This window comes from Hakea prostrata, chromosome 7 (assembly GCF_041222555.1).
Source record: "Hakea prostrata isolate BN-2017 chromosome 7, UWA_Hpros_2, whole genome shotgun sequence".
Classification (NCBI taxonomy): Eukaryota; Viridiplantae; Streptophyta; class Magnoliopsida; order Proteales; family Proteaceae; genus Hakea; species Hakea prostrata.
Genome location: NC_142606.1, coordinates 13,669,080 through 13,721,021, shown reverse-complemented (window position 1 = coordinate 13,721,021; position 51,942 = coordinate 13,669,080). Strand labels below are relative to the sequence as shown.

The following is a 51,942-nucleotide window of genomic DNA, read 5'->3' as shown; positions in this document are numbered from 1 at the left end:
GGGGCTTGGCTTCCGTTGTATGGAAGATATCATCGGCTCTTCTTTTAAGGCAAGGTTGGAGACTCTTCATGAACCCGATGCATTATGGGTCGGGGTCTTCGAGACAAGTACTTCCGCACTCATCGATCTTTGATGCAAGGTTAAACGAAAGGTGGATCTTGGACCGGAAAAGTCGTCGTAGCATATTTCATCTACTAGAGGAATGGTAAAAGGAAGTTGGGAATGGCTGTCAAACTTCGTTTTGGAGTGACCCATGGAGGAAGAATTATCCAACAATAGCAAAAGAGAACCCGGAGATGGATTGTTGGCTTTCAAAAGCAACTGTAGCTGATATGATCAATATCGCTAGCCATAACAGGGAATGTCTGCAAGGCCTTAAAAATCCAAACTTGGTTTTATCACAGTTGTCCCAGGTTTCACTAACACAGGAAGATGATAGATGGGTTTCGTTGCTTTCAAATTCTGGAGAATTTTCATCCAAGCTAGGAGGAGAATTTTTGAGGAAACGGCAACACCAACAGGATGATATGAGTGTGAAAAGGTGGTGGAACTTCTTTTGGAAAATCCCCTTACATCCAAGATTTAAAACTTTCTTTTGGCGTTTGTTGAATGCAGGTCTACCAGTCAAAGGAATAGTAGGACAATGGGTAAAAAGCGACAAGGTGTGTGCATTCTGTCAAAAGGAAGAAGAAACGATCTGGCATCTGTTCTTCTCATGTAATTGGACCAAGCGAATTTGGGCGGCCGGATCGCTCGGACTACGAACTGAGCTTGTTACTCATGAGTCAATCATAGGATGGTGTAGGAATACGTTCCTAAATTTGCCTGTGCCAACAAGGAGGAAGCGGTGGACTCTCTCCTACTTCATTATTACATGCTATTTCCTATGGATAGAAAGAAACAAAGTTTGTTTTTCAAATGTTCAACCCAATCCACACAGGGTTTTACATAACATATCACAATGGGCCAATTACTCTCAATTGGACCCTATGGAGCACGCGGAAGGGGGCTGCCAAACCCAAATCACATATGAAAATATGCAAAATAAAAAAGTTGAAAGTTATTGTGCTTTTAATGGTATTTTGGATGTTATTAAAACAACACAATTAACAATTATGTTTTGTGCAGGGGTACATCATGAATTATTAAAGACAGCAGGATGGTGCGTGGGGATAATTTTGGAAGGGAGGCTCTACTATCTGGACACAGGACAAATCTCAAATGGTGGAGAAATGGAAGCACTTCTCATGGCGATTAAGAATGGACAAGATCATGCTAAGAAACACCAAATTACTATACAGGAAATTTGGTGTAGCCAAGAGGCAGCGCTATGCCATTTGACAACACCATATTCTGCTTGGCCACTACACATAACGCCACTTTTTGCTAATACCCTAATGATTGCCCCTAGAACATGCTTTGGCAAATTTAAATCCCAAGCACTACTGGACTTTTGTAGTAAGTTAGCAATGTTGGCTAACACAGACAGTACTAAGTGTAACCAATATGGATCTCTTTCTTAATTTGAAGGTTTTATTTACTATCAAAAAAAAAAAAGTAACATCATGGAACAGTAGCTCAACAATAAGATAACTTTGTGGAATATTGCTCTCATTTAAGGCAATAATTGAACATTCAACAAATTAGGGCCCACTATAGTCCAAGCACCTCATCGGTGTTGAGGCGAACTCTCTCAACTCATTTTCACATCACACCACAACGAAACTTGATAGTTATCTTGGGATTCCCCTAATCTTTCGCAAGGATTATTTGCGGAATATTGCTCTCATTCAGGGCAATAATTGAACATTCAACAAATCAGGGCCCACTATAGTCCAAGCACCTAATCGGTGTTGAAGCAAACCCTCTCAACTCATTTTCACATCACACAACAACGAAACTTGATAGTTATCTTGGGATTCCCCTAATCCCTGGTAAGCTCAAAAAGAAACATTGTGACAACCTCATCAACAAAGTAAACTACATATTCCAACACTAGCAGGCCATATTTCTTTCCTATGTAGGGAAAAAGGTACTCATTCAATTAACACTTGTTGTTATGCCTACTCGTTTCATGTCATGTTTCCTACTACCGGTCTCAATCACAAATACACTTGACAAGCTTTCTCAATACTTCTTTTGGGCTGATGGAATTCAACGACATCTTCACACTACACCATTTGTAGCTCTCCTAGAGCTAGCGGTTTTAACCTAAAAAAAAACCGTTGATTTTAACCTTGGTCTTCTAGCTCGGAATGCATGGGAACTTCTCAACCCCACGAACTCCTTATGAGGACGATTGATGAAACATAGGTATTTCAAGCACTGTGCCTTTTTAGAAGCTTTGGCACCCCCGACGGCCTCATGGGGCTTGGAAGTCGCTGATTAAAGCAAGGGATCTCTTACACAAAGGACTATTTCTTCAAATTGGGAATGGTCTTTAGGCGAGCCCTTGGAACCCCAACTGGATCCCTAAACTTCCCTAGGACATTGGATGTTATTCAATAGCTCACTCTTCCATTAAAGTGTCTGAATTCATTAATTCAGAGACCACATCTTGGGATTGGGAAAAGGTGTTCGTCTGGTGGCATCCTGATGTGGCAACAAAGATCCTTGGTATCCTTCTTCCACTTCATCTGACAGCAGATTGTCTCATTTGGAAGCTCCATTCAACAGGTATGTTCCTTGTGAATTCGACTTACCGTTTGGCATCAACTTCCCCTAACATCCCTACCCCAACTCCCATCTTCAATTGGCTACATTTGTGGCATATCCCTCTTCCACCTCGGATTCTTTTTTTCTAATGGAAGGCTATCCAAGGCAAATTATCTATAACAGATCTATTGCTGGCGCGAGGGTGCAATGTCCCCCCCCCCCCGGTGCATCACTTGTGGTCATCCCAGTGCTTATGCGCAACACCTCTTTACCTCTTGTCCGTTTACCCTTCAATTATGACATATCCTACACCTTCTTTAGGGGGATCCATCACAATCTTTCAGTTCACAATTGCAAGCACTTGTTTCTCGATCTACCTCGCCATCCACATACAATCAACAAGCCATACACACCCTCATTGCATTTTGGACTATTTGGGGCTACTATAACCATATAACCCACTCAACTCAAACACCGAAGATACAAGACACCCTACAACGACTACAACAAGCTATCATTGAATCCTCCCCTCCTTTCACTCCAACACCAATTCAAGAATCACTAAAGCTTATAAGGTGGGAACCCTCGACGCCAGGGTAGATCAAACTCAATGTGGATGGCTTCTCTTTTTTCGATTAACATGGATATGGGATTGGCGGAGTGGCACGCGATCATAACCATCAAGTGGTATTTGCTTTCAGACAAGAAACGGATGTCAAGACTCTCTTATTTCAAAAGCACTTGGCATTAGAAAAGGCCTTGCCCTTGCACTTGATTTTAATCTGTCTCATGTTTGTGTGGAAAGTGAAAACCGAGCGTTGATACTCTCCATCCTGAATCCAATGTCCTGCCACAATTGGAAATCCATCCACTTAGTCAATGACATACTCATGTTAGCTGCATGTTTCATCAAATGCACTTTCTCGCATATTCTCAGAGAGGCTAACTCTGTGGCGGACGAGCTTGCCAAGTCTACAGTAGTATCCCAGGATTAGTTTGTATATCAACATTCTCCACCCCCTTTTTTTATTTTTTATCTTGGATCCTATTATTTGATTCCCTTATGTGTAAGCTTCCTAGAGGTTTTCATTTGAAAAAATAAAATTCTTTTTATAAAAATAAAATAAAAATAATAACTAGCTTTATAATGACCCCTCCCAGCTGTCGTAAGGTAACAATTGGACCACATCCACAAACAACCTAAACTTACTTTGTTTGACAAATTTGAATTGTCCCTACATTTCAGCAGACAACCACATGTATTTAGCCGGTTTATGGTTATGATTTCACATGCTCAAAACCGGAAGAATCTCATATGACCACGGAAGTTGATGGATCGTTTTGGCGTCTCTAGGGTTACCACATTCTTGAAATTCATTCATTCTAAGTATAGCTAAATGCCAAAAATCAGTCATGCGATTGTTCGATCTCCATCACTCGTTGCTTTTAAACCAAAAAGAACGAGCGATCAAAATCAAACGTAACATTTACAAGACCGTAAATGCCTAGGAATGAAGCTCAATCTTTTTAATTCAATTTCTTTTTGCCTCGGTAGAGCAAAAAGGTTCTGCATCCATTGGCCTTTTGACTATTTGGCGTAATCAGAAGAATCGACATGAGTAGGTGAAAACAGGCAAAATCCAACCACCCTCGCTGTTTGTCTTATTACTCCGGCCAAGCGACCATAGATTTTGTGAAAGAACACTCACTCGACCTAAGGCTCGTTTACCTCATTGACCTTAGCGTTATTCGTTATTATCTTCAATGTCCCAGCTCATTTTCTAACAGGTAAATTCGAAGCGGTCTAAAGTCGAAGCACCTTAGATAATATATAGTGAGCACAAACCATCCCGGTCCGATTATTGGTCTAATATTTTGGGTGGTTTGAACGGTCCGCAGGATCCATTGCTCTATTGAAAAGTCTCAACTCCGCCACTGCACTGCATGTACGTGCAGTTAAAAAGCATTTTACACGGAAACGCCTTTTCCATACCTTTATGAAAAAGCGGCATGCAGAGCGACCACTTTCTGAGATTAATCCGCTACGGTCAAATGGTATTTACTCTTTTCAACTTCCAAGGGTAGTTCCGGAAAAAGCGAATGTCACGTCTTCGTCAAAGCAACGGTGATTCCGGCTTTTATAGCTAAAAAGTTTTACTTTAAGTTGATTTCCCTCCTTTCTCCGGCGGAGAGAAGTTTATTTCCCTCCATTTTTGTAATTTGAGCTTCTGAGACTGCTAACGTACACGGGATGCTCAGCTTTACCAAAAGGTTAAAAGCCAAAAAGGCGAGACCTGGAGACCAGGCATGCGCAAGCAGAGAGCCACAGATGCACACCGTGACCCGATGCGAACCTAAATTCAAGAACGATTTTGTCGAACATCCAGGTGTTGTTTCCCCCAGGCGTAGTTTAGTTAAACCTGGCGTGTTTACCGAGTACCGACACCGCTCTTTTCTGCTTCAGTTAAATTCGGAGAAGATTTAAAAATAAAAAAAATGGTCCTAACTGTAGAATTGGAAAGTGACTGTGGCGAGTTAATTAATCGAAAATTCTTTTAGGTGTGTAAGTGTAACAATCGAAATGGTGGACGAAAACAACACGGATCTTCGAGGTGGATTTGAATAGAAAAAGATCGACAAGGAGGAAGACAGGTTTGGACTGGTTGATTGATAGATCGACTTATAAAGAGTTCAGTTCTTTTCCTTCTATGCTGATTCGATCCTGTTTTTGTCTCAACTGCGCTTCGGCTTCTGTGTGTACTTCTGCAGAGTTTGTATGGATTTCAGGTGAGTTAAGAGCTGAGCTTCAGAATTCTTATTTTTTTCCAGAGTTACAGTGTTCATTATCTTCTCGGCGACTAAGTTTTTGTGTCCACACTGTCTGCAGATCTGCTCCGTATAGAGATTTAATTTTAATTGTGCCTGTCGAATTTTGGAATGCTGTTAAGAGTAAATCAATTTTGTATTCCACCATGTAATCCTTTGGTTGCACTTTTGCCTTCCGACTCTTTTTATGTGCTTCTGTAATCCATATGTGCTAGTCATCTTTTGTTTGAGGATAATTGGGGGTAGTCACCTTTGAGCTCGCAGATGACTTGAGAATTTGGGAATTCTGTGTCTGTCATGGCTTAGTGGGGTAATTTTTTCAGTATTCGACTTGGAGTTTGAAGAACAGGGTATTCCAGACTTCCAAGTTTGGATATTATTCAGAGAGAGATTTCAATTCGTCCGTTGTTCATTGCGGTTACATTTTTCTATCTGTGCAGCACATGATTTACTGTGCTATGATAGACCTAAAACATTGTGATGGCTTCTCTGTTTCATCAATTCTTGGCCTGTCCTATACATTTCTCCTCATCACGTAAAGTCGTCCCACATTTTCATGTTGTTGCTGAAGGATACGTGCGTTAAATTAGTGAACAACGGGAAAGGAAAATATAGGGGAAGTGAAGTGTACTGTGCATCTTGAAGGTAGTTTTTGAGAATACTCCTTTTCTTCCTGCCTACCTGATTTTGCAGCACATTTTCCTCTCTAAGATGATGTTTCGAGTCTTGTTGGCAACTCATCATTCTTCCTTAAGTTGTCAGTAGTCTGACTAAAGCGAACCGGCTATACAGGAAACATCTCTCATAGATGTGAATTGAGAAAGCAATACCTATTATTTGGAATCAGCCTCTACTGTCTGTACGCTGACCCAGATGAGGTCTAATCGTTATCCTTAGGTGCAGGCACTGTTCTCTTTCCAGAAAATGCATGTTAGTTGGGAAACAGAGGCTGGCATCAGTAGAACTGCTGAGGTGTCTGTTTTGTCTTTGACTTCTCCAATCTTCTTGCCTTGTACTATTTTGGAACCTCTTTCCTCGTATGCTCTATACAAGTTTAGTAATAATTTATTTCAGGACATTTTTCTTATTCGTTTATTTTAAAATTTAATCTCAATCTCTGAGATACAAATGAATTTTTGTGATGGTTATCTTAGGACTCCACGTTTGTTGACAATATGAATACTTTGCTAAAAAGTCTACTAGAACTGTGGCATTTGTTTGTTGACAATATGAATACTTTGCTCAAAAGTCTACTAGAACTGTGGCATTTGCTGATGACCTTGAACAAAATTGAAAGCTACATTTTTCTAGGAAATGTATTGGTTTTGTTGATTGAGTTTTAAAAGTGTAGCATACACCTTTTAACTATTAATATTTAGGAATATCCATTAGCTATTATTGTTTAGAAATTATCTGAAATATCGATGGTAAGGAATCAAAATTACGATAGTTTCTGAAATAAATTTGTTTTTTTATTGATTATAAGAGATATTTTTTAAAATATACATATGGAGGCACATATGTAGATTTGCATATACTCATGGGAACACTAATGGGTAATACGATGATTTACTCATATGAAAGAGCAAGGCTTTATTCATAATCAAGATAGTTAGCAAAAAAGGGCAGTATTGGATCCTCCACCACTTGGTTTGAGAAACTTTTCCTTTCATTTTTTTTTGTGCTGGACTTGACATTTGTCACAGCCCACTGAATCTTTATTTCCCAGAATGCCTAAAGCTGACAATGTATGTCTTGATGTATCTTAGGAGGATCTTATTTGTCACATAAATTTTTTTGTACACTTGTTGAGCTCATATAACTGATTAGCTATTTTACAGTTTTGATTTTTTAACTCCGTTTTTTTTGAGCTCATCTCATCCATCATCTTTAAGTCTCTGTGTTTACCGAGTGATTTACATAAGAACAGTTGGACAAGAACTGATACCCAAGTGGGCATTTACAGATTTTGATCTGTGGTAGATAAAGCTTTTGTGATCATGGGAGGCTCAGGGAAATGGCTGAGAGCATTGATTGGTTTAAAGAAGTCAGAAAAGTCAAAATCTTCAGATAAGAATGAAAATGTCAGTTCTATTTCCTTCTGTTTATTTATTTGTTATTTGATTGCTGTTCTGTAGTTACTTTCATCTTATGTAACATTCTGAATCCTAGAAGTAATGTGTTTGTTTCATACTGTTAAGTTGTACTAGTCGGAACCTTATCATTGTTTGAGACATGGGGATCAGCAGTTACCATTCCCCACTCCTACCCCACAAAAGAAAAAAAGAAGAAGTGAGCTGGTCATTGAGTTTCTTCCACCACCCTGTGTTCTTGGTTACAATCTTTTCCTATCCTAGCTGTTTTACCTCAACTTTTGATTTTTTTTTCTTCCATTAACCTAATCAGCATGATGGATTTCATGCTCGGGAAGGTCTCACTGTTGTCTTGCCTAGGTCAACAGTTTTAAAGGTTAGGCTGAGCATGGACCTCTGTGTTGAATGTGAAGTGACATGCAGGTGGATTTGGATTGACCAGAGAAAAATGCAGTTATTGTTTGCTTAACAGCTAATATTTCCTTTAATGGATACTTGAGGACCCCCCGTTTTTCTCACTTCCAATCATTGACTTTCCTTTATCAGAAAATTAGGGAAAGTGCTAGAAACACAAGCATTTGATGCTTATCTGAAAAGATCACATTGATAAATGAATGGGATCTACTGACTTAATTGGATCCAGGCTGTTGTGGGTGCTTGTGATGTGCACAGATCATTTTTTGAGATCTCTGGAAAATAAAAATTGATAATATTTCCTTGCTCATCTTACAAACCCTGATTTCTGTCTTTTAATTACTAGTCTCCTCATTCATCCAAAAGTAAAACATAAAGATTACAAGTCTCCTCATCATCAAGATTTCTCTCAGCGGCAACATTGTTTCCTACTGAATTATTGTCCCACTGTGTAAACCAAGCCATATATCTATCATGACATAGTGATGCAGGCCTGGGATAGGGCTGCTGTGGTGAGCTTTCACTGAAGGGGAATTTAGAATAATAAGAAAAGTAAGGAGGGGAACTAGGGTTTGGAGTCAGAAGATTAGAAGAAGAATTAGTGTTGGGAATAATTCAACTTACTGTTATTGAAGATATTTTTAAACAGAAAGTTGAATGATAGAAGTAGCTCTTGGGAAGAAAAGAGAAGACGAGGAAAGATGAAATCAAAGAAAGGGATAACAATCCCGTGTGCACTGCCAAACAACACTAGAACCAGGGTGCAACAGTTTGGCGAATTTTGCCCATCTCGGTGGTGGGCGAACCAAAATCCACCATCGAAACCGAATTTACAGAATATCACCGGAAAATCGATTTGGCGAAGTACAGGCAATATTCACCGGAGACGATAAACAAAGTCTGAAACTAAACTTTCCGCTGGCTGAACTCGTCAAGTGAAGAAGACGAAGAACATAAGAAGATGAAGAAGAAGAAGATGACTTATTAAATTTATTTTGATAGTTTCTGAGTTTCTGATTGAGTTACGGTTTTGGCTTTGAACCACACACATGGCTCTTATATAACCACGGAATTGTTAAAAAAAGAAAAAAAACTAAACCTAAACATGAGTACAGATTTGACTAAGATTGTTTTATTAATTTTTTATTTTATACCTAGCGTTTTGCAGGAAGATGTCAGGTATTTATATTTTTTTAAACTTCATATTTGACGTTTTGTAGGATTCAGTAGGTTATTTTATATTTTTTAAAACTTTATTTTAACTTGATGTAGTGATTGTTTTACTTTGACCTGACTGATGTATTAGTCAGACGTTTTGCAGGAACTCTCTCTCTCTCTCTCTCTCTCTCTCTATATATATATATATATATATATATATATAATGTTGTTTTAGAGTGGCAAAACTAGGATGGATAAGATAAGAAACGATCATATTAGAGTTGGTCTGGGAGTTGCTCCCATAAGTGATAAGCTTAGAGAAAGTCGTTTGAGGTGGCACGGCCACGTTCAACGGAGACCTATAAATGTTCCTGTTCGGAGAAGTGATATAATCCATATTGAAGGAACTAGAAGAGCTAGGGGTAGACCTAAGATAACCTTAGGAGAAGTGGTGAGAAAGGATATGTATAGCTTAGGCCTTGTATCTAGCATGGCCTTGAACATAACCGATTGGAGGGCAAGAATCCATGTAGCCGACCCCATTTAGTTGGGAAAAGGCTTATTGTTGTTGTTGTTGTATAATGTTGTTTTAAATTTTGAATCGACTTTTCAGGCAATTATCGGTGAAATCTCGGTGAGAGTTCGCCAGTTCGCCTGGTTCACCAGGTAGCAAACTGGCGAACTCAGGTGAGATTTCGCACCTTGACTAGAACTCTTATGAAAAGTTATATTCATTAATCAGATCATCTCTAATTGATAGGTGATGCTTTACAGACACAAAGTAGGGGACTCTCAATCACTCTAAAAGACTCAAAAATGGTAAATAGAATCAAAACAGCAATTTATCTAATTATTAAGTATCCTAATACTCAAACACTGACTTGAATACTAAAATTAACTACTAATCCCGTGTACCATTATTACCCCCACTTCATGGGCTTATAGATTACGCCCGCTACATCCATAAATCCAAAACTAAGAGCCTTAATGTCTATAGAACCCACCCATGGGCCAAAATAAAGTAATCTAAGAGCAAGTTGACCCACAGAATGACATTTTGAACTGCATCAACTCTCCCGGTGTTGAGAAATGCTCGCCCACATGTTTTGTAAAACGAGAGAATCGGTGACATGTGATCAATTAGCTAGAACATGCTTCGCATGAGAAGCTCTTCACAAGTCTGGCTCAACAATGGCACCCTCATAGCCTAATTGATCACATTTGCCAGCCCGGCGTGGTCAAAGCTCTTCATTCATTTTGTGCTTCATATATAAAGAATTTGGCATAAGAGTTCTTGGTTCCCTAATCTATTGATTTCCTACATTGACAAGACAACCGTAAATTCGGAAATTGGAACCAAAGGAGCAACCACCTACAGGAATAGTCAATTTGCTGGCTGAAAGTGATCCAGAGCCTTATGATATCAATGATGAGAGTGATAATGAGCAGCAATATTACTATGTTATTCTGAAATAATATGATGCAGTGACACCCTATATGATATGGTGATTGATCCAAGTAGTTGCACTAATGTTGTTGCTGAAGATGCTCGAGATTTGGGCTTGAAGACGGGACCAGATCCAAAACCTTAAAGATTGCATGGGTGAACAGCACAAACCTCAAAGTGAATGAAAGATGTTTGCTTGTTTATTCTATTGGTGGGCTAATTGATCAGGTAAAATGTGATGTTCTTCCTTTCAAAGTCTACCACATTCTTCTAGGATGCCCATGTTTGGATGACAAGAAAGCCAAGCATCATGGTTATGAGTACACATATTCCTTCCAGCATGGTGGACTTGAGATGAAATTCCTCCTAGATCTTCCATCTATCAAGCTTTAGAAGATCGCTGTTATGTACCTTCTACTACGTGTTGACTCCGATGGTATTCTTGGACATTATCTGAAGTTGTCCAGGTCCAGTTCTTTCCAAAGGAGGAGAGTTGATGCAGTATCAAACCGGTTAAAAAGCTTCCGGTCCAACCCCAAAAGAACCGGTCCTATGGGATTTGGTCCAACCAGAGTTGGGCTCAATTAAGTATTCTATATCAGTTTTGATTTTAGTCTTTTACTTATTTTATTATTCCTACGTAAGAGTGAGTAAGACTTTTGTTTTGGATTTTGATTTCAATTAGGATTTGCATTTTATTTCCTTTAAATAGATTGTATTAGGATACAATTTTCAGATTGAATAGATTGAAGAGTTTTGTTTGTTATTGGAGATTTCCTTTCCCTTGTTCTACTTCCCCTTTCTTCCCCTCCCTATTCCTCTTATTCTCCTTCCATGACAACCACTGTTGCAGCTTTATATTAGGCTTGCATCAAATGGTGCAAGGGTTGAGATGCAAGAGCATCTCCTTGGCCCTGTTAAGAGAAAATGATGATTGATTAGGGTGTGTTTGATTCCTCTCTTGGTGCGAAGGAAAGGGGGAAAAAATAGAGCTTTTGATTGTTTGGATTGGATGCAGTAGAAAATCATATGAGAAAATTGAATAGATGTTATATTATAGACCATGTGAACATGCATGTGTAATGCTGCACACCTGCCTTCATACACATGATTATAAGCGAATTGTTGTATAAGGTGCACAAACTGAACCGGCTTCCATCAAGTATTGAATGTTTAATAAGTAGTAGAAGTGTGGATGTTGAGATGGATGTGCATCAAACTAGGAACAATAAAGGAATGGCCATATTAGAACTGATTTTGGAGCCGCCCCCATATAGGATAAACTCTGTGAAAGTAATTTGAGGTGGCATGACCGTGTTCAATGGAACTATGGAAGCCATAGGATGTGCCAGGATAGAAGATTTATTTTATTTTGTGTATTATTACCTTTTTTGGGTTTCTGTTTGAAGGATCTAAAAGAGCTAGGTTTAGGTTTGAAATGACCCCAGGAGAAGTAGTGAGAAAATACATGCTTAATTTAGGTCTATTCTCAAGTTTGAGGTTGACTAAAGTTGGAAGGCAAGGATCCATTTACTGATCCCATTTAGGTGGATATTGCTGGGCTATTGTCAATGATGTTGTGCTTTTATTTGTACTCTTGCAATGATCTATGCATCTGATACCACTTAGTTGGATAAGGCTGACTTATTCTTGTTGGGTTGTAAGGATCATCATGTTAACAGAAATAGCCAGTTTTGGTAGATTTAAATTTTTAAAAAATAACTAATTGGTTAATATATTGTGCTTAGGTCTCAAATTGAGCAAGTTATTCTTGGGACTGGTGATGTGGGTAAATCATAGAAAGTAGGCTTATTCCAATGGAAGTAAGCCTTGGGTTAGGTTAGACATGTGTTGGGCCTTTGGTCCAAGGAGGCTTCATTGAGTTGATGACTTTCATAGGCCTAGAATGAAGGGAGGTTAAGATTACATAATTTAATATTTAATTAAGTTGATCAGAGGCATAGTGCTAGAGACCAAATCATTTACGGTCTGTTAGAGTCCTAATGCTTAGGACTGAATCATATTTGTAGTCCAAGAGTCATTGGAAACCTAGTTGTTTGTTTGGGTTTTCTTCTCCCTCTTTTCTGTTTCTTTATTTATTTTTAAATACTTTGTGGTTCTATGCTATGGTTTTAGAGGTTTAGTTAGAGGACTGCCAAATGTAAATCTGTTTTGTTCAAACAGTTACTTGAGTCCCCAGTTGGTTTAGGAGAATTAGAGGGCCAGTTGACAAATTTCTACATAGCAGTAATGGCCTATGGCTTGGGTGGATACAAAATGAAAGAAGGTGGATTCCTGACCTGTCTTTTCTTTTCTCACCATAAGTTCTTATCTGCATGATAGGCCATTTTGATTGCATCAACTGGTTTGATAACACTTTTCTGTTAATTTCATCACTTCTGTGGGAAAGTTAACAGACTCCTCAAATTGAATGGACATGGATATTATGCAAACATCATGATTTCTATTATATACAGTGGTAGGTTTCTTTGACTGTTATAAGTGGGTGAACAGGCATCTTAGATGCAGAATGTATAATGCATGTTTTTAAGTTTAAAAAAAGAAAAAAGAAAAAGGACCATGCCAGAAGTAGGATCCTTGTGCAATGAATGGGTATGCATTTTCAGGTTAAAAAATAAAGTATTGTCCACTGCACTGCTCAGAAGCAATTGCAGATGGCTCAATGAAGGAAAAAATAATTTAAAACAACAAAATTCAGGGTATTCCACCGTATCACAGAGGGCCAGACTTTCTTCTCTATTCACTTTCTTTTGGGGCTGAAATTTGTGAATGTGCTTTCCCAAAAACTAAAATTTCCCATGTTTTGCCTGTTTTCACTTGATCCAATTTGTTTAGTCTTGGGATAATCAGAATCTCTACTGACCCCCAGATGGGGCATTCCAGTATGCTGCAATACCGTGAAGCTGATCCACATTTCAGGGATCTGTTGTTTGGGTATTTTAATTTGATGCTAGCTGTTCCTGCTTTTGCTTTTCAGATGAATCAGCTAGCCAAAATAATGTCAATAGGTTTGTAGGGCATGCCGAATTTTTGCCTTGCAAGCTGACAATATCATGATGCACTGACAAAACCTTAAGTCCAGATAATTTCTTTCTTTGGTTTCTGTTTTCATGAAGGACTTGATTCTAGGCCCAAGTACTTCTGATATAAAGGACTTATCTTTTTTGCAACTTGATAGACTCTGACTACATTCTTACATTTTTCTATAATTTTGTGAGCGCATTTATCTTAATTTTGGCAATGATGCTGCAGTCAGCATCTGCTAATCGGTTGTGGCACCGGAAAAGGCCTTCTGTCAGCATCGATGGTATTCTTAAAGATGAGGTTGTTCATATAACAGATCCATTACCAGGGGATGCCAAGGTTGTATCAAGTTCAGGTGCCTCCAGCTCCCCTGCTAGCTCGCTGCAAGTACAGGTTACTGCTAAAGTCGAAAAGAATGTCAGAGAAGAATGGGCTGCTACACGAATTCAAACAGCATTTAGAGGATTTCTGGTATTAAAATATCTCTCTTCAACTTGTATGCCTATATTTTGTCAATATCTTGAAAAAATTCGTTCTTGTAAGCTCCTTGGTACTGTTATCTGGAAAACGTTAGTAATCAAATTGGGAATTTCAACCTGATCCAAGTTGCACATCATTTTCCAAGAAGTCCAGATGGCATTTGTCAGCTGAATATTTCATTACTTATCTTAGCTGAAGTTTATTTCTTAGTTTCGTCTTCTTCCTTTGTATTGCACAAGTAATACTCAGTTAAATCTGTCTTAGGCAGTGACCCTGAGGACAACTCCTAGCAGAGTAGGTGAAGCATGGTGTGGTATGCTGATGCTTATCAGGAAGTCTAGAGTTTGAGCCTTTTGGCCATCATCTTTTCCCCATCCTTTTATAGAGTAGGTACAGGTAATATATATATTAAAATAAAAGCAGTGACCCTGATTCAAATCTATGAATTTGCCAAGTTAAGCTTACATATGTGGTTGGAAATTATTCTTCATATTTGTCTATCTTTCCCAGGTTGGGGAGTAGCATGTGTCAGATGTGGTTTATTGAGATTGTGGCTTATGTTTGCTGAATGTGACAACTTGTATATGTTTCTGTAGCTCTTCAGTTTTAATTTCTTTTCAGTGACCAACTTTTCAGCAATCATCTTTTACCAGAATCTCAATGTGGTTTATTGAGATTCTGATTTCTGTTCTGTTAATTTGACATTAATTTGTAGAAGCTTCTTTAGTTTTTAAGATTGAAGTTCTTTTTATGACCAACTTCTTCACCATAGCCTTGCTGCACAAATTGTTGGTCGGTTTCTTCTGCTTCTCTGTCATTAAATTCTGCTGCCTTCTAATCAGATTTACAAATACAAGTCAGGCTTCAAAAATTGTTTAATTGTTTAGCAGAAAGGGGAACTAAGAATTTGTTGTTGTTGTTGTTGCTTGTTAGATCGAAGTTTGTTCCTTAAAGAAACATATCAGTTATACATATACTGATGGGATAGAGTATATTCTAAGAATATACATATGCAGATTATACATATAAGTTGTCCTGTCTAGCCCTTTTTCTTCCCTTGGCCCCTTTCTCAAGTTCTTGTTCCCATAATGATTGCTTTTGTTCCAGTCTTTGGCTTTCCCAGGTTAGCCATCCCAACTATCCTATGCATGATCCTCATTAGAAGACTGAAAAAACATTACAAGTCATGCTCTGAAAAGCTTAATATCTTCACATTGATCTTTTCTCATTCTAAGCTTTGCTCGAGTAGTTTTTTTCTTGCCAAATTTCTCCAAGGAGTAGCTATTATTGTACCTCTTTTTAGGCAGATGGTAATTCTTGGGCAGATGCGAAGAGGAAGCTCTTTTACTTTCCAAATTAATGCAGTGGCTCTTCCCCATCACTAACTTTCTTGTTAACAATATGGTTACTACCATAATTGGAACCGTGGTGTTATTATTTTGAATAAAATATTGTCTGCAATGAATAAAAAATATTCTGTGATATTTGTCAAAAACTAATATGACTTGTAACCTTTAGGAATTCTAGAAAATATTAATTGAAGTAAAACTACTTCATAACTGCACTCGTCACTTTCTTGCTAAGTGCATCTTCTTAATTCAACTTTTATCTAGGGTCCATGCACGAACAAGTTTTGTTAGCAGGTTCAATCTAATTCAAGTTGTTGTAAGTTATTGATTTCTTCTATAATTTTGTAGAAGTGTTTGTGTTGATGTTCTTAAAAACAAATGGAATGTCTGTTGGATATTTTTCAGGCCAGACGAGCACTTAGGGCTTTAAAAGGATTGGTGAGACTTCAGGCCCTTGTTAGGGGTCATGCTGTGAGGAAGCAAGCTGCCATAACCCTTCGTTGCATGCAAGCTTTGGTGAGAGTTCAGGCTCGTGTTCGAGCACGTCGTGTTCGCATGACATTGGAATCTCAGATGGCAGAGCAAAAGCTCAAGCAACAGGTTGTACACGAGGCTCATGTTCGAGAAATTGAGGTGAGATGTAATTTTTGTTTAGGCCTTTTTTACTTTTTTGTATTAATTAAAAAAGAATATTTTGCTGCCAGAATCTTCCACTACTTGGTCCAGTTTTGTGCCTGCACTCAAGTAACAAGATGTATTCCCTTTACTTGTTCTGTTCATGAACGCAGAATGGATTGAGAGCTTCACAATTGCTTCTCTGTCCCCAGCCCCTGTTTGAATTACTGTTTTGCTCCTGTGATTTGACTAGGCATCAGAGAGTTCCATCAAACCCCCACCCCCCCCCCCGCCCCCCCCCCCCCCAAAAAAAAAAAAAAAAAAAAAAAAAAAGGGAAAAAAGAAAAATCCATCTCTGGTCACTCATCTGTCCTGCCTTGTAGTTTGGTTGCCTTTATGTGCAGGTACAGAACCAGATTTCATTGGGGAAGATTCTGATAGCAAACAGAACCTTTTACTGAGAATATAAAAAAGAACAACAATTACTAATGGCATAAAGCTATGCCAACTACATAAGGTAAAATATGATCCATATTTGAATGTGATGAGGTACATAGGCTGCTTTCTTTTTGATATTACATGAAAGACCCAGGGCACAGAATTGATTACTGTCGACCCGTTGAGTCCATTTTAGGTTCATTAGGAAGCCCAAATACACAATCAATTTCCAAAAGATCTAATTAAACATATAATATGTGAGTAAGTTTTGTAATATACTGATTTACATGAAAAATCAATTTTCAAATCCATCAGCACCATTTTATAAATTGATCATGCCTCTGGGGAACTGACCTACTATGAATACATCTTACTTATGGGTATCAGTAGAAACATCTATCAGTCCTTATTGTGGGTGTACTTGTTTCGAAAGGCGAACATCCCCAGTCCAAAACATTTAAATAGGTCCTCAGGTGGGTGGGACAGAAAGAGCATTATCTTTATAGTATTTAGGAAGGAAGAGGAACCAAATGATGTTGATGTAGATAAGTTGCCTAAAAGGCTTCACTTTTTGGAAATGAGCCTTAGGATGGGTTATGTAGGTGTTGGACCTTTGATCCCATGAGTTCTTATTGAAATTGAACAATTTAGTAGCCTAAAATATAGAAAGTAAGAAAACGGGATTACTTCACTAGTCTATTTGAGAGTCTTATTTTGAGACAATTTATTTGTTAATTTAGTTTCCTAGTCAGTTTACAACAACAAACTCAACATTTCCAACTTAATGGGGTTAGCTACATCTATGCCAAACAAAACAAAACAAGGTGGGAAAAAATATTGAAGAGATGCATAATGGGGTGAAAAAGTCTGAATCTTGTCACTTCTCGAGACTGGGCCTCTGTTGGGCATGTCAATTCCACCTTAGGTCGATTCTCTAGATTTATTGTTGACTGGGGCAATACCAAGTTAGCTCTAATATGACAAGTCCTTACTTTATCCTTCTCAGTTTTGCCGCACATTCATGCTAGCATCCTCAACTCCACTACTCCACTTCTCAATAAAATGCTTCTTGACAGACCAACATTGCCTTCCATACATCACAGCTGGTCATACAATGGTTCTATAGAACTTCCTCTTAAGCTTTACAGGAATACGCTAGATGCACACTCCAATTCATCAATCTCACTTGAATTCTGAGCTAAACACCTTCTTCTTTTTTTTCCTAAGAAAAAGGAACCTATGATTGAACCTAGATATTTAAAATAGTCATTTTGTGGTACCTCCTTTTCCCAATAAGTTTATGTTACCTTATTAGTTAACTATTGGGTTAGGCCCTTCACTTTTAGTTTCAATCTAGCGAAGTTCGTCAGGGGCTACAGCGTTGTACATGAGTTTGATTAATGAGATTGAAGAGAGGGAGGGGAGGACTTTGTGTCTCTCACCCAGGGCCTCTCAGCATAGCTATAGCTCTAGTGGCCTAGGAAAATTTTATGGCTTTCATGATCTCATTATTTTGGACACTTTCTATGAGTGATTGTATATCATTTGTTCAATCACTGATGCAAGAAGGATGGAATGACAATGTTGGATCTGTGGAATATTTAATGTGCCTCTCACACATGACCACTCACTGTAACTAACCATAGCTCTGTCAGGCCTTGGGAAAATTTTATGGCTTTCATGATCTCACTATTTTTTAACATTTTTTATGATTTAATTGTAACACTTAAAGTTTTAATTTGGTTTTGAGTATTGGATAAATTGTTGGTTTGAATGGATGACCTTATTTTGTTTGTTTACTCACTGATGCAGGAAGGTTGGTGTGACAGTGTTGGATCTGTGGAAGAGATTCAGGTCAAGTTGTTGAAGAGGCAAGAAGCGGCAGCCAAACGTGAGAGAGCCATGGCATATGCTCTGACTCATCAGGTAAAATTTAATAGAAGGCTGTCTTGACCATGAATGTCATCCAATTTTCATACTTGGTTGATCTTGGCAGTAACTTTATTTATGGTTAGCACAGTATTGCCCCATATCATTGTCAGAAACAAATAGTCTCTTATAACCTCTGATTTCAAGGAACTAAGTTGATTGATAATAAATTTCATTTCTTCTGATAGAAAACTAGCAAAACTATTAGTTACCAGGGTCTAGAATAATATCTGGTACAGTGAGATAGTAGAGGACTTGGTTTTATTTTATGAATTTTTGTCTTCTATGTAGTGGAATGCTTCAAATTCAAGAGACTTCACAAGGGATGTAAATATCTTATTCACCATGGCAGGCACGTTATTTTGTGCCTCCATTATCATTAACCAAAATACTGGCCCCCTTTTTTCTTCTGCAGAAAAAAAGAGAAAGAAACTGAACCTTTAGCCATTTTTGAAAAATAAATTGTATATAGTTTTATTCTTAACAAAACTTTCTGTTTGGATCATACTGATGGAATTTTATTTTCATCAATGGAAATATTTTTGGGCCAATAGAAACATATCTTCCTTGAAAACCAAATTTTCCTCTGTTTGTAATTCTGTGCCATTTTTCTTTTCCTTTTCTCCTCCCCCTTTCCCTTCCTAAAATAACAAGTAAACAAGTACTTGAAGAAAGTAGCATATTTCACCATGATTGATTTAGGAAAAGAGTCCAAGCATATATGTCGTCAGTATCCCCATGGGTGGTATATGTTTGGTTAACCCGTACACCCATTATTTTTATAATATAAGAGAAAGGAGCTAGTCCTATCGATGGATATTATATCCCTTCTAAGTGGATTCAATGGCATGATAACTCTCTATATGTGCAGTGGCAAGCTGGATCAAGGCAGCAGTTAGCCCCTGCAGGTTTTCAACCAGATAAAAGCAACTGGGGTTGGAACTGGTTGGAGAGATGGATGGCAGTTCGTCCATGGGAGAATCGGTTCCTTGACATAAATCTCAGAGATGGAGTTATGATCCATGGAAATGGCTCAGTAGAGGGGAAAAATGACATGAAGATGCAATTCAGATCTGCTGGCAAGAAGCCTATGTCATCAAATCCTTTCTCAAATCAGAAAACCACATCTCAGTCTGATAGTAGTGCCTCTTCAATGAGCAAATCAGCTAATGTACTGGTAACATCCAACTCAGTACCAAGTAAGCCAAGACCTAAGCCATCTTCTGAAGATACAGTCGAAGAAGCAAACTTAAGACCTGGTATTGCGCCTCGATCAAATAGCAATCCCAAAGAAAGACCTTCACAACTGGATGGTCAGGCAAAGAAGCGGTTGTCCCTGCCAAACAGTGGTAAGTCCTTCCATGTACTGGTACAGTGTATACTATATTATAAGCATTCCAAACTTTACTCAGCTCACCTTAAAAGCCATGCTGCAGCCCATTTCAACAAAGCAGTCTTAAGCTTTTCCAGTTCTAATTCTGGTATAACTATTAAGTCCAATGTTTGTTAGGCACATGCAATATTCAGCTGCTACGAATCCAGATAGCATGGATCAGCAGGCCCAAATTTAATAATTGTTTCTTCTCTGATCAGGCTGCTGTAGAGCTTTGTAGTCTTGTACCTTAATAAAAATAAAAATAAAAATGCAGAAACAAACTAGATTCAATAATTGCAGACTGGTTTTTAGTTGTAGGCTGTGAAATGATCATTAGTGATATTCTTCGATTCCTGCATTATTTGCTTGCCTGATATCTATTTGGTCGCAAACAGGTCTTGGAGGACAAACATCCAGGCGTCCCAGCAAGAACACTGTCAACAGGACATCCAGCACACAGAACCCCCCCAAGGATAGAAGTAACTTTGATGGAAGGCGTGATTCTAGCCAAACAAATGGAATCCAGAAGGTTGTTGAACTTCGAAGTTGAGCATCAATTTGGGGATGATTTATTCCAAGCCTGCTGTCCGGATTTGTATATAACAGAGTCCTTTCTTTCTTGGGGGTAGGATTTTATTGCTTTATTCCTTTCTGGGTTACTCTTTGCTGTTTCATGTTGCCTCGGTTGGAGTGGCAGTTTCGAATGTCACCCACACAATTATATAATGAAAGATTATTCCAACTCTTGTGATTACTGGCAATTATTTCTTGGCATTCTAGTTGTCGTTATATTCCACATAGAAGTGTCCATAATTATGAAAAATGCATTGTAATATCTTATTAGCAAGTGCCATTAGGGGCTTGTAACCAACTACATTCACACACCCCTACCTTGCATACACCCTCATACCTATTGCACTCACCCTTCCCCAGTAGATGAAGTTTGGTGGCCCTTGTCAGCCTGTTGGTGGGTGGGTGACACCCACTTTCCTCACTAACCAAGGACAAAGCTGCAACCTCTGTACACCTATGGCACATTTTTGAAAACTGCATGAATCTTGTGCGGCAACCAAGATATGAGTTTTCAAACTCCTAATCAGGGAGAAAAAAAAATTCTACAATATAAAGAAGAAGAAAAAAAAAATGGTGGGTCAATTCAAAAGGAACCAGCAAACCTAAAACCTTTAGTTGGAAATTCCAGTTCAATAGTAGATGGGTGAAGGTCAATTTTCAAGAATTTCTTTTGGTCTTACTGTCTATAGAAGGTTGTTAACTAGAAATACATCCATAATTTATATATTTTGTCATTTAATCTCAATTGACTTGCGAACTGTTTGTTATGTTATGAGATATATTAATTTACTAAAGTTCTTTTTATGAGATAGGGACCACTAAAATTTTTCTTTTGTGATACAGGCTTACAGCCTTAGAGCACTAAGGTCCATTAATTTTTTTTTATTTGTAATTATTGTTTGGTATTCTATGAAACTGTTTACATGATTTACACCTAAATTTTGTCACTGATAGAAATTCTTTATAGTACTCTATTTTGGTATAGTTTTTAAATGAAAAAAATACAAGAAAGTCAATTCTATTCAACTATAAATTCTAGAAGGAACTGTTAACAATCTGGTCGTGGATCACTCACACAACTAACTTGAGGTTATTAATTTTTTTATTTTTATTTTTGGCAGTAGAAGTTACTGAAATTTAATCCTTGCCACTCATTCTCCCCCATTTAGTTTAGGAATCCCCACTAAATCTGCTCTAAACAAAACAAAAATTAAAAACAAATAAAATCCACAACCATCTTCCTATTTATAGAATGATAATAAAATTTTGTATCCTTTTAATATCAAACCCTTTTTCCTGATTGTAATTAAAAATAATTTTTTTATTGAAACAGACTAGTTTACTTTTAATCATCTAGGAGATTAAGCAAAACATTAGTTGTAAATAATAAATGATGATCTCGTTTTCTTATACCTCAGTCTTTGTTTTTTTTTTTTTTTTTTGATAATCCAATTTTCATTGAGAAATACTAGAAAAACATAGAGAATCCTGAGCACAAAGCTCCCTGATTCAAAGGGTAGAAATCGACCAACAAGTCCTACTGGTAATGGACAAGGCCTTTCGAGCCAAAGCATGGGCGAAAACATTCCTATCTCGTGGTAATGGACAAGGCCTTCCGTTTCTTGAAACTGTAGACATGCGTGGTTGTTTGTTTATATATATTTTTTAAATATCAATTAATTTATTCTTGGTGTAGACCTCAGTGAGTATGGAGACATGGCTCCCCAAGGCACTGATGTATGTTATACTGTCCATTTTATATGACTTTTTTTTTAATATATATATTAAAATTAAGAGAAAAGAAAAAACAAAATTACAGATGACAAAAGTGGGCTACCCATACCATATAATAAATAAATGTTAAAAATGAAAAGGAAAAAAAGAAAAAGAAAAAAAAAACAGAAAATTATGCAGAAGACATGGACCCTAATTAATTTTGTTTGAAAAAATCATTGGATTTAGATCTTGAAGACACCTTATATTTTCGATCTTGTTGATTTCTTGCTAATGTCTGTTTTAAGTTGTAACAAGAATCTCAAAACCCTAAGCTAGCCCACCCTTTCCTCGTTGATTTAACGATGAATAATTGTCTATTCAAGCGTCTATGTTGTAAGAAACTCTCGATCGACTGCCTCTGGTTCTGGTTCTCACTCCCGAAGGGAGCAGAAGAACGAAGCTGAAATCGTCATTTCTCTGGGTTGTTCTCCACTTCTTGTCTTCTTTCTGGAGAGGGGGAGATAACAGGGAAAAGAAAAAGAAAAAAGAAAAAGAGAAAGCGAAGAAATACACATTCGGGTCTGTTTCCGCCATTACCGACATCCGTCATCCCTTGTTCAGAGCCATGTTTTCAACTCCCTTTGTGCTCTCATTCGCTCTGTTACTCTCTCTTCCTCTGTTGTTCCTTCTTGCCCCTCGAATCCTTCCTCCTCATCACGTTCCGATCTCCATTCCAGACGAACTCGAAGATCTTGCCCTCTTTCGCCGAGCGTCTCTTCTTGCTTCTTCACATTCCTCCTCTACTGTCGCCGTTTCACGCCTAGGATCCACCAATCCCTCTCCCAAGATCGCATTTTTATTCCTCACAAACTCCGAACTCGTCTTCGCTCCTCTGTGGGAGCGTTTCTTTAAGGGCCACGAACATCTCTACAACATCTACGTCCATGCCGATCCATCTGCGGGTGTGAAGTCTCCCGGTGCGATATTCGATGGCCGATTTATCTCCGCAAAGAAGACCCAACGCGCGTCTCCGACTCTAATTTCTGCCGCCCGGAGACTCCTCGCCACTGCCCTTCTTGATGACCCTTCTAATAGATTCTTCGCTCTGCTTTCTCAACATTGCATCCCACTTCATTCCTTTCGTTTCGTTTACCGTTCTCTGTTCGCTTCCTCGTCGTATAGGTCATTTTCGTCCAGATTCAGGGGAATTACTTATCGAAGCTTCATAGAGATATTGGACAAAAAGCCATTTATGTGGGATAGGTACACGGCGAGAGGGAAGGATGTGATGATGCCTGAGATAGCATTCGAGAAATTCCGAGTTGGATCACAGTTCTTCATATTGGCGAGACGACATGCATTGCTGGTGATCAAGGATCGGAAGCTATGGAGGAAATTCAGGTTGCCCTGTCTGAACACCCAATCTTGCTACCCAGAAGAGCATTATTTCCCGACTCTGCTTTCGATGGAGGATCCCAAGGGTTGTACGAATTACACGCTCACAAGCGTGAATTGGACTAACAGCATCAATGGTCACCCTCATACCTACAGCAGAGAAGAAGTGTCGCCGGAGCTAGTGTACAGATTACGGTTGTCCAACACGACTCACTCGTACTTGTTCGCGAGGAAATTCGCGCCGGATTGTTTGCAGCCCTTGCTGGAGATTGCTGATAGCGTCATTTTCAGGGATTAAAGTGCTCTTTAATCGCCACCATCAGGTAATTAGCTCTTTTATGATCTCTTTTATCTCTCTGAATTATTCGCTTCGTGCCTGATCTTTTGGGAGATCTGGGAGGTTTCAATCTCCCGGCGGAAGCAATGCTAATTTTCCAGGTTCAGTGAGTTGGCTCGGCGGTAGCCGTGCGAGTTGACCCGGTTTAGTGAGTGGGTTGTAATAGTTGTACAGGGGATTCCGTCAAAAAGATAGGCGCAAAATCAGTGTTTGTTTGTCCTACTGGAATTAGCATTGGATGGCCTCGCTAGGGTTGAACCGGATGATCTGGATTAGTTGAACCAACCGGTCTAATTGAAATAAATGATTGAGGGGTTGTTTAGATGTATCTGTTGCATATTTTGATCTTTTCTTCTTCCTGTCGGTGGGCTTAGGCTTAGGCTTAGGCTTAGGGGTTCTCTCTCTCTCTGTCTCTTTCTCTCTGTGGGTGGGATGGTGACGTGTTACTCTTTTTTAATGGTTTTCATTTTTCTTTAGATATATAGAGATACAGATGGTTGGTTTCAACAGGGACATCAATCTACTGATACTATTGATGGGGATCGGTTTTGGTGTGAGAATGACCGAGTCCAAAACATAACTCAGTAATGGTGCACCAAATTTCGTGTTTTTTTTATTGGTTTTGATATATACGTATGAATTTTTTTTCTTTTTTCATTTGATGCTTGACGACCTTCATTTGACTTCTCACATCTGATGAGGAAGTTTGGGTCTTTCCATCTGCGCACATAGTTCCACTTCCACATGGATTTTTCTAAATTCCTTGGCTGTAGTGTATCTTAAAGAGATGATTTTCAAAACCCTAGTTGGCATTTGAATATTTATCACATGGTGGATCAATTGGATCATCCACTATTTCTTGATCTTATATTTCCAACAAATGTGGTTGTGTTACCTGAGCAAAATGTCAATCTAAGTGGTTGACAGTCAACTTCAAAGTTAAAATCGAAGTTGATTGGCTTGACACTTTTGCTGAGGTGAGGCTATTGAAAGTACATCACAAGTACTTAACCAACAAGTATAGGATCTGGATGTGGATTAGGTAAGGACCTAAGATTTGTAGATAAATAAGACCCAAAGTTTCCTTACTAGCATGTGAAGTCTTAGACCAGATGGAATTTTTCAGATGATCAAATTACACTGTTTTTGAAAAATTTCAAGTTGTTAAGTGTGTGTGGATTACCTGTTTACAGAGTCAGTAAGGGCTACAAGAGAACCCAAACTGTTAAAAGGCGCTAAAGCGATCAAACCAAGCCCAAGACCATATAGAGTGTGCTCAAGATGACACAGCTGTAGGTTGAGCAGGATCAATGGAGCCCGGAGGTTAATTCATATACACTGGTTATTTCTGGTGGAGTCAAATGAGATAGTGCTATTATGTTCCATCTCCATGGACAGATTATTATTCAAATGTGTATAACCAGATCAAACTTTCTATGCATGTTGTATATTATTTTTCCGCCTTATGTGTATAATCTATTTTGGTTTTTGGAAATCCATAGGAAACTTTAAAAGTATTGATATTGTAATTTTCTATCATTTATAATTCTGCTTGTAAGGTACAAAACCGCTTTGGCAGAGTTGATGAGGACTGCAACAAACAGGGGGGCAGTAGTCGAAGAAGACGTGAGGAGGAGAGCTGTAAGGTTTTGCGGAAGGGGTCAAGAAATGAACAGAAGAAGGTCATTAACCCAGTCACAGAGTGAAGAGAGGTAGCACCAAACAGAAAAGCCCAAAAAAAATTGGGCCAATGTGAACATGTGGAGAAGAAGAAGAAGTAGCATTTCACTCTATGATTTGTATATATAAGACCTAGATTAGGAATTCAAAGCTTCATGTGAGAGTGAAAATTCTGTAGACCTTCAAAGGGACGAGCACTTCAATGCATGTTGCATCAAGAAAATAAGAAAGGTTGGAAGATGGGTTGTTTTTATATCTTTAGAAGCAGAGTATAGTGTGATCATATGTTAACTTTGATAAAATGAAAATTGTATAAGAATTTTTGACGAGGTTGAATCACCAAGTTTCTCTTTTGAATACAAAATCGAGTTATAAAACCTGCTTCTCCAACTATGCATGGGAGAGGTATTGTTATATCACTTATATGTAATTTTCTTTTTTGGCAGAAAGGTATTGTTATGTGTACAGTGTACTGTTTCATACCCTAAAAGGAGAGGCAAATTAGACACTTCATAATATATATTTCTTTTTGGGTAAGCGACATTTCATGATAGTTGTGCTATAAAGGTATGAGCCTCCAAAATGAGTTAATGATATTTGGGATTTTTCTTTCTCTTTGCTCTTTTAGTTGAGTTGTTCTCTAGTGTTTTAGCTCTTGTTCTTAAGTAATCATGTTTATGGTTATATAAAGGTAACTAAATTAGATCTCTATCCAATTCAACCACACGTTTTGGGAAGGAAACAACTCTGCAGATTTGTTGGTTTTTCAGAGTGTGAAATCACCACAATCTTACCTTTCTAGACTGATACAACCTCTTCTTGCTTTTTAACTAGGGCACTTCTTTTGAATTATCTTGTTTGCAAATTGACAGAATATTTTTTTTTTTGACTTTGTTAAATAATATTCACCAACATTGGCGGTAGCCCACTAGGGTCAAAGTGATCCTTGACAGCCATAAGACTGGCTAAGAGATGATCAGCAACAAAATTACTCTATCTGAATTGGTGAATAAATAATGAATTTTCCCCTCAACTGATGAATATCATCCAAGATACCCTTAGCATACCAAGCAGTTTACTTGAATCATGAGAATGGCTTCTCACACACTGGAACAAATCTGAACCGGCTAAACACCACATTGTCTAGCTGTTTGTAAGCCCTTAAGAATGACCATTACCTCCATAGTTAAAACCTGATTATTGTCAATTACTAACCACTACAAAGAGGACTTGTCCTTGATAATTTTATAATTTATAGCAATACACCCATATCCACCAAGTCCCTGGCCATTAGCTCCATGGACAAGAATTTTAAGTTTAAATAAATTCATGTTTCATAAAAATAAAAATAAAAATAATAATAATAATAATAATCTCCTTAAAATATTCTCTTAAAATAAAAAATAAATTATTTGATCGGATTAGACAGCACTTCTAGTATAATGGTGACAATTTTTTATATAGAAACGGACACAACGGTGACAATCTCCTGCACAAGACAAATCTTAAGTTTGAATTCGGTCACTTTACACCTCTCGACACCCTATTCTTCCCTTCGCATTTTGACTAGAGAAAAAAAAAAAAAATTTACATTAAGAAAAAAAAAAAAAGAAGAATAAAAGAAAGAAAGAAAGAAAAAGAGATAATAGCCGATGAAGATGTATTAGCAGCTATATTTTAGCTGGCTATTATTAGTTAATAAAGCTTCTTTTCCTTTTAAAATATTCGTTTGTGATGCTTCCTAGACGTCGGAGCCGCCAGTAGGCAACACGAGATACGCTGTAGGTAATGGACAAGTATTTGGATTCCAATCCAGCGGTTTCCGTTGGTTCTAAGGTTACGCCGGCGGACAAAAAACGTGTTGCGTGGCCGGCGTGGGGTTAATTTATATTTTTGGGTTTTCCCACTATACCCTCTTTTGCACTTGCAGCTTGCAGGTGAGGAGGACCTGAGGTTAGCTGAAAAGTAAAGCTTAAGGGGTACGGATAGTTCCCTTGTTGTTGAGAACGGAGAACCTGTGTCTTGGACTCGGCAGGGGAAGAATATAGGAGAAAGGAAACAGGAACTGAAGTTGAAATTTTCTTCACTGGACCATGAAGATGAACATGCTGACCACGCTCACTGCGATGGTGTTGGCGATGGCTGTATTGATCGATGCCGAGAATACGAATCATGTGTATCAGCCTTGTGCAGACACCACGGTTCAGAGAGGGGATGGTTTTAGTTTTGGGATCGCATTTGCTTCGAGGAATTCCTTCAACTATAGCCATTCTCAGCTCTCTCCCTGCGATCGACGCCTCAGTCTCTCTTCTGCCAGCTCTCAGCTCGCAGTCTTCAGGCCCAAGGTCGACGAGATCTCTTTACTAACCATCAATACCACCAAAAACTTCTTTCCGGTACGCTTTTATGATCATCTTCTCGATCTGGTTCTGCGATTTTTTTTATTCTTTGAAAATCTACTTCTTTTGTTTATGCCGTCTTAATGATGATCGAGGGCACCTAATGTCTAGGGTTTTAAAGTGCCTACCAGGGTTTGGCATCTTGATTTATTTTTTCCAATTGGATTTAGCTTAGAGGATATGGAGATCTTGGTATTCTAGTGTGCTAGTACATTTATAGACATTATAATGAGTGGATGCAAAAGGATTTCTGTGATTGGTGAGAGAGTTTCCACTGGTCAATGCAAAAATATCAGTGAGTTGCTCCTCATAATTCGATTGCCAAGTTCTGTAGTTCTACTTCTACCTTAAACCAGGCAATGGGGACTTGGCCTTTTGAATGCTATCACACAACTCTCGTTGTTTATGGGTCCTTCCCTTTGTTGTTAATATTTTCTTTCCCCGTACAGTTTATGGTGTTTGCGTTTTACTGATTGAGGTTTTTGCGTTTTTCTTGTTTAGTGCTAGCTTTCGATGCTATTGATAATCTGAGTCCTCTCTGCTGATTGAAACTCTGGTGTAGTCTATCACAATTAGATGCTACACTGCTACCATTTTGCATGTAATATGCCGGAGCTGAGATTAATTTTTTAAGGTTTAGAGTACCATTATAGGAATTACTATGGTTTATGTCAAGGGTTTTATTTTTGTTTTTAAAACTTCAATTTAGTAATCGGTGACGTTTAAATGAAGGTGTAGAATGTAAAGAGTACGAGCAAATCACCAAGTCAAGCTGATGTATCAAATAATCAGATTGTGGGGGTCTTATTTGATATGTTATATATTTCTATGGAGCATCTTTATTCTCCGGATGGTGTATGTTGCTTGATGTTTTCACTTTTTTATAATTTTGTCATGGTCAAAACAAGTAAAGTTCTTGTTATTGAAGAAATTGCAGATGCTGCTTCTGTTTACATCTTCAATTGCTTTCTGTTTAAGGAGTGCTAGAACAGCTTCCAGAAATTCCTTTTTCTTTTTTCCAGTTCTTCATACTTCTTCACTTGGTATAAATTTTTGATTAAAAAATTGCTATTGAAGCGGTGTCAATATCCTACTGATTTCAATATGAGAAGTTTCTGGATGAATATGATCCCCACTGAGATAGAACGACTTATAGCAATCACACTTATGTGAATAACACTACATCAGCGAAGCTAATTCTCTATCTGAAGTCCCTGCAATTTGGGGTTGGGTATGTTAATTAAGTTCTATGATGTATGCCTTTGGAATCACTCAGTTTTTGGGTTTCATTTTCAAGTTTGTGTAGTTTGGAAGAAGAGATAGTGTATGGGTTGGCCAGAGAGTTGATGGATTCCACGCTGCTACAAGTTCTTGGATGAGCTCATCCTATCGAAAACTCGTCTACAAAGTCTAATTTTAGAAAAGGTTTCCTTCTTGTCTTCTATTATTTCTGTCCTGTATACCCCAAGTCATTACAGGAAACTTTGAAGATTATATTATTTCTGTGCTATACACCCCAATAAGCCATAACAGGACCTTTTTCCAAGTTAGCATAACTGTCTCACAAATTGGAATATAAGGGTGTGCAGAGCTCCATACGCCTCAGTAAATATTTGTGATTGCTTCAACCAAATGCTACTATTGTCATGTAGCAAGTAGGCAATAATAATGTAATTATGTGCAGTCATCCCCTCTTCCCCTCTCTTTCTCATCACCCATTTTTGTCTGGCTCACAAGCTTTCTACCCTTTATAAAGGAACAGCTGTTACGTTGATGTGCAGTCATCTCTCTTTCGCATACATTTCCTTTATTTGTCTGGCTTATAAGATTTTCGTACCCTTGTTAATCCTGCTGAGATGTATTAAATGAAGACAAATATCTTTCCTGACATGTATAGGGTAATGCAGTTTGCAGTCAAGAGAAAGTTTTTCTGGCTTCCTTAAACTAATATTGTGGGAAACCTAGACAGGATATTAGTTTCTTTATTGCTAATTTGTTTCCTATGTTGGTTTACTTAAAGAGACCAATTTGTAAGAGGTAACCCCAGTATAACATTCACATGTAGGGTTTTTCTAGTTAAGATAACTTGCTCTCCTTTGTTTACTTAGTTGAGCAAATTTATGTTTTAGGGGTGAATATGGGTATTTATTTTCTTATTTATATGAATGCAACTCAATTTATTTTCTTATTTATGTGAATGCAACTCTAATGATATTCAGATTTGATAATGAACTATTGAGTTGTAATTTCTCAGTGTCTGGTGCAACTGCAAACTGCAAGCCTTTGTCCTGTAGGCTAGATTTAGGCCTTGTTTTCATTGGACTCTGCTTCCAGAATGGTTTATCCTCTTATTCTGGTGCAATTGCATCAGGCTCTTAGCAGGTTGCAAGGAGAATCAACTCTTCTCTTCCAATCAGGGGAATTAAAGTTAGTGATAAGTAATATGTTACATCAGCTGTGTGATTCTAATTCTTTTTAGAGAACTAAAATTCCATGAATGTAGACTCTGACCAAAGCAACATTTCAATCACTGATCATTTGGTCCATAGCAAGTGGAATATTTTGAGTTGGTAACATTCTTTATTTTTTTTTTGGGGGGGGGGGGGGGTGGCTCTGTGGATGGATGGTGGATCGTTGGTCCTGTTTCTTCCTTTTGTGTCTACTTATTTGATTTTTATAAAGTAAACAGTATTTATTCTTACTATTTTTGTGTACTGTTAAGATCCATTGTATCTTTTGCTTTTAATGGAGAGAAGTTACAACCCTCGCTTTATAATTTTCATGTTTATTTAAATAAGATACCTTAACTTGTTCTTCCGGTGGATTGAAAGTTTTATAAGGTTACAGTATATTTATTGGTTTCTTACTCTGTTTAGTTCCTCATCTTCAACTTTCGTAGTTTCAGAAGTCTTTGTATGATTTACTTGTTAACCTCTAGATTACCTGTAAACCTAGCCGCCAAGGACTCTTAAGGTTTGCCCTTTCCTTCTTTTTGGGGATGTTGGAGTGTTAATGAACCTATTTTGAATTCAGGGTGAATTTATTTCCAATGTTCATTGTTTCTGGGGCATCCATCATGTTTAACCCCCCTGATAATGTAAATGCCTTCTACTATGTGTGTTAGGATGAGTTTCCAAAGATATGAGGAGGACAATTGTTTTTCTTGATTGTCTACATCTTTATCACTGTTTGATGTGATTTTTAATCTCTATGGTGTAATTTTACTGAACATCCAGGCTAATTATGGAGGCTACATGGTAGCATTTGCGGGTCGGAAATATGCAGCGAGGTCCAATCCTACTTTTGTTGCAGATGGTACCTATATAGTTTCCAGCTTTACTCTGGTAAGAGATGGAATCAGTTCAGGCTGTTTTATTCTTCTTTTGTTCTGCTTGTATCAGGACTGATCTGATCATATAAATGCAGGTTCTTGAATATGATAAAGGTCGGCTGCAGAACTTGTACTGGAAGAATGACGGATGCTCTTCATGCTCAGGGAAGTCTAATTTCGTTTGCCTGAACAAACAACATTGTGCGATTAGAACTTCCCACTGTACAGGACAAGGGGGCTCTGTAGACTGTAGCCTTGGGATACAGTTAGCGTTCTCAGGGACGGATAAACATTATGTTTCGCTTAACTCATGGTATGAAGTGGACAACCTGCGGCAGTACTCCCTCTATGGCTTGTATTCTAACCTCAAGAATTCCCTTACCAGCCAGTATAACAGCTTCTTCTGATATTTGGTTGATTTGTTGCTCTATTTTGCCAAATGGGGATGGTTCTTGTCTTTCATGGAGTAAAACTTGGAGCATGGAGCTTGTGTCATTGTATTGTATTGTAACTTTGTCCCTCTTTTCCCCTTGGAAACTTATTCTGATGTTTTTCCATTCCTGTGTGGTTCTAAAAAGTTCCTGTAAAGTTATATACTACATGGTCTCTTCTCCTGCTTGACCTTACTGGAGTTTAATTTCACTAGATCTCAGAATTATTGTGACTGGTAGAATTTGTATTGAATGAATTGGATCTTTCAGGGGCTGCCAAAGTTTGACAAAGATGTGCTCGTGAGACTATTAAGGTGAGAATTTATGCTTTTCATGTTCTGCAGCGTGACTACTTGCGACCGTTGGCACTCTTTAAGAACTTTGAAATAACAAGCATCACATCAGAACTCAGTTGACAATTTTCTCCAAGGCCTATGATGATATAAATGGAAAATTTTTGGTATATTGATTACTGAGTTGATCATTTTTGTAAGCTTCTATGTGCTCAAAATTCCAGACCAGCCACATACGTTACACGCTGTCAATAGAATGCCTGCAACAAGTACAACTGAGCAAATATATAACACCAAAAATGGTTTGACAAAAAACGCAAAGTAGATATTCTTACAAGTTAATACATGGTCTAAAAGATGTTTAGACAGACAGTAATCAGTCTTACATGAACAAGAACCAACCAAAGCCTTTGGTCCGCTACGTTTTTGTCACCAACACAACGACCTAAACTACCAAGTCGACTGCACCAACTGATCAAACACTGTTTGGGAGTTTCGTTTATGATACAATACATTGAGGTCTCCAGCAACATCTTCAGCCACCAGACTGAGTGATCAGGAGAAGCTCAATGCAGAAGCCAAGAATGATTTGCCTTTTAAACAGCCAAATGGTGATGGTACTATCACTCAAAAGAGCCCATTGCAACATCCACAAACGATGTTGCAACGGAGCCCCCTCCATTTAGCTGCTGCAGGGACGGGGTTGCTTGCATATGATTCACCTCGCGCGCCTTAGAGCTTTCCCAAGCTGACAAACTGAAGCTACAACCAACACAACCCCAAAGCCGTCACTGCATTCAAATTTTGAGGAGGTCACAGCAGCCATCGGCTGCAACCCACTTATTGGGAACATTGATACCCTGTTCACTAACCATAATGTCTGAGAGAGAGCGGAAAGTAGATGGGCGCATATGATCAATCTGAAAAAGATTGAGATCGCCAGAGTACATGCTAGTCACCTCTGATCCTGACAGGTTTAAACCACCACCAGATGCTTCCTTTAATGAATTTAAATTGCAACTCTCAGACTGTAGAGCTTCAGAACTTGGAGAGCTATTAGAATCTGAAAGTTGCCTCCCACCTGCTTTCTCAGTATCAGTAACCTTCCCACTGTTTCTATCCTTTGTCTTCAGGAAGCGGCCGCCGCAACCCCTTGCTCTGCGCAGTGCATGGAGATGGCGTGATTCATGCAGATAAGGCTGTGGAAAATAGAATCTGAGCCTAGGTCAGTGCAACATGGTGAAAAAAAGAAAGAAAGGGAAAAACCGATTAAAGGAGGACTGAAAAAAATGATTTACAAACCATGCTACAGAAGTCATAAACAGAGGAAGTTTTTTAGGTGTAACCTCCAAACTAAACACCCTGGGGCTGTTGGTTGGAGCAATGGCAAAAGGTTCAGACGGCCAGGGAACTTGTCCAGGTTTGAGTCTCAAGAGCAGCTATTCTGCACTGGCTCAGAATGGTACAGTAGCAAAATGGTAGTCCAAAAGGAATGTTCTTGGGTAAATTTTCCTAAGGTCAATGCTTGTGATCAAGCAGTCACATTTGAGTCTCTAGCCAACCACATCTTAGTATCAGCATAATTCTATGACATGGTTCCAATCCCTAAGGATCCACATAGGGATCAGCACTGGCTGTCCAACTAATCATTGGATCATTAGCATAACATATTTGGTCATTTAAGAGGAACAGAACAATAACTCCACAAATGATAATGTTCTTTGGGGTTGGGATCTGATTCTAATGTTCAGTCAGGTTTAAAAACTGAACCTTTCGATTTCTCAACACTTTTTTCTTCAACTCAGCCTTTGCACGAGATTGTCTGCGCTTAATGATTCCATGGTATTGCTTAGCATTTACATAAATAGGTCCATCATCCGTTGTCACACTTAATGGCAATAACAAGCGGCCCTGAATCATTGTGAAACAGGAAGGAATTAGGCCAATATGCTCAGGCAAATATAATTATGACTCATTAAAAACTAAAGCTAGTGACATAGACTAGTTTATTGACACAAAACATAACTGACAAATAACTGAAGAGCTGTAAAACTCAAATATCAATAAGTTTAGCCATGTTGCCATTTAAATTAGGCTATATTAGCCAGTTCATTCTCATAATATATCCAGGTAACATCTCCTTTTTGCGTTTTTGCACATATGGATACATAATTCTACCCATCCTGTATTTGGTTAAACTCTCACAGATATGAGAAGTCTGTAGCACAGCATCCGTGAATTATGGAATGCCTATGCTTAATCTCTTTTGGAATTCTAGAACAGTATTGAGAAATCTAGATTGGGTAAACTTGAATTATTCATACCTGTTGAGGAGTAACTCTGCAAGATTTTTTTTAATTGGTTTTTAGATTTCCTATTTACAAAGTCTTCAATTCCCAACATCATGTACAGGCATTAGAATTGTTCAATTATCTTGTAAAATACAAATCCTGAAAACAATTAGAAATTCAACCTGGGTATTAGCTTCAAATTTATCATGCTCTATAGAAAATATACTATGCCTATGATCCACTAAGAGGTTAGGCCTCAATTCTGTTATTAGAAAAAGGAAGTTAATAGGGTTGGTCATTGTCTTCATTGTGTTGAATAATGTATTTGTATTAGTTCTTTCAGGTGTTTCTTTCATAGCCAATTATATGAATACTTCATGCTATGCTGGTCTTCGTGACCTCCAAGACTTAAAGGTTCTTATCCCTCAGAATTGGTAGGCCCCTAACTAACCCTATTGTTAGAAGGAAAGACCTTCACGAGCAGGATCATCCAGTATCTTTGCTCTGTTGGTGTCACTTGTCCAACACATATTTATTTGTCTGTTCCATCAAGATATGCAGTATAACTGAGCTGCTTAGCTCTATCAAGGACCATAGAAAAAGAAACTCCAGAACTTGAAATCTGTCATACAGCATGACGAAGGCAAAGTTTTTTTGATGAATTTTCTATAGAGAAGAGAAGAGCTTTTTCTTTTTCTTTTTTCAGGGGTCAGGGTGGGGGTGGGGAAAGAAAACCAACCGCTGTTTGAGCTCCAAAGGTTGTGAACACACCATAACATTGATCCATATAGGGATAATTTGTGCAAACCTACAGATGGCAACAGAGAGAGACACGAGAAGTATATCAGCATCTGAATCCAAACTACTGGTAATCAAGAAATTAAAATCGAATGATCAAAGCACAAGGCTAAATGGGAAAATAACCATTGGTTGCGCAAGTCCTAGTTCAACAGAAGCTTGATACTCAGGCAAAGAAGATTGCTGAGATAATATTGAAGAAAATTGCTGAGCTTTTTGCGCCTTCACATTGTCTTTGCCATCACCTGAATAAGAAATTCTCAGACGGTAAAATAAGAGTTGTGCCGCCCAGTGTTACCAGGAGCACCGCAAATGGTGGGTACATATCCATACAATGTCTGAAAGTTTGTGATTACCTATTCTGACTCTTTCTTTTTCTTTAAAGTCAAAGATGTATTCAAAGAAAAAATATCCGGGGTTGGGGGGGGGGGGGGGATAAGATAAAATGAAAACTGGATAAAAGAAGGAACATACTAGACTATTTCTTGTTGTATTCAGGGAAAAAATTCACACACCGAGAGAAAGTCACAAGTTTAGCAGAAGTATTGCCAGATCTGGGCCTTAATATACCTCTTCTCTTTAATTTTGATGGACTAAGAGACATCTACAAATAACATTATAAATCAAACAAGTACTTACACAAAACACCGCAATTACTCCCCACGCGTTATAACAAACAGAACATATTGCCACCCTTTAATAAAACTTCGGTGCCACCAAGGGCATACAGAGAAAACTTCTGTCACATCCAAGAGGAGAAAAGGAGCTGAACAAATTCAATTCAGCTACCAGATTAACACAAAGATCAGTTGCAGATAGTTCTCATTGGCAAGATTTATAAAATTTTACAGAGGAACATATTAGGCATCAAGCTTACTAGGAGATAATCTGATCATCATGAGCTAAACTTTAAACTTAATAGGAATATAAGGAATAAATAACATGGGAATTAATTATCTAAAGGCATTGTTAGTTTTCCAAATGACTGAAGGTTAAATATATTTGTGTGTGTTGAACCATGTGTGGCATAATTCTGAAGAGCAAAGAAGCTGTAACTCCACATTAACAAGTATGAAGATGACAGTCCTCTCAAACCTAGTATATTGACTATTGGCTCCAGATTTTAGTCCATCAGTTGCTTGGTCTGGCTATTAATCTTCCAGTGAGTCATGTGACTGAAGCTTTAACTAGGTGAGAGATTGAAGGTGGAAATAACATACTGCACTTCTGGAATACTACCTTAATTATTCTCCTTTACCCCCTAGATTTTAAGTCAAGAACTCCACAAAATCCACTATACACAGTTCCCCTGAAATACACCTTCCAATATCCAATCAAACAGTGCCATGCTAATGCTAATCCATAAGCTATCAATTCCAGACCATCACTTTTATGCCCTTTTAACTGTTAACCAGCTGTCCTGAACCACCTTCAGCGGCTACACTTTCTACATAAACTTCAGTATTGAGTTTTGGAAATTGAGGAATAATCTTGTGGACTTTAGAACCTAACTAGTAGGTCAATCTTGTGAAGTCCAAATCATTCCTTCACTAAACATAGTGAAGTTCTAGCTCCTCCGAACACATGATTCCTATTGGTCCAGCCATGCAAGAAAGGGAAACTGCAGATGTTTATCACGAAACAAAGAGACCATGCAATCTATTTTGAAAAATTGACAGGAAAGTCGAAACCAAAGGCGATAATTGCATAGAATTTTTCGATTTCACATGACAAACCTAATTAATGTTTTTCTCTCCAGGATGAATGACCCAATTAATCTTAAAACAATGCTCAATCAAAATTACTGCTAAAGAAAGCACCAAAATGGCAAGTACGGCATATCCAAAATCCCAAATAGCAGAGGTAAGAAGATTACCAGGAAAGATACTAGCGGTACTGTTGATCTCCTTAAATGGCAGAGGGCCTGTCGCACGCTGTACTTGTTGAGAAGTAGCTTGGTAAACCGGCTGAGTGCTCCACCAAGGCACAGAATTAACCGGGGACAGATGAAAAATGGGATTATTGAAGTTGCTTCCATGTTCTTTGGCAGAAATAGTCTCCATCATAGATACCCACGGATGTAATAATTTGAACTGCCGAATTTTCAAGTCCAATTGACTCACCTGCAAACCAAAGTTCCAATCACAAATTTTCCCAAAAGGAGAAAGAAACAAATAAAAGAAACCAAATGGATACCCCGACCCAACTAAAAGGGACATAGATGGAGAGATGAAAAGAAAACAAGTAAATGAACAGGACCAGATATCAGGCTGGAAGAGGTGAGAATTATGTTAAATTCCTTTTCTTGCTCAAACAAGACAAATTTTCGATTAATTGCACACTATTCAGAGCAAACACACAAAAATCATTTCAATTTTGCCCAAGAAAACGCATGAGATGAGAACAGAGCAGTCTGCAATTCACTATACGCCACTTAACTTAAGAAATCCAGGAAACCTTCCATCATTATACGAAACAAATGAAACCCCTGTGGAAAAAGACCATGAATGAAGAAAAGAAGACTACTTACTCAGTAAGGAAAGTCAATACTGAAAGACTCGACACTGTAAGAACGAAAGAGAAGAAAAGGAAAGGAAAGGGAGTGGGGAAGGAAGACTCCTTTCAAATGTTTAATTGTTGAACCAGCCTAAGCATAAGGAGAAAACCCCATTTGGCAGGAGCGTGTACCTGTACAATATCAAGTGGTGAGAGGATTTATATATTGGAACGTGGAATTATATTACAGGGACCAATGGGCTGAAGCTTTCATGAAAGTGTTTAGAGAGGACTGTAACTCGGTGCTTGGGCATAGGAAAGAGGATATGCCCTTTGCCCATATACAAGTGAAAACCCTGTTCTTTCATCTAAGATATGTTCTAATTTATATAACTATTTTGAACCAAAAAAAATTGTAATTTTTCCCATGCCTATCTTCAGTTCAAGTCAAGTTAATCTTTTAGGATAACAAAAAACTGCTATGTCTTCTTTGGCTCCATCTATTAAGCTTTTAATTGAGGAAAAAGTATTTGGGAAATGGCCTAACTAGGCAACACATGATTATCACAAACTAAAGAAGACCAATAGGCATTAATAATGACAATTGTCTAAAGATAAGTAATTAATATGTAGAGGGATTATGATTTATGACTCATCTATGGTCCCTGTATCATATGGTCCACGTATGCCTCCATGGATATGCTCTGTCTCCGGATGGATCATCTCAACTTCAAATTGAGCTCTTCTCACAAGCCAAATTTGACTTTGGCTCAAACTTTTAATTGTAGTCAGGTGTGTCTTGAGCTTCTATGAAAGGGATTGATTTCATTCTTAGATGGTCAAGCTCAAGCAAGAGCATTCATTCTTGCTGAAATTACATTTGACATGATGAAATCCAAGTTTGGATTTGTGGGGCTTCCCATAATAATTGGTTTGATCAATTATTCAAACTAGTTGATTCCCTTGAACCATGGTTCAGATACCAAGGTCCTTCAAGCTACGCCATGCTAGAGCAGAGTCAGCTCCAATAACCTGCATTGAGTTGAAGCTACTGTTAGCTGACAATGTCCAATGAAGGCAGAGAAAGTTTTTTTTTCTAGGGTAATGGTGGAGGTAGAGAAGTTTGATTTTAGAACTTTGGATGATTCTTAAGTCACTAAAATAATTTAATTCAACTCTCAACCCCACTATTCCTCACCTCGATGAACACCCCAAAGCCAAAAGTGAAAGAAAGCATATCTCTTATCTCTCTCAGCTTCAACTAAGAAAGCTTAAAGTTGATGCCAAACCAATAAATCCCACCAGAAAAAACTCCTGGTTCAGAATAACTTCAAACTACTTTCAAGAAATAAATGGGTCCTGGGACTCTATTAGATCTTAGGATCTTCTAATTGGACCACCATCCTACCCTTTACCCAATTCCAACTTTAATCATAACACAAAAACCTCTCTTAATTAAATAAGTTAGTTACATCTTGGTGGAAATCGACCATTCCATAATGAAGATCAAAATCCAATCTTCGTTGGATTACGATGATCTCCTCTTCTTTCCACACTTCGGTGTTATGCTTTTAGTAATCTTTCTTACTCATGCATGAGTACTTTTCTTTCTCATTAATAACTGTACTTTATTAATACATTATCATAGTTTTAATCATGCTTGGAAGCTTGGTGCTGGAGAAATTTTAGATTTGATAGGAGTAGGTGGTCACTCCACATGGCCCAATGCAGCTAATCCATTTGTCCACTTTTTTTTCTTCTCCCCCTTTAGGTATTGACTTATAGTGCAGGAGTAATCCTTACCCATAATATAGAAATATGGGAATTAACTACTTTATCCATAATGCAGTCAATTTACCAAATTAATGATAATTGAAAGGATTTTTTTTCTTTCCCATATCAGATTAAATATCCTAATACAATAAATATTGAATTTGCTTATTTACTTGTTACCCAAAAAAAAAAAAATTTTATTTACTAAAGAAAATGGAGTGCATATCGTTTAGATTCATTAAAACTTAAAGTTAGATGGTGGAGTGGTTAGTATTTTTGTCTTTGCAATGGGGACCGGTGGCGGAAAAGGAAGGGAACTGTTTACTTTTGCATTGAGGAACCGGTGGCAAGAGAGGAAGGGAGCTCTTTCCTTTTGAATTGGGGCCGGCGGCGGAAGAAGATGAGTGAGTAAAATATTACTTAATATAAATCAAGTGTTCTGATATTGATATTCTTTAGCATATAAGTAAGGCAGCTTTCTATCGTACATTGATGAAACGACTTAAAAATTTTCCTCATATATGGAGTAAAAAGGGGGGGATCAGATTTATATACTTGGATTTCCATCTGAACCCCCCTCCCCAAAATAAAAAAGAAAAGAAAAAAATATAAAATTTTAATTAAAAAAAGAAGAAGTTTGAATCACATATCAAAGAAGTGGTCTAATATATGTTAGATTTTTTTTTTTTTGAACAGACAATTTTTTATATGTTAGGAATGGGGTATTGCATAATATATCATTAGGTATTGATCGAATCCATGACCTCTCCACGGAGAAGTGTTGGTTACCAACCGACCAACCTTGCAATGGTCAAAGTTAGATATTTTCGACATCAAAGAAACAATTACTCTTGTTAAATTAAATAAAAACTAAAATTATGTTTTCATCCAATGTGTTTAGAATAATAAATCCATAGGAAATTTGCCTGATTAACCAATTATAGAAAGTCAAAATCTTAAAATTTTTATTTCAGAAAAATATTCTCAAATAAAGTTTGTAAATTTGTTAACATCTCGTTGACCAAAACCTTCTCAGCCATATATGGTTGTTTATAAAATCCAATCATCCAATTCATTTATGACTCGAGAGACAGGATGTCTAAAATAACTAAGGGCCTGTTTGGTTACATGAGTCTGGAGATTTTAAATATCTAGAGATTTCAAATCTATAGATTTCAAATCTATAAAGTTATAATTTATAAAATTAGATGTTTGGTTGTGGAATGATCGTGGATTCCGCTTTTGATCGTTTTTGTGTGGCTGTGTTTTTGAAATCTCGGTTTCCCCCTTCCTTCTCGTTCCGTTTGTGTTGGAATCTCGTTTCTGATCTGTTTTTACACCAGCGGTTATTCTGGATTCTGATCCGAGATTTGATCTCTAGATTCATGTAACCAAACAGGCCCTAAAGCATTGTGAAACCAGAATTTTGTGGCACAGCTTTTTTCCCTCCTCCCAGCTTGTAGGTATTTCCATTACTAATCAAGACTCTGATTTAACATTAAGGAAGCTTCCAAGATAGAAATTTGAACCAATGCATATCAACCCATTAATCTGATTACCCAGATGTCTTGTTTGGGTTAAAAAAAAAATGATAGGAATTTAAAAACAGTCAGAAGCTAAAAAGCTTTGCAATTACCAGTGGAAATTAGAACATTTGAATATGGGAGAACTTTCCATCGATCCATAGTTGTAGATCTCAATTGAAAAGTGTAAAATTGAAGCTAATTGAAGTTATTATTATTAGGGCTTTAAATTTAAATTAAGATTATAACCATAGATGGGTGCGTGAGTCATCAAAATGCATGCCTAACACACTAAGTATAGCATCTAATTGATCAACACACAAAGAGAAAAGAAACAATTAAGAATGCCCTGCATCCCTGGTCCCCTTTTCTAATATACCTGTTTCCTCTTTTGATTTATTTATGTATATTTTTTTCTCTCCTTCATTAACGTGAAGCCCATAAGTTAATTAGTCAAGTAGAGAAGAGGGTGGGGTGCTCCCTCTCTATCTATACAATTGATTTATGAGCATAGACAACACTAGTGATTCTCTTTGTGGGTCAACAATATCTAGTGGAAATCTCTTTGTTAATAGAATATTATTATAGTTTTGCTTGGTTGCAAGGAGAAATATTTCCATCTCCATCTCAACCGACACAGGTGACGGCTGACGAGTGCTTCTAAGGGTGATGGGATTCACATTTCTGCCCATCAGAAGAAACTTTCCATTTTGGCCTTGATTCTTTAGTAGAAGATTTTCTTGCATGAATGTGCAATCTGTAATTTAGGGTATTAAAACATACAAATCAGAGTTTAAGCCTTCACTAAAGCATGCAAAACTCCAAAATCTATTCGTAATTTAGGACCAAGACTAAGTGACCAACCCATACTCACCAACTCTGTAAGTATACGTACGTATAACTGCCTCAAAATTTTGCAAAACAAAAAGGAAAATATTATGGCAACTCAAACCGATGTAAATCAAAGTGTGAATGCTAATGAGTAATGTTTCTCTTAACAGAATATACAATGAAATAACTGCAAATCAAGTAAGGAACCCTTAATGTCTACTCTAAGTTGGTTTAATTGTTGAACGCATGGTGAACTCTCCAAATACTAGGATCCAATTATTAGACCTGATCTCATGCCTCATCTCTCGCTTAAAAACTCAGTTATATAATGCCATGAAATCTGTAACTAAAAAAAATCAACTTAAGTTTCAACAGAATAAAGTAATTAACTGAAGTTGGATCATGGTCCCCTCCCTGATGATGTTAGGCCTTTATTTGTCTTTGCTTAATTTTTTTTAATCAGATCTTTTGTTTAATTTATATATATCCTTTTTTTTTTTTTTTTTCATTTGATAAAAGGATATGTTATCGAAATTGATGCATTCCAAGCACAAGGCATCATAAATACAAATTTTAATGTCAAAGAGTGGAATTAGGCCACACTGTCTGACATGTCATGATTGAGATTTCCTAGTTAGGTGATGTGCTGTTGTATTTATATTCTTAAAGTGCATATATCTCTAAATATTTGAATAAAACTAATAAGGTTGGCAATCACTAAACAAAAGGATACAAGAGACCCATGACGACATCTCTGTATTATTTTTATTAATAAAATTGCTTGTATGATTCTTGCTCCTACTACAACTATGTATTTTCACTTTGTGGTGTGATATGATATCTGAATAGTAGTAATTCACCAATTCATTTCTCCTCTTGCATCTGTTTACTGTTTTTTTTAAAAATTTTTTTACACTAAGTTCAAAAACCCAGAAGCAATTGCCATGTAAAAGGAATCCTTCCAGTCTTCCAGCCTTTCCCCCTTAAGAAAACAGTGAATATTGGATTGGGGTTCATCATCAAATGCCTTCTCAGCATTCCCTTCAATGAGTCTCCTCTGTTTTTAATGATATAATGAAACACAAAAGCTCAGGAAGGTTTGATGTAGACATCACATCTAACGTGCTGAGGACTAGAACCAGGGCCAAACAACAATAGCATTTCAACATGGTTGGTTGGAAAATTTTATATTCCCACATTCCTTATAATCTAATTTTGTTGAGAAGGTGGTGTTTGTTCATTTTTCTAGAAGAAGCCACCTGTAATTTTTTGTATGATACTAGATAGGAACACCGACATCATCGTATCCTAAACGTATACAAATCTTAAAATATCAAAGATCCCCTAAGCATTTCTTCTAATTTTAAAAATGAAGTGGGTTGTACCCAAACCAACCAAAAGAAAAAGAAAAACGAAGTGGGTTTCTTCATTCCATCTCCAGAAAAGAAAAGAGACAAGTTTACCCAGCAAGAACAGCAAATAACATTGATACTCTTGCAAAATTACAAGGAACAAGAGACATGAAACAATCCAAATTCTACCCTGACGTTATTTTAGACTTGTTGGATTTATGTGTTCATCAAATCTAATTTAAAGCAAATAATTTGCAAATCTCATAGGAGCAATTGTCTGTCCTAAGGTTAATTAGACCTTAAATTGTTGGCAACTATGGATTACTTTCCAGAGAAACTATCTCATGAGCCTAACAGATACAAGCATTTCAGCTAGGACAACATTCATGATAAGTAGTGTCAAGATAAACTCACCTCAAGAACTATATAGCCCACCTACTTGAATTTGCATGCAGAATTCCTGTTACAACATCTCCATTTAAAATGAAACAATGAAGGCAGATCCCAACCCAAGTGTATATACTTCAACAACACACAATCCATTAAAATTACACCTTCCACAATTTAGTTCTGAATGATGTAAGCATCATAAGAAAATGGTGTTATGATTTGGAAGTAATTTCAGCACCAGAAGAAAAGAATATTGCAGTATGAAAATGGCAGGAGTCATATTAAAACATTACTATGTTACTGACAATATTCATTTCTGGCTGATAGATAAAACTCAGAAGGTTACTGAAATTCAGTTCCTTGCTTCATCAAATATGAAACTAGTATAAATTCTTCCCTGCCAATTGTCAACATTGAGGAATTCATATGATGCTCGCATCTAAATCAAGTTTGCAACCCATATATGACTTTAATTTCAGGCAGCCACAGGCTCTACCATAGTCATGGATAGCTGAATCAGGCTCAGGTTTACCAGACCTGTCCAAGCAACGAATGCTTACCAACCTGCTCTGCCCACCCAATAGATAGAAACTCTAAATGAATGATGTTGCAGAGCCTTGATCTCATCCTTCATGCTCAGAACTTGTGTTTGATCTCTATACTCCTTGCAACAATAGAATAAAAAACAAAAAAAGATAACCAATGATCTCTACTTAAGCGTAGCCTAAGTTTACACTCATCCTCACGGGGGTGTAACACATTACCTGTTTAATAACCTAATTTCCTGAGAAAAAAAGAACCTATGCATCCTTTAATCTCAAGTATCAAGTCCTGAATAAGTTGAAGTTCTAGGAAGGATCCTATCCCAAACAAGGTAACAAACATCCTTGGAGCTTATCATCTGATTGAACCTATTCATACGATCCTTGAAAGTCTGCTTTTTGCATGGTTTTCAATAACTCAAAATCATATAAAAGGTTACTCTGGATATGGGTCTGAAGAAACCAAAAAATGTAGTTCAGATGACAGTGAGGAACACCATGGGGAGGTCCAAAACCAAAAGCAAAATTTTTTTCTCTCAAAAAGTTACATTACTAGGCAAGGAACTACAACCTAGTTAACTCAATGGGTAATCTCTTAAATAATCCAGTAATATAATTCTAGTCAAAATGCCTGGAATTGAACTCATGAATCAGATTGTAGGCCATATAACAAATCATATGATTTGGATGAAATTGACCCTTACATGGTCATCAGTATAAAAGGGTATTCTGAGGATCACTAACAACAGCCCAAAAACTATAAATCAGAAACCAAGCTGCAATATTAGTGAAGCTAATTAACTTGAAAGAGCACTGATATCAACTTCAGAAGATGGTAGGGATCACCAGCAGCTCAGGAACACTATTAAACTAGAAATCAATAAACCATGACTGTGAAGTACAATGACTTCCAAAAATGCTAATAATTGCCTGAGAAAGAAAAATGTTAGGGATCGATCTAATACGAGATAATCCTTTACATTTAAACAATGTTTACCCAAATTGTACTTCATCATAGAGAGGATATCCCAATTTTATTAGTCAAGCATGGAGTCAGTGAAACACTCTTCACTACATTTTTATGCAACAATAAGTCAGCCTTATCGCAACTAAATGAGATCAACTACATGGAACCTTGCACTCCAATTGTTTCTATTCGAGTTCTTCCTAGATACAAGCTCTAGGTCTTTCCTCACCACTTCTCCTAAGACTTTGGGTCTGCCAGTAACTCTTTTAACTCCTAATATATATCAAATCACTCCTCTGCACTGGATCATTTAAAGGCCTCCATTGATCATGGACATGGCACCTCAAACATCTTTCTCAAAGCTTATAATGCATCAAAGCTACTCTCAAACCAACTCTAATATGATCATCCCTAGTTTTCACATTCATCCATCTTGACAAGACATTTGCTACACTAAGTTTATCTGCATGTCGTTGTTGCCTTGCTTTTAGGAAGATAAGAATTTTTTTACACTAAACTAATGATTTCGACCACTGCCATAAAGAATGTGAAACGTACACTTCGATCTTTTTGTTGGCTATCCATTCTCCAAGAGCATACAGATTATTGACAAGGGGATCAAGAGTTGTAGATATTAGGTAGGTGCATAAAAACCAACTGATAAACAACATTTACTGAATCACACACAAAAAAAACAAGAGGGTAGAGTGAAAACCAAGTACATTCATGTTGGAAGCAATAGAGTTGCTTTTCATGTTGGACTTGAGTGTTTTGCATTAAATGTGCACCACCTAGTAGTGGAGATTGAATATATTTCACAAGTACGTAAAAAGCAAAATGAACAATCGAGATCGAAAATGAAACCGATACTTTAGCTCTGTGTCCATGTGGGAACAGCATTTGTCCTTGGCATCTCGGAAGTACTTTCACAGGGTTATCCTCAGTCCTCACAGGCTCACAGCATGTGAAGAAACAGCCTTCGAAGTAGTTCTGACAGAATACGGTGCACGTGAAACATTGATTTCTGTGTCACTCAAGGTCGACAGTACGATCGTACGATTGGTTTCTGAAAATCTAACTCGATCCCAAAGACCTTTTCCAGTTTTGGGAGTGTTAACGTGAAAACATTGTTGTTGACGGCTATACTCTGGTATTATACGGTAGTGGAATTTCTTAACCCCTAGGTCGGTACTATTCTTCCATTAAGAATCTTTTAATCTTTGCCATTGAAATAGAGAGAAAAAAAGAAGAAAAAAAAAACCTATCTTTGCTCTCTCCTTGAATGTCTAGGTTGTTAATAAATGCATGGGTCAATGATTCTGGTGTTTGATATGGATCATATATACTTCAGTTTTTTTTAAGGAAATGCTTCTTCTCTTCATCTCTCCTTGAATGTTTAGGTTATCAACAAATGGATCAATGACTCTGGAGTCTGGACAAAAATGTGTCATGTGTTTCTCCTCGTTTTCATTATTTTTTCTTAGCCTCGGTTTATGGAACAAAAAAACCACACAGAAGCCATGAGATTAAGCATGACCAGAGGTTTTGGCTTACTGACAAAATAATGCTACGCTTTTCAAGTCAAGTGTCAATAGTAGTGACAGGTTCCTGGTGTGGCATTGAGATTTATATCATTTTCTTTTGGACTAGGTTGTGTTCTGAAGTTACGTACATATCTTTGAAAATGACGATGAATCTCTGTTCTACTGGTACCATCGTCAGAGGTCGGTAACGGAAGTTCCATTATTTAATTACTTTTAAAAAAGGTAAAGAGGTGTTTCTTCCGACTCTTGAGTCACAAGAAGAGAAAGGACAATAAAAAAGTTTTTTTTAGTACACCACCTGTTTGATAAAATGATAATGGAGATATCTCACTGCGAATCGCAGTGAAACGACGAGATCAAGGTCAATCAGACAAGGTACGGAGTTGATGATAAATCTCACTAGGCTGGTGGCATGATGTAGATACTACTATGGAACCCAACAGGCAACAACAAGAAATTGAAATTCCCCTTAATCAACCTCAGCAGCCCAACTCCTTGCCTCTTCTACAGTCGAAGTTGAATCCACAAGATATCTTCTTCAAAAGCCGGCGGGCGTCAGACACTGGGACCCTCAAGCCACCCAATCTCCATTCCACCTCCCTCGGTCATCAGTCAAAGAAGAATAAATTTTCCTTTTCCCAAAGGCAAAAGTTAATACTAATGGAGAAACAAGATCAACTCTGGGGCTTTGATATATTATTCTTAAAGATCACACGTGACAGCCTAGCCCCCCAGCTTTGGTTAATCTTCCAGAAGTTTGGTCATCCTGCCTTCTTGTTCCTCTGTTCTTTATTTTAAATAGTAATTAACTAACACTGATATGATGTAGAAGACCCACGGAAGCAACAGAAAATGACATGGAGGAGATGGAGATGGAGATGGAGATGGTGAATTTGAGATCCAAAACTAGGTGGCAATGCAACGTGGTGGCTGCCAGTTGATGGGTAGAGACCTTCTAGGTTCCTTGCATCCTCTCACCATAGGAACTAAGCAATCTGCTTCGTTCCCTCGCAAAACATTTGATTGTTTCTGCTGCTCCTGATGTTTCAGACCACCTTTGGAAATCACTGCCTTGTTACTGATGTTACTCTTCTTGCTGTTGTGGAGCTTGTTTGGGTAGTAGCAGAAATTGTTGTTGATCATGGGTGGTGCTGGAAGTGGCTCCTTGGTTGGATACATTGTTGCTGCAGCAGTTGAGGGTTTTGCCCTCCAGAAGTAATCGTAAGCATTGAGAGAAGCAGCCGCTGTTGCTTCTGCAGCAGGGGTTGCAATCAGGTGAGCCACCCTAGGTGGGCATGGCAGCGATTGTGGCAGCTGTGTTGTTGGTTCCTCCTCTTCCATCTCCTCTTCATCCGTCTTCTCCTCTTCCTCCTCTTCTTCTTCTTCCTCTTCCAATAGTTCGACATTCATCCTGTGAGAGAGAGACCAAGTTGGGTTCTTGCTAGACAAACCTATAAGCTTGGTTGTCAAAGACGCAGTAGACCTATGCACACCAAGCACCTCACTTGGCATCATCGCAATCGGTTCACTACTCTTCACTACCTCTGTCAGAGTTTCTTGGATTTCATCAACCTCCTCAGCTTTCTCTACTCTTTCAGCCGACCCCCCTTCGTCAAATCCGTCAAATCCTTCAAATCCATCAAATACATCTGCTTCCACTTCTTTTTCCATTTCTTCCTCTTCTAGCAATTCAAGCCGTTTTCCCACTTCCTCTTCTTCTTCGTCGTCGGTTTCCAAGAGTTCTTCAGATGGGTTCTTGAAGAAGTTGAGGAGAAGACGGCCAGATTGGCGTTCACAGTGGAAGTAATTATAAGAAGAGACAGGAACGGCTTCCAGAACCAAACGACCTTCTTGGCGATGAGATCGCATGAGTACTCCAGGTCCTTCTCGTCGAGAAAGAGACGGTAAAGGCGGTGGGAAAGATCGAGGGGTAGCTTTCTGGGTTGTGAAACTGGGGTAATCTGCAGCTCCAGGATCAAACTTTTGTTCTGGCATGGGATCAGCTTCTGATGACACTTGCTCTTTCTCTTTAACACTCTGTTCCTCTAATGCTGATTTATCTTGAAATTCGCCCGATTCTGATGGTGGGCGGGAAGAGAAACCATCGGAGCCGGTCTCTGAACCAAGACTTTCAGTACAAATCTCGAGGCTCTTCTGACTCAAGCTTTTCGCTCTTTTCACGGGTTGAGGAATGTAGACTGCTGATGAGGATTTTGATGAGTCTTCCACTTTTTGTGACAGAATGGAGCCCCAGATATCAGAGAGCCCAGGTCGTTCGAGGTCCTCCTTGGGTTTCTTCTCAGCTTGGACTAGCGAATTCCAGTTGACAAGTTGTTCAGGCTTCTTCCTGTTTCGTCCCAACACTTGCTCTTTATCTTCTTCTCCTTCTGAAAGCGACGCCGTTGAAGGAGAAGGAGGAGGAGAAGAAGAAGAAGAAGAAGAAGAAGAAGAAGGAGAATCAACAGAGGAGAAGTGATGAAAAGGAAAAGATTCAGAGGAAGGGATCTTCTTCAGAGGAGTGAACCCGAACCCGAACCCGTGTCGGCCCAACCATTTCTTAGAAGACATGTCGGCGGAGAGTGTCCTTCGCAAGGACGCAACCGTCTTGGTCTTTTCGGGTTCGGATCCTAAGATGGATCCGATTCCCTGCCGCTCACTGGCCTTGGCTTCATCCTCCATTCTCAATACACCCTTGCTATTGCCACTGATCACGCAAGTCGAACTCAACATCTCTTCACGGTCCAACTCAGTTGAGGACGATTCCTGACTGTTGGAAGAAGGAAAGATTCCCTGCAAATTATCAAAGAAATGAGAAGGGCCCAAAACCCAAAACCCAGGTTGGAGTCGGAGAATCTCTCCCTACAAAGCTCTCAGCAAAACACAAACACAAGCCTCAAGCATTCCTCCAAAGAGAGATTATGAGGAGAAATGAGGAGAGCAAACTCATGCAAACATCAACAGATGCAGCAAATGAAGAACAACTAGCTTCTCAAAGTTTTATGCCAAAAGAAAAGAGAGGGGGAATCATTTACCTCAAAGAAATCCCAAAAAGAACAAGAAGAAGAGCTAGCAGTGCTGCTGCTTCACTTGGAGTTTCTGAAATTTGGCTCAGAGAAAAGAGACGATGATGGTAACAAGCTAGGCTGGAGTGCTGGAGTGCTGGAGTGCTGGAGTATGGAAGCAAGCGATTATGTTGATGATGATGTCGATGATAGTAGTGAATAAGATGTTTGAGGAGGCCGTGGCGGATAACAAAGGAAGGGAAGGGAAGGGGGTATTTGTAGGTGCCAAAAAGGCTTTGGAACCATTTCAAATGGGCTCCACCATGAAAAGATCACTCTCTATGCTAGTTTTTAATTTAGCCTTTTCTTTTTTCATCACAATTCACAACCCAGCTCCTCCTTTTTCTTTATCCCCTTATCATAAAATAATGACACAACCCACTCAAATGGGCCAAAAAGGAAGGGAAGGGAAGGGAAGGGAAGGGGGTATTTCATATTTGTAGGTGCCAAAAAGGCTCTGGGAACCATTTCAAATGGGCTCCACCTCAATCCCCACCACCTTGAAAAGATCACTGTATGCTAGTTTTTCCTTTTGCCTTTAATTTCTTTTTTCACCACAACCCAGCTCCTCCTGCTCCTTCTTTTTCTTTATCTCCTTATCAGAAAAGAATGACACAACTCACTCACTGTCTTGGTGCTTAAACAGCGCGTTCCCCCTTGCCATACCTGCCCATGGTCACTTGCTGATTAAGCAAACACTTACTAGCTACTGCTTAAAATCTGAAACAAACAGCAATCGAGATGATCAGATATTCACATGAATATGAAAACAGAAAATGGGGATTCGGGGAATGGCTCTGGCTCTGAGACAAGAGGCAGAGGAATCCATTACATGATTGGACTACCTAGGGAGTGCCAACCCAACTCCTTTCAACCTTTTCCAACGATGCTTTGCTCATCTCAGCTAATTTAGTTCCCAATTCTTAGTCCCTTGATATTCTTCCCTCTGGTTCAAGTATTGGAATGCAACCTAGCAAAGCATTGTGATGTGTGAGATCACCCCCCCCCCCCCCCCCAATGATACATGTGTGCATGTTGGGTCCCATTTATCTATTATCACATCACAATCCAATGATCATTCACAACAAGGGTTGGGATTGAACAGGAATCTTTGATCTGAATAATCCAAAGTACATAAAATAATTTTGAAGGGAGGAGAAGATAGGGGGAATAATGTATGTCGAAACAATTGCTAACGTCAGTCTAATCTGGAAGAAGGGCAGCACAGTGAAATGAATGACGAAAGGAAGGAAAGCGTGAGAGTGTGAAAGTAGCAACATGCTTATTAGCCAAATGAAAAAAATAAGTGAAAGTGAGGGAATTGAAGGAAAGATGGGGAAGAAGCTTGTTGGGAGTCTGGTTGCGTCCTCCACTCAGCTCAAAAAGGCATTGATGTTGATAACTTCAGAGCATAATAATCTGAACACAAAAAAAAAAAAAAAAACAGAAGAAATTTAGCCAAGAGATCCACAAATTCTTCTTCTTGTGCCACAAAATGAGGGTGGAAACCGACAGAAATACTGGATGCGCCCGTCAGCGTCTGCCCCTTCCCTTTCCAAGCCAATTCCACATTTCCTAACCAATAAGCAACTCTTCCACAGCTATCTTCCAAAAATTCTATCTCTTTCTCCAACTCTTCTACAGCTATCTTCCAAAAATTCTCTCTCTTTCTCTCATTCCATGTATTTTTTGTGTGGAAGAAAATGTAGAGATAAGGAGAGGGGAGATCTTTTGTGCACAAATTAGTTCATCCACTTATTCTTTCTTCTGAATTTCAATTCTAACTGTGGACACCTTAGTATACATACGAGTGATGCTCTAAAATAGCAAGCCAAAAATTAATAAATATAAATATTTTGACAAACAAACAATTTGTAGTATTTTTCACATTTTCATGTGACATTGTTTGTGGAGCCATTGAGAAAAGAATGGATTCCCATCAAGGTTAGCTTCATTCTAAATATGGTGTTGGGTGTCAATTCATTCAGTATAATCCTACCCTAATAATGTCTAATTAAGTCTAAAGAGAGCTTGTTTATTTGACTATTGCCATGAGTATATCATTGAAGTTGTTGAAGAAAATGACTTCTGTGACAAACATGTAAGTGACGGAGAAATAAAATTATCTGATTATTTAATACATCAAAAAATGACTTGACTAAGTTAACTTAAAAAAAAAAAAAAAAAAAAAAAAAAAAAACTTTAACTTTCAATTCAGATATTAAGTGGGATGATCAAATAAGGGACATAGTCAGGTTCACATCATCTGTAGTCACTAATGTATCAGCTATCCTTCAATTCATTCAAGTAAGGATAGCATGCCATGTGTCTTTAGATAAATCCCACACCATTGGATGACTTAAATTTTATCCTGATGATTGTGAAACCCATTAA

At 38.1% G+C, this 51,942-nt stretch overlaps 5 protein-coding genes across 8 annotated transcripts; 3 read left to right on the top strand and 2 right to left on the bottom strand.

The window, feature by feature from the left end:
* The first annotated feature begins 5,118 nt into the window (after window positions 1-5,118).
* Window positions 5,119-20,866, top strand: IQD5 (IQ-domain 5). The gene is made up of 8 exons (XM_089160967.1): window positions 5,119-5,307; window positions 5,425-5,442; window positions 7,448-7,565; window positions 13,867-14,109; window positions 15,873-16,100; window positions 18,333-18,446; window positions 19,321-19,798; window positions 20,220-20,866. The coding sequence occupies exons 3-8, from the start codon at window positions 7,482-7,484 to the stop codon at window positions 20,372-20,374; spliced, it is 1,302 nt and encodes a 433-aa protein (XP_089017093.1). The 5' UTR covers window positions 5,119-5,307; window positions 5,425-5,442; window positions 7,448-7,481; the 3' UTR covers window positions 20,375-20,866.
* A 1,510-nt stretch (window positions 20,867-22,376) lies between these two features.
* LOC149009957 (glycosyltransferase BC10-like) lies at window positions 22,377-26,354 on the top strand. 3 transcript variants are annotated; one of them, XR_016174650.1, is made up of 3 exons: window positions 22,377-23,831; window positions 25,039-25,168; window positions 25,405-26,354. XR_016174650.1 is itself a non-coding variant. In XM_089163527.1 (2 exons), exon 1 carries the CDS (start codon window positions 22,739-22,741, stop codon window positions 23,804-23,806), a length of 1,068 nt encoding a protein of 355 aa, XP_089019653.1. In that variant the 5' UTR covers window positions 22,377-22,738; the 3' UTR covers window positions 23,807-23,831; window positions 25,405-26,353. The 3 variants fall into 3 exon arrangements, 2 of the variants coding, with proteins under 2 accessions (XP_089019653.1, XP_089019652.1); XM_089163527.1 differs by lacking the exon at window positions 25,039-25,168 and having other exon boundaries at window positions 25,405-26,353; XM_089163526.1 differs by having other exon boundaries at window positions 25,039-26,353.
* Window positions 26,355-27,435: 1,081 nt separating this feature from the next.
* Window positions 27,436-31,734, top strand: LOC149009956 (uncharacterized). The gene is made up of 3 exons (XM_089161462.1): window positions 27,436-27,921; window positions 31,161-31,268; window positions 31,351-31,734. The coding sequence occupies exons 1-3, from the start codon at window positions 27,619-27,621 to the stop codon at window positions 31,660-31,662; spliced, it is 723 nt and encodes a 240-aa protein (XP_089017588.1). The 5' UTR covers window positions 27,436-27,618; the 3' UTR covers window positions 31,663-31,734.
* A 479-nt stretch (window positions 31,735-32,213) lies between these two features.
* On the bottom strand, window positions 32,214-38,010 carry LOC149009955 (nuclear transcription factor Y subunit A-10-like). Of its 2 annotated transcripts, none has more exons than XM_089161461.1 (6): window positions 37,757-38,010; window positions 36,945-37,191; window positions 35,195-35,313; window positions 35,010-35,078; window positions 33,750-33,890; window positions 32,214-33,178 (listed from the first exon to the last, which is right to left on the bottom strand). In XM_089161461.1, the coding sequence occupies exons 2-6, from the start codon at window positions 37,132-37,134 to the stop codon at window positions 32,777-32,779; spliced, it is 921 nt and encodes a 306-aa protein (XP_089017587.1). In that variant the 5' UTR covers window positions 37,135-37,191; window positions 37,757-38,010; the 3' UTR covers window positions 32,214-32,776. The 2 variants fall into 2 exon arrangements, with proteins under 2 accessions (XP_089017587.1, XP_089017586.1); XM_089161460.1 differs by lacking the exon at window positions 37,757-38,010 and adding an exon at window positions 37,599-37,747.
* An 8,491-nt stretch (window positions 38,011-46,501) lies between these two features.
* Window positions 46,502-49,722, bottom strand: LOC149009954 (FAF-like protein (DUF3049)). Its single transcript, XM_089164026.1, has 2 exons — window positions 49,519-49,722; window positions 46,502-49,276 (listed from the first exon to the last, which is right to left on the bottom strand). Exon 2 carries the CDS (start codon window positions 49,214-49,216, stop codon window positions 47,393-47,395), a length of 1,824 nt encoding a protein of 607 aa, XP_089020152.1. The 5' UTR covers window positions 49,217-49,276; window positions 49,519-49,722; the 3' UTR covers window positions 46,502-47,392.
* Window positions 49,723-51,942: the final 2,220 nt, after the last annotated feature.

Excerpts from the sequence above, each read along its gene's own strand:
- IQD5 (XM_089160967.1), top strand. The coding sequence starts at position 7,482 with ATGGGAGGCTCAGGGAAATGGCTGAGAGCATTGATTGGTTTAAAGAAG. Across the intron at positions 7,566-13,866 it reads CTTCAGATAAGAATGAAAAT|TCAGCATCTGCTAATCGGTT; the intron begins GTCAGTTCTATT and ends ATGATGCTGCAG. Across the intron at positions 14,110-15,872 it reads CAGCATTTAGAGGATTTCTG|GCCAGACGAGCACTTAGGGC; the intron begins GTATTAAAATAT and ends GATATTTTTCAG.
- LOC149009957 (XM_089163527.1), top strand. The coding sequence starts at position 22,739 with ATGTTTTCAACTCCCTTTGTGCTCTCATTCGCTCTGTTACTCTCTCTT.
- LOC149009956 (XM_089161462.1), top strand. The coding sequence starts at position 27,619 with ATGAAGATGAACATGCTGACCACGCTCACTGCGATGGTGTTGGCGATG. Across the intron at positions 27,922-31,160 it reads CCACCAAAAACTTCTTTCCG|GCTAATTATGGAGGCTACAT; the intron begins GTACGCTTTTAT and ends CTGAACATCCAG. Across the intron at positions 31,269-31,350 it reads TAGTTTCCAGCTTTACTCTG|GTTCTTGAATATGATAAAGG; the intron begins GTAAGAGATGGA and ends ATATAAATGCAG.
- LOC149009955 (XM_089161461.1), bottom strand. The coding sequence starts at position 37,134 with ATGATGGAGACTATTTCTGCCAAAGAACATGGAAGCAACTTCAATAAT. Across the intron at positions 35,314-36,944 it reads TACCGCTAGTATCTTTCCTG|GTGATGGCAAAGACAATGTG; the intron begins GTAATCTTCTTA and ends TTTCTTATTCAG. Across the intron at positions 35,079-35,194 it reads TAGGACTTGCGCAACCAATG|GTTTGCACAAATTATCCCTA; the intron begins GTTATTTTCCCA and ends TGCCATCTGTAG.
- LOC149009954 (XM_089164026.1), bottom strand. The coding sequence starts at position 49,216 with ATGTTGAGTTCGACTTGCGTGATCAGTGGCAATAGCAAGGGTGTATTG.